Here is a 72,089-nt window from a genome sequence, read left to right as displayed (position 1 = left end):
ATACAAAATTTTGAAATTTAAGGACCAAATAGAAACTAAATCCAAAATTTTGAGACGGAAGAGTTTTTTTTTTTTTCGAAAAAGAATGTAAATACAAAATGATAGTGCCAAAATCTCCCTAATTAGTGTAAAGTTTGATTTATTTGTTATTCTATTGGTTCACAGGATGCTACTGCAACTATAAACGAGCTGCGAGGGAGGATAAGTCAGCTAGAAAACAGTAACACGCTTTCGATTTCCAAAACTGAAGCTAACGAATGTGCACATAATATGTTCTCAAGCCAGGAAAATAATAATAATCCCTAAACCCCCTATTTTCTTCTTTTAATTTGATTTTAGAGCTTTCACATACAATTAGCTGGGAATTATTGGTAGATCATGTTTTGTAAATGTCCTCATCATTTAATCAAGGTTTATGTATTTGGTCATCCTTTATATTTTACTTTTTAAAGTAAATGTGTATTGTAGTGGAGGAGCAGATTAGGCTTTCTATTGCTCGCTCTCTTATTAGCTTTTGATTTTACTTTCACGTTATTGTAATTTATTAAAGACTAAAGATTTCTAGGGGCACAATTAAAAGGAAATTAAGCTTGTAATTTTTGTAATTTTTCTTTTCCCATTTGTAAGTTCCTTATTATCCAATGTTTTATTTTATTTTATTTTTTTTTTATATGGCCAACTTACGCACATCTAGCTAATTTCATAGAATACTCTACCTAATCTTATAACATTTGATTGTCAAGAAAATCGGTTGAATATTAAATCCTAGATACCAATTACCTCTTTTGACCCTTTTGTTTTTTTATATTCCACTACGAGATTGAACCGTAGGATATTATCGAATATTATATCTAGATTTTTTTTTAAATAATGTTATTTTAATATATATTGACAAAAATATGGTAGGATTGAAAGTATATTTTTAAAAATAGGTGTTTGATTGAAAGTATTTTTAAAAATAGGTGTTTGTTGAAACTATTATCAAAACTAGGGTAGTGAAATCGTGTACTGGGTACACGATTGTCATGTGCCAAACACGTGTACGGGGTACACTATTATCGTTTAATCTAGTCAGCACCACGTCGGAATCGATCGCATGGAAACTCGTGGACCCTGCACAATTACCATAATCAGATTGACAAAAAAAATTTAACTGGAGATGTACAACAATATTAAGACTGGAACGAGTCCACAAATTCCTTCATTATTAAATTTAATTATATATTCAATCTACAATAAAAACATAATTATCTTGCACTCATATTTAAAAAAAATGTTAAGATATTAAAAGAAGATTTACAATTAGTTCTTTAATTTACAATTTGAAAATGAAAGTTTACATAAAATTTAAAAACGACCCCTGGCCCTTACCCATCATGTGGGTTGTCTTCATGTCTCTCCAATGTTTGTTGACATTGCATTGAATATTGTTGTACATCTCCGATAAAATTATTCTGTACAATCAAAAAAATAAATATTAAACAATATTCATATCATATATATGGAAAATGTCTAATTTTTAAATCTCTTCATGCAGTAATAGTAAGTACCGTCAGGTGTGATAAATCGCCTCGTGATTAAATTGTAGTAGAAAAGTAGTCATCTGATACAGCTGGTCCATTTGTTAATTCTCTCCGTGCACAACGATCATGTCGTCCAGTAGGATATATATTCCGCATGGATTCGACGCTAGTCTTGGTCGTGCTTACCTCTCAAATCAATATGGTATAGTGCTGGGAGTGTATAGGACAATGAAAGTATCGTTCGCAGACCGAACTGTCTCAACACACGATCTGGATGATGCCACTCTACTATATAGAAGCATATAAGAGGGCTAACAATTAACCAGATATCTTCACCATCACGACAATAATTAAGGATGACCAAATCTGTTATGTGTATGACGTCCAAATAATCTGACAAAAAAAAAAAAGATAACTATACATCTAAAATGTTTTAAATACTCATTTATATATACATTTGTTGCCTGATTGTGCATCTACCAAATATTTTTCGGTACATGGGCAACATATTTGCTGACTGTTCAGAGGCAGCTAATACACCACTCCATCTAAAATTATAAAAAATACAATTACTTTATATTCTTACATAAAATTGTAACGAAATAAATATATAAATGAAATAATACCTGACACTAAGTGGACGATGATTTAGGGCCTGTAACTAGACTTGTGGTGCTATAATTGGAAATCTGTCATAAGCTCTTGTAGTAGTATTAGTGGCCCCACTATTTCCAACGCTTGTGCATTGGTAACCCGACAAAGTTCTCTATACAACCATGTAAGACATGCACCACCCCACGAGTACGTACCAGTGTGCTCGAAATCAGATAGTAGGGGGAGGAACATGAGATGCACTAAAGTATTTGACTTATCAGCAAACAAAAATCATCCAATAAGCTGCATGATATATGCTCATGCATACCTACATATGTTGATGTCTTCGGCATCGGGAGGTAATTCTGGAAACTGGGACGTCAACCAGGGGATACTTAATCTTGATTCTTTCAGATCATCTAGTAGAACGCCCAAGAGCACGTCACAAACGTTCTTCCAGCCATACTATAGTGAACCTGTCAATGGTTGGTCGTCCACTCGTAACCCAAACTATATGACAATATCCTGCAACGTGATCGTACATTCCCCACAAGGCAAATGAAATGTGTGGGTTTCTAGTCTCCAACGCTCAACTAGAGCAGGTGCCAATCAAGCTGGATAAAACCGATTTGTGCAACCCCAAGAAAACCTGTCTGCTCAACATTACTTAAGAAGTTCAAATTACATTACATAATAAAATCTATCACATAAAAGATACATAAAAAGTATATGAAAAGATACAATTACATAAAATAAATTCATTACATAAATTCGATACATAAAAAGTATATAAAATGAAACAATTACATAAAAAATATAAGTACAATTACATTACAAGTACACAAAAAATAAATTCATGATATAAAAAGTACAATTACATAAAATGAAACAATTACATAAAAAATACAAGTACATAAAATATACAATTACATAAAAAAATACAAGTAAAAAAAAGATACACCTAATAACCCGAAGACGAAGCACCTAATGTATATTGTGGACAAGTACGTCTGTTATGTCCTTTCTCTCTTGCAAATTGTACATCGCACTTTTTGGCTTGTCTCTCTTCAATCCATTTCATTATGAATGTGCATACTTTTTGGCTTCTCTTAGTAAGTCTGCATTTGAAGAACATCTGTAAATGATAATTCTAGCTAATAATCTGGGTGTTTTATTGGATGGAAGCGACCTTCATAACATCGCTTGAAATTGGACAATTTGTAGCATTCATCAATAAGTGGTATGTATGTCATACGCATGTAATTACAAACTGCAATTACATGAAAGCATGGAATCTTTAATGATTGCCACTTATTGCAAGAACATGTTCCTTCTTTCAAGCTCAAAACTTGGGTGTGTTGTTCTTTATAGGGAGAAATCTTACTTATGTCAGTTTGTACTTCAAAAGTTTGACTTTCCCTATCAATAGATGTCACCATATGCGCAGATGCTCGTTTTTCCCACCTCTTAAGATTTTTTAGGGCATATTCTGTATACATGACCCCACGATCGAGTGCTTCACTGATTTCTTGTCTCCGACGTTCAAAATACAGTATTGTGCAATAGAATGTTAGCCTAACCAAAGAAGTAATTGGTAACATTCAAGCACCTTTGAAAACACCATTCATGCATTCAGCTGCATTGTTTGTCATCCACCCATAGTGGTACCGTCGTATGATCGAGTCCATTTTTCCAAGTCAATATCTGAAAAATATTCCAAGGCATTTAGGGTGCAATTGTTTCAATTTTTTCATGCACCGAATGAACTTGCGCCTTTGGTGTTGATTTCCTACCTTAAACACCAAATTATTTTAGTTGCTTTGATTTATATTTCGTATTAAAATTACTGGCAACATGGCAAAGACAATATCGATGGTACACTCTAGGTTCACTCCAACCAATTTTCTCATCAGCAAGAATGCCCTTATGTCTATCAGAAGTCAAACAAATACCATCTTTTTGGGTAACATATTCATGCAATACCCACAAAAACCATGACCAACTGGACAAATTTTCACCTTCAGCAATAGCAAAAACAAGGAAAAATATATGTTCGTTTGCATCAATAGATGAGGCGGTCAATAACTTTCCCTTATACTTTTTGTAGAGATGAGTTCCATCGATTTGGATTAATGGCCTACAATGTTTAAACCCTTCTCTTGCAGGATAAAAGGACCAAAAAACTCGATCACACAGAGGGAAGGAAAAACCAATCTGTTCGTGTTCCTGGATTGTAATGAACAAGAGCACTAAACTAATACAAAAGCTCTGAATATGATTTCTCTCAATCACCAAACACAGCAATCAACGTTTTTCTCTTGGCTTGCCACACCCGTCTAGAATTAACATTATATTCATATTGTTTTTTAATTGCTTCTTGGAGTAGGGCCACAGGTACCCCAGGATCAGCTCTAACCAAATTTTGGATTTCGATACTCATGAAATTTGAATCAAGCTGTGAATGATCCTGTATCAATTCTGAAAACAAACATGAGTGTTCCCCTTGAAGTTTGGTGATTTCGAACATCTCATGAGTTTTACGCCGACATGCCCGTAACCTCGAAGCACAACCATCACTCCATGATTTACATCTGACATACCAAAGATCTTGATTTGATTCCACTACAACAGTTTCATAGTGTTCTGTCTCTACACCTATATTTCTTTCCTCCAAAGTAGACCCTAGTTCACATGTTGTATTTGTAATTTTCCAATCTATTTGGGTGAACATATCCAATGGTACTAACTCAAGATCATGTTCCCACCACTGTCGTTTCCAAATAATTCATCAACTTCAACGTCAATGTCACTATCTCCATCATTTCTAGGTTCAAGAATAACTAAATCTTCAAAACGCATCGACATATTTATTATGATTTTTTCAACTGTTATAGTTGACAAAAAAAAATATGTTAATATGTCAACCCAACAAAATCCAATTTTTAAGTTCAAGATCTAAATATTATAAGGCTCAAATCTAAGACTCATAAACTATACATTTAAATCAGCCCAAATAAAACAAAATAATATATTCATGAATCATACATTTAATTCAGTCTAAATGCAACAAAATAATATATATATGAACCAATCTTCATTTTTAAGTTCATAAACATAATCGAATTTCTAAGTTCATAAACTTCATTAGACAAAATTAGAAAAGTAACCCAACAAAATCAGCCCAACCAAAATCTAATTTCGAAGTTCATAAACTAAATTAGACAAAATCAGCCTAACAAATAGACAAACTATACATATATTTCTAGATTTAACCCAACAAATAAATCATGGATCCATAAACTACACATTAAGTTTAGTCCAAATGCAAACAATATAAGTACCATATATATATATATATATATATATATGAAGATTATATATTCGAAAACAACGTAGGGAATTTTTTTTTTTTACCACAATCAAAGAGATGAGAAGCTTTCGGACGAACGGTTAAATGGAGGCACACGACTTAAGGTAGGAGATTTTCGGATAATTTGTTCGGATGGACGAACAGAGGAGATTTTCGGATGGGGAAGACAAAAGAAAAGAGGAGGGAGAAGCTTTCGGATGGAGGAAGAAGAAGGGTCGCGACGGTTTAATAGAGAAGGGAATCGTGTACCCGGTACACTACTTAAGGTAATCGTGTACCGGGTACACGATTACTTAGTGCGTGCCAGATCAACAAGCACTCGTGTACCGAGTACACGATTTAGGGCTTATCGTGTATCGGGTACACGATTAAACAATTTAAAAATCTTTTTTTTTTTTATAATACTTTTAATCCTACCCTATTTTTGTCAATATATATTAAAATAACATTGTTTTTTTTAAAAAAAAAAAAAATATATCTTATATCTAGCAATTGTTTACGGCATTTTCTTGGAATTCTGAATTAAAAAAAATAGTAGTGAATTAATAACAATATTTTAATTATATAAAAAACAAGAGACGTTACATGAGCATTTAAAAATTTTACAAATATCGAAATAGACTAGAATTAATAGAAGTCAAAAAAGTCCACATCAATGTTCTATTCCCACGTGTTATTGGGAGGAAAAAAATAAATCACAATAAGAAAAAAAATTATCAGTACAGAAATTCAATTAAATGGAAAGGAAAAAAAGAAAAAAGAAAAAAGAAAAAATTAAGAGACTGTATCCGAGTGAAATTTAGTGTTTCTACTATCTTCTTCTCCCCATAGACGCAGTATTTCCATCAAACAGGTCATCAATCAAACCTTCAATGTCTTCAGGCTGATACTTTATGTACTTCTCCGATTGTCTTCCCGGATCGAAATGCTGCTTGAATCTCCCAACGAACGAGCGGTACGCCGGAATCATCACCGCCGACACCGATATCCTAAGCTCCGATTGAAGTTGCTCGTCGCTCACTACCCAACTGCTTTGCGTTTTGTGTATTTCGTCGAACATCGCGTTGAAGCTTTTGAATCTCTCCTTCAATATCGGCTTCGACACCTTCCCGTTCACCAGCAATCCTTCGTGGCTTAGGCATTGCAATACCTTACTCCATGTTTCTCTCTGGTAATTTTTGTGGTATTGTCGCAGATTCGTCGATCGTTTCCGGCACCAACGGTCGCCCATCAACTCGGTAATTCCACTTGAGCCTTTGATCTTTTGTACTATGTACCTTCCGTTGTTCATCAGGAAGATGTACCGAAGAGATGCGTCGCGGTATAGTTTCGATCTCATTGCGAGATTCGCGTCGAGCAGATCCATTACCATTGCGATCTGAATTGCGAGCTGAGATTTTCTCGGCGACGCGTCGTCGTTCTCGTCCATTCTTGCCGGTCGGTTTTCATCGGCTTTAGGGTCGAGAAATTGGAAGACCTGTTCTAGGGTTTCTTTGTACTCGCATGCGTATTTTAGGTAATTCATTATGTAGCGTGTCAATGGATGAACTGCTCCTCCTGGAACTGGAATTTTCGCGTTGTCGCTTTTGATTGAGTTCTCTAGGTCGTAGAAAATGCCGACTATTGCTTCGCCTATCCCGTTTTTTGCCCCTTCGGCTTCGGAAATTAGCTCTGTTCTACAATTTTCAGGGAAGCCATTAATGGCTGGGATTAAATCGCGGATGGTTTCGTACATGTCAAGTAATTTGAACATCTTCTCCGCCGATCGTTTTGTTAAAACAACGGCGTTTGCGAAGTTGAGAAGCTTGATGACTACCGCTCTTGTTAAATTGCTGAAGAGCGTATGGGAAATGAAGGGATGATCGTTGAAAACAGAGTCACAAAGCTTCCACTCGCCTGGGAACAGAGACTTTGAGCATTTCTTGACGACGGCGATCCATTTGTCGATTTCCGATTGAAGAGTTTCCCATTGCATTTTCTGAATCTCGTCTATGCTAATACTTTCATACCCCAGCTTGTTCAATATTCCTTTGAACGAACTCTGCCGGAGGAAGCTGTAACTCATACAACATTCCTTCTCATAACCAGCGGAGATCATTGTTCCGGCAATTCTTTTCATGTTTGACACAGTTTCCGGCGCAAAAGACGGGAATATCTCTTCCTTAGCAGAATCGGACTCGGATGATTCAGGAACAGTGCTGTTTTGTTGATCTGTTGCTTCATTGATTGTTTTGAACGACGATTGCTTTGATGCTTTCCTGTCAGATTTCGAATCAAGCTCCCGATGTTTGCATTCTTTCAAAAGGGCATTGAATTCTTCATCCAATAATGACATCGCTCGCTGTAGAGCCGTGGTAGTCCGATTGAAAGAAGGAATCGAGGCAGTACTGGTAGGGAATTCACTTAATTTAATCGCAATCTTGGAAATGCGACCTAAAGCTTCGAAAAAGGAAGAATCCCGGTCAGGATCTTTCCCAAGCTTCGCCGGATATTTGTTAGAATTGTACCTGGTGATCATCGAGTCCACCATTTTCGACAACGAATGAACGGAGCTCGGAATTTCATGGATTAGATTGGATCCATCATCTCCAACATTGGACAAAGTCTGAAGAAATCGATCAACCTCTTCGAAAATCAAGGCTGTATCGGATTCAGAAAGAGGGTCTTCAATATAAGCATCGTCATCTCCGTCGGCAGGAAGCTTTTCGGAATCGGATTTAGCATCGGAAGCAGCAGCGTCGAGAGTCCGTCGAGGTGAGCCTAAATTAGCAATCTTTCTATTAAAATTTTTAGAAAAACTTTCAGACTTTTCTGGGGGTGGGTTTTTCTCCATGAATAAAACAATGGGTAGTGAGAAATGGAGAAAATGGAGAGATAAAAGAAAGGAAAGGAGAGAAATTAATTTGGTGAGGGAAGAAAAAAAGGGGAAATGAGAAAAGAAGAGTGAGTCCGGGTTCGTCTCTGTTTCTGTTTCTGTGTGTTTCTGTCTAAGGGAATCAGTTTGTGTGTTTTGGTGAAGATTAATGGAGGAGAACAAAATGTGGGGCTGGCAAAAACAGAAGGATTTAATGCTTTAATTGGCCTCTAATTTTCAGTTTGTTCGTTAACCGTTGACCCTTTTTTTTGTTTAATAAAGCTGTTTGTTTGTGATCCTCACGTATTTCTCTTTTCCTTTCATATTCTCTCTCTATTTAATCCTTTTTGTTTCTTTCTCACTCACCTGCTTGCAAAACATGGAATTTGGTTAAATTGCAGATTAGGTCCTATTGTTTGAATTAATTAGAATTTAGTCTTTATGGTTTGATAAAAAAAATTTAATTAGTCTTTATCTTAGCAATTATTTATAGGATTTTATCAAACTGTATATCAAATTATAAAGACCAAATTCTAACTTTTAAGACGGTTGCCTGTTGAGACTAAATTCTAGCTTTTTCTAAATTATATGGACCTTTAATACAATCACTTCTATTTTTTTTTCTCTTGGGAGAAGTGGGTCAATTTATACTAGAAGGGCAAGGAAAAACCAAACAAACCAGAAAAAACCTCTTAAACCGACCGAAACCGCTTATCTGGTCGGGCTAAAGCGGATCGGTTTGGTGGCATCGGGTTGAAAAAAATAAAAATTGAAAGTTAGTGATCAGTTCTGGGTTAGGAAAAAATGGGCTAAGAAACCGAACCTGTCAATTTAATATATATAATAAATTTCAAAACATGTTTCAACAGATAACTTAGTCAAGTTGGTAAGCAGGTGTAAAGGACAGTCTGGCTGGCTCGGTTACTAAGTCTTTCTGGTTTGGTTTCGGTTCGTATGAATTCTTTCCCGATTGAGCGGTTTGGTTCCAGTTTTCTATAAAAACCAAACCGTTTAGGCCTAATTTATACCCAATTGAGTTTACTTTATTTTTTATAACTATTTTTACTTATTTCTCAAAAAATAATTTAATAAATATATTCTTCTCCCATAATTATATGCCAAAGTGGGAAGAAACGTTGTCAAGTATTTTTTGTCCTTCATATTTATAATCAAAGTGGGAAGAACTTTCAAAAAATAATTATTTTAACCTCTTAAAAATGAAGTAAAAATGAAAATGATGAGACCAAAATGGTCACTGTTTGAAAGTACAAAAGTTACTCGACAATGTTTTGTGCAGTCATTTTGTAATATAGTTATAACTTTGTATTAAAGTGTTTCCATTAGTATAGTTTAGGATAAGGATATGTATTAAAATATTATTAACAATGACCAAAATGTTTATTTTTAAAGTAGAATAAAAAATCACGTTTTGGTTAAAAAAAGAAAATTCATGTTTTATGAAATTGTAAGATTGCATTTGAAATTATAGGGACTAAAATGGTAAGTAAACCAAAGCAATATTTAGACTAGTATATGTGTTTTCATTAAAAAAAACGAAAGAAAAAGAAGGCAATGTGAGTTTTATATAATATCAATGCTAGATTATAAATTATATATATATATATATGAAAAATTCTTATAAATAGAAAATTTTCAAAAATATGTTCACTTTATAACAAAAGGTTTCAAAATTACTTTTATATATATATATATATATATATATATATATCTCATGATAGTTGACTTCCTATGCACCTATAAACATTTTCACTTTATAGCAAAAAGTTTCAAAATTACAATTATGACATAGCATGATAGTTGACTTCCTATGCACCTATAAATATTTTAGATCACAAAACTTTAGCATATCTATTAACTAAATATTTGAATTCTTATCAAAATTATAAGTTACAAAATCATTTTTTTCAAAAGCTACTTATTTTAAGTTTTGTTTGATAATTATTTGATTTTTGGTTTCATATATAGTTTTTCTCTAAATTTTTTGCAATAATTTTTTTCTTTCTAAAGTAAAAGAGTTGACTTTGTTATCTACTTTTTAGTTTTCAAAACTGAACTTAGTTTATGAAAATATTAACAGAAAGTAGATAACAAAACAAAAAAACTTCGAGTTAGTGTTTAGAGGCTCAATTAAAAAATAATAATAATAATAAAATAAAACAAAAAATTAAAATCCCGTTTGGTAATCATTTCATTTTTTGTTTTTATTTTTTGAAAATTAAATCTAATTCTTCTCCATTTCTTACAATAATTTGCTTCTTTATTAATTATAATGGGTTGAATTCTAAGCCAAATTTAAAAAACAAAAATGACTTTTTAAAAGTAATTTTTTTTTTTTGAAACTTTGGCTCAATTTTTTAAACTATTGGTAAAAAGTAGATAATTAATTAAGAAAGTTAGAGGTGAAAGTAGTATCTATAGGTTTAATTAAAAAAACAAAATTGTTACAAAATGGGACCTAATTGGTTCCTGAATGGAGCCTTAGTTTTTAAATTTTGTTTTGGTTTTTAAAAATATTCCTAAAAACTAAAAAGTATATAACAAAACAAACAAGCCAACATGTAAAATGAGTGTTTATAAGCTTAATTTTTTTTAAAATAATAAAAATAAAAAGTCAAATGGTTACGAAACTGGGCCTATAGTTTTTAGTTTTTAGAAATTTATTTGAATTTTAAAAATACTGGATGATTAAAAAGCGGCAGCCATTAAGTGGAGAATTTCCATCCATTTGCGGTCTCGTTCGCTTCTGTAACCTTAGACTCGTTACGCTGTTCGACTGAACTCGAGTCTAGAATCAACACCAAACAAAGCTTCACCTTAACTACGTACAAGGGGTCATTTTGCCGAGTTCCTTCGACATGGTTCTCTCAAGCGCCCTAGTATATCAACGGAGAAGTGTTTATATAAACTTAAGTTTTAAGAACTAAAGTCACATGATTATTTAGGCTCCGTTGGGTAACCATTTTGTTTTTTATAATTAAGACTATAGACACTACTTTCACCTCCCAATTCTATTCTTTGTTATATACTTTTCACCAATGGTTTAAAAAATCAAGCCACATTTTGAGAACTAAAAAAATTAACTTTTATAAAGTTGTTTTTGTTTTTAGAATTTGGCTAATGATTCAACCACTGTATGTAAGAATGATGTAAATCATGGTAAGAAATATAGAAGATATAGACTTAATTTGTAAAAACAGAAACAAAAAACAAAATGGTCACCAAACGAGACCTTAGTTTTTTGTTTTTATAAACTAAGCTTATAAGCAGACTCATTACTTTTGATGTTTTGTTATCCACACGTTTGATAACCATTTGGTTTTTAGGTTTGCTAGATGGATGACCCAAATTTAAGGGGAAAAAAATTTGTCTTGCTTTTTGGAAATAACGTTTTTGACCCTTTGCTGACATCAAATTTTGGTAAAATGATCAAAACGAAACCTTCCGTATGCGAATTGAGCTTTCTCACTCCCTTTTCTCTCTCCCAGATCCCTCTTTGGCGATTGGCCTCGCTCTACAACATAAACTGAAAAGAGAGAGAGAAGAAGAAGAAGAAGTCGGCCGAGGTTGGTCGTATGGTCTCGTCGAAACTAGTCGCGTGGTCTCATTAGAGAAGAAAAGCACCAATTCCACTGAAAAGAGAAGAAGGAAAAAAAAAAAAATCTAAGGAAGAAGGAGGAGGAGAGGGGGAAGAAAAAAACTTAAGGGTAATTTTGTAGAATTGCTTGATAGTGATGTAAGCAAGGTCAAAATTATCAAGTTTTAAAAAGTGAGCCAAATATGACGGTGGTCTTTCAATCAAAGAAAAATTGCACAAACTATCCATGTATTATGGAGTTTGCTGCAATTAGACCCTTAAATTTTAAATTTGATTAATAAATTCGATGTGGTTTAATAAATGTTGTAATCAGACCCTTATATTATTTGATGTTCTATTAAATATGGGCACAAATCTAAGAAAAAGGAAGAAAAATGTTTATTGCGTAGGGGAGCTTTCACCGGTCACCGACGACAATCTTGGAGTGGTAGAGGGTGGTTGCAATCGTAGCAGCTTCAAGTTAGCCAAAATTAAAAATCCAACCAAATCTTCTAAGAAACCAAATTTAAAGTTTAAAGATGTAATTGCAACAAACTCCTTAATATAGAGTATTTGTGTAATTTTCCCATTAATCAATTATCTTCAACAATTTCATCATCAATGAGTATAAAAATAATAATTTTTATAGAAGAGATCTTTATTAAAAAACATAGAGTTTAATGGGATATGTTTGGTAGAAAATATGAAAACAAGGAATTAAATGAAAACAAAGTTGTATTTCATGTTTTTGAATATGTGTTTAATAGCAGAATTTAGAAATTGAATTCTAATTTAAATAATTACAAACTAATTGTACTTACCCACTAAATATTAATTGACAATAAGCTATTATTAATTTATTTATGAACATATTTTATGTTAAAAAATCGTAAAAATATATTTTTTAATAATATATAATTTTTAGGATAAATTAAAATTTTTGTCCATATAATTTAGTAGAAGGTAAAATTTAAGTTTTTTTGATTAATTTGAATTTACCTCCTATGATTTGATAAAAGTTTCATAAATAGTCTTTATTTATGGTTTAAAATGATTTAATAAATCATAGAGACTATATGTAAAGTTCTACAAATTATAGGAACTAAAATGTAAAATTTAAAACTATATAGACCAATTTTTAACTTTATTCTAATTATAGGGACGACATTTAAAATTTTAACATAATTTATAATATATTACGTAATAAATGTTTTATTTTTAAAAAATTGATTTGATTTTATAAAATGACATATACTAAATTTCTAAACAAATTTGAAGAAACCTAGTTGTTTTCAGAACTTAGGCAGTTTAGATTAGGAAACCGAAAATAATTTTATCGGCAAATAGTTTTGAGAAAGTTGACACATATTCACTTGAATTTACACTAAATGGAAGCTTGCAGACGGCAGAGTGAAGAAGCTATGGAGTCGAAGAGCAATCCCATCTTCAACTCTCTTATTGTTCTCCACAACGCTCTCATCATCACCATGGATTCCGAGAGCCGAGTCTTCCGGAACGGCGGAATTGCGATCTCCGGTGACAAAATCAAGGCCATCGGCCGCTCTTCCGATATTCTCCACCAATTCTCTGCTTCTGCTCACCACATTATTGACCTTCATTCTCAAATCTTGCTCCCCGGTCTCTCTCTTTTTCTTTCAATCTTCGAGTTAGTTCAACTTTTTCAATTTTCTGAATGGTTTTTTGAGTTTATCGTTGTTGTCTGAGATCTTGATCGGCCTTCAAAACACAGGGTTTATTAACACGCATGTCCACACTTCTCAGCAGCTTGCGAGGAGCATTGCCGACGATGTGGATTTGATGACTTGGTTGCATCATCGTATATGGCCCTACGAATCCAACATGACCGAGGAAGATTCCTACATTTCCACTTTGCTTTGTGGTATTGAACTCATTCACTCGGGTGTGAGTATCTGCATTTCTACTTCGAGTTCTTTTTCCTTCTTCTTTTTCGCTGTAATTGACGAAGGTCATGTATAGGTTAAATTATGTGTTTGCTTTAGTTCTCTGCTTTCAGAAACGTATCTATGGAATCATCTACTTTAGAAAGTAATTATTAAGTCCTTGAACCTTTAATTATGTGTATAATAGGTCCTTATTAATTGTAAGTTCACATTAAACTTACAGAGTTATTGGAGGGGTTTGTTAGACACAAAATTAAAAGTTTAGGAGCTTAATAGAATTTTTCTAAAATATGTGAATGATACAACACTTAAATTGCTCATACACCTTTTAGGAACTTTTAGACAATCAGGAACTAAATACGTAGAACACTTTCAGGGATGAAACTTACAATTTAACTTGATATATCTGTTCAGGTAACATGCTTTGCTGAGGCAGGGGGGCAATATGTATCTGGAATGGCTAAAGCTGTAGAGTTGTTGGGTTTACGGGCGTGCTTAACTCAGTCAATAATGGACTGTGGGGAAGGATTGCCAGCTCCTTGGGCTGATATAACTACTGATGATTGCATTCAGGTTTATCTTGTTTAACTTTATATATCAATGATCCTCTCTCTTTTACTTCTTTTTAACAACAATAAAGTTCACTCATATGAATAGCAATGTAGAGCTAGTATTTAATTTAAACTTCGACACTAGTGATGCTTTCGTCCTCCAGCTGTTAGAGAACTTTTGTGTAGATAACAGATTAAATGATTAGATGTTATCCTAGACTAAAGTGCTGGTTGAAGATTAACCAAAACGTTACTCCAGAGGTTATCTTGGAACTTGGAAGATGAAAGCAAGACAAAATTTTGAATAATTACTTTGATAAAATTTTTGGTTATGTTTTTGATGTTCATAGTCAGAAGGTTAAGCCACTTGTTTGTTTTTTGGTTTCGCGAAGTGATTTGCTCCTTATCCTTCTAAATAACCAAGTTAAATTTGTTTCCGTTTAATTAGAAAAACCATATTTAACAATTTCTTAATCTACTTTTTTCAAGGGCAGTCTCAAAAAGAGCTTTACAAGAAGTACCACAACACGGCAGATGGGCGCATCAGAGTATGGTTTGGTATCAGACAAATTATGAATGCAACAGAACGTCTATTGATTGAAACAAGGGATAATGCATTAGAACTAGAAACTGGGATCCACATGGTGCTTCTATCTTCTTTGCCTATGCTTTTGCAGTCTTGAAATTGTTCAAATTTTATTGAGTTCCAATTGTATTTAGTTGTATGTCCTATCAATGGGGCTAAAGCTGCCAATCAGTTGTTGAGTTTGACTTTATTTGTTATGTGCATTTTAGCATGTTGCAGAGATAGCCTATGAGAACCTGAAAGTGATGAATGAACGAAAAGTTGATCATGGAACAGTTACTTACCTGGAGGAAATACAGTTTCTGCGAAACAATTTACTTTCTGCACATACTGTTTGGGTTAATGACAATGAGGTGAGCAGTTATACGTTTCCATGTGCTCTGACTTCTCAGAAAGTCTGCATAGTTTGTTATTTCTCGAAATTTTTTCATCTTCTGCAAAAATATTTATAAAGTCAGCTTTTATAAGCTGAATGGAAGAAGAAAGGTCGGCAAAACCTCCCTACATTTTATTATGGCTTGGAAGATTTTGTTTTATATATTGCTTGCTAGATCTTTCAATTATTAACATATATCTTGTACTGCATTGTTCAAGACCATTAAAATTCTTTGTAATTTTTGGAAGCCAAACAAGGATTTAGTAATTTTTTGAAGCCATACTTGACAGCTAAGCTGTAGGTTCTTCTTCTTCTTCTTCTTCTTCTTTCATTTTCATTTTTAAAAAAAATTATTTATGAGAAACCAATGTTTCGTTATGAAGAATGAAAAGACATACAAGGGCATCAAAGAACTAGTCCCCCAAAAGGAACCCACATCTAGCTACAGAGGAACATACTCCAATTCAAAAGTTGTAGATTCTTTTGACACTTGTGCTATAGAGTTTGTTGTTGCATGGTTTCAGTCGAACAGTTGACCAAACTGATCAAGTGCATGTCTAACATGGTTTGCAGTGGCAACGCTTAAGAAGCGAGTATGGTTGAATCTTAAGTTAGTATGAACATCGGCGTGATGTATGCTAAATGCCCTCCAATGTTTAAGTTAGTACAAGTTTTGGGTTTGATATAGTTTGGATAAAGTAGAGACTAGAGAGGATGCCTTGATTACTTCTAGTCATAGGTGCATTGCAAGTATGGTAACAAAATGCATACCAATCACAACCTTTGACAGATGCAACTTGATGGTGTTTAGCCTGCCAAGGTGTCGTTCATTAAGCATAGTCTAAGTTGACGCTTGCTAGGACAACATAGGAAACTTTGCAGGCTTTTGAATGGATGTGATGCCCCACTGTAGCTACAACCAGGGTGGATGTAATGAGATGCACTAGTCACATCAAATATGGCTAATGCCACAAAGTGGTTAAAGGATGTCTAATGTGACCTTCTTTGTGCCCTATTAGACCTCGTGGGCCAATTTCAGGTCTCACCTCAGTCATGGTTATCAGTTGGGACTAACCTAGCTAGGGAGCTTCCTGGTCTCCCTTTTTCAGCTGCGACTTAGGCTAGGTTGCCTTCTGGTCTACCAAGGCTATGTTGCTTCCTAGTCTCACTCTGGGGCAAGGTGGCTTTTAGTCTCTGTCGGTTGAACTACCTACAATCCCCCTGGGACGGTGGCTTTCTAATCTCACCTAGGTCAAGCTATGGGTAGAGAGTACAGCTTCTCAAATCACTTGGGCAAAGCTACTAGATATATAGGATCACCCAGGCTTCACATTCTTATCTTCCTAATTTCTTACCTGGTAGAGCTTTGGTGCTTCTTGGACAACTGAGGTGGCTATCCCGTAGCAATGTCTATTGCCACTATGAAGCTGAACATGTTGATGGATTCTATTCAAAGATTCACGCTAGTTAGGCAGTTGCTTGAAATGTATACAGACTTGAATCAGTACAACTGTTGAACACACATATTTTATTCTTATATATCAAATCATCATTTTGGCATTTTGGAGTAAATTTGAATTTTTGGGCACTGTTTCTTGCTATCTGTTCCATTCAAGAATGTGCTTTCGGATTGATAAATACTTTTGTGTGTCCATGTTTTTCACAAATTCCTTGTATAATACAACTATTATTGATATCTTGTCAGATTAGTTTTCTTTCAAGGAATGGGGTCAAAGTATCCCACTGTCCAGCTTCGGCAATGAGAATGCTTGGATTTGCACCTATCAGAGAGATGCTTGATGCTGGTATTTGTGTTTCCATTGGAACAGATGGAGCACCGTCAAATAATAGAATGAGCATAGGTTTGTTTCAGTCCGGAAATTCTAAGAAATTGAACACTATTTCATGTGTTTTACAGAAATTATTTAAGGGGCTAAAACAATGTGGTCGATGATTTTTATATTGTTGGAGTATGAGAGAGATTAAAAGCCTGCATTTTTTAACCATACACATTGGTGGCCACAAAATAATTTTTCATCAAATCATATAATACTATATCTGCATTTTACTTTGAACTGACACATCCTCTTCTGAGCACCTCATTTTTAAGGATCAATTTGGCACACCCTCACATGCTGATCAATGGAACCTTTTATATTGGCTGTCATATAGACTTTATTGAGTACATATTTTGGGTCTATTGGCATTAATGTCTTACCCCAGAGTTGAATGTAACATTGTAAAGATGTAAACATTGATCATAACACAGTAACCTCGAGTTTATAGACTCTTCATGGAGAAAATTTTAGCATGGCACCATGCATATTATTACAATGGTTGTTGAGAATGTAATGTCTAAATATTTTGCAGTTGATGAGATGTACCTTGCATCGCTGATTAATAAAGGCCGGGAAGTCTATGCAAATGGAACAACCAATCCCTCTGTTCTTCCTGCTGAAGTAGTCCTACAAATGGCGACAATAAATGGCGCAAAATCAGTACTTTGGGAGAATGAAATAGGATCACTTGAAGTTGGGAAGAAGGTAATGTTTTTTTGGCCTTGTATTTACTGGCCTTCTTTCAGTTTCCATTCAGTTTTTACTTCTTTTGTTCTGTGTTATTTAGGTAGAAACTAGGGTGGACATTGCTCCATCATGATGGTTTCAGACCTTGACCGAACATGATACGAAATCCTTAGCGAATTGGAATTAGAAATCTTTTTGGATGAGAACCCCTGATTCTCCATCACTAAAACCCGCAGATCAATATGAATTCAACCCTAAGGACTGAGTTAAACACGGATTGCCTTAAGATCAAATATCTTAGATAAAGAACAAGTTTCCTAGTCCAAGATTCGAACATTCTACAAGAAGGATGATCAATCCCACTTGAATGTTCTTGGCATACAACTCAAATGAATTGCAAATTCAAGCTCTCTGGCTAACCTTGAAAACAAGTACAAAGGCGAAAACTTAATTCATCGTGGTCTCTTTAAAACAACCTAATAGCAAGGCTTAAATAACCTCCCAATAAAAACCCTAATACAACATAAAAAGACTAAATTACCCCTACTTTAATGTCATAAAAAGGATAAAATTGAAAGTGCTAAAATTACATCAAAATTATTAAATAAAATATAAATAATAATTTGATGTTTGAGTGGTTCATATCATCCACTCCTTTTGAAGGATTCGTCCTCAAATTCAAGTCAAAGCCTTGTAAAGCAGTTTTGAAGTCATGGGAAGAAGATGATGTTAATTTCCTAGCACTCCTTTTGGATGGTCTCCCTTGTAAAGCAACCTTGTAGTCATGAGATGTCAAAGGTTGATTCCGTCTTCAATTTCGTCTATTTTGGAAAGAACATCGGTCCTTCCAATGCTCATTCCAATTGTGATCATCAAAAGAACTAGGCACTATCATTGAACTTTGCTTCATAGTCAAAGCTTTAACATCTTGCAAAACCTCAAAGGATAAACTAGGCAAACTTGATGAAAGTTCGTCTATCAGAAAACAAACGCTTTTGTTAACCTCACAAATTTCTAAACTCTCATTTTTGTCTATAGACTGAGTATTACTCACATGCTTTTCTTCAACATACATTTCTATTGCTTTTGTCTCCGTCTCATGCCTTTTGTTTTCCAACTCACAAACATCAAGTTTTACTAAGTTTTACTTCTCTTGGAAGCAATGATACAACAATAGGATCAAAAGTTACTTTGGACTCTAATGAAATAGCAATGTTAGCACAAAGTATGCTAGTTTCAAGTTCACTACCATCTACTTTCTCTACTCCACTATCACTGTCACATGCCTCTCTAGAAATAAGTGGTTCAACAATAGTTTCAAGATTCCAGTCATGTGAGTCATTGCAATCTAATGATCTACTAGACAAAACATCATGATCGTGCATAGACACAACATTATCAAGTTTCTCTTTTTTACTTCCTACCTTATCAAAATGCTCAGATATAGTAGATAAACTAACCTTTTCCATTAACTTGTTGGTATTAGTAGTAGATTTAGAGTTAGTGTACCTTGAAAATCTCCTTTGGAGTTGTTTTTCTATCTTGATGGCGATGTGCACCATCTCTTCCAAATTCTCACAAGGTCGAATTTCTTCTCGATCGGCAAGCATATCGACAATCTCCTCATTAAGTCCTTGGTAGAATCGATCCATGGTAGCTTCTTCATCCTCAAATATGTTAACCTCCTCAATTAATAATATCTCCTCATAGTAAGTGTTTACACTTGCTCCCTTGCTTCAAAGTTTGCAATTTGTGAAAATACTTAGAAACAAAGCGCTTCCTTATAAGAAGCTTGATTTCTTTCCATGAGGGTATTGCATTATTTCCACTTCTCCTTTTCAACAATAAATAATTCCACCATCTTAATGCATAATTCTCAAATGTAGTGTTGAAAAAAGAGGAAGAAAGGAACACAAGATTTACGTGGAAAACCCTAAAATAGGGAGAAAAAACCACGATAGAGACTGTTTTTTATTATTAATTCTGATACACAAAGTACAAGATAATAGGCCAAATAAATAGACTAGTGGGAAGCCCTAGGGTACATACAATTACTAAAATACCTCTAGGGTTACAAGCTATTTTTCGACACTTCCCCTCAAGTTGGGGCGTAAATATCAATAAGGCCCAACTTGCTGACACAGTAATCAAAGCTGTCTCAGTAACCCTTTTGTGAGCACATCTGCAATTTGTTGATTTGAGGGAACATAAGGAATGCATATACTTCCGTTGTCAAGTCTTTCCTTGATGAAGTGCCGGTCGATCTTAACGTGTTTTATTCTGTCATGTTGAATAGGATTATTTGCAATACTTGTTGCTGCCTTATTATCACAAAATAGTTTCATTGGGGGCTCATTGTCTTGATGAAGATTTGACAACATTTTCATCAACCAGATTTCTTCACATATCCCTAAACTTATGGCACGATACTCAGCTTCTGCACTACTTCTGGCCACAACTCTCTGTTTTTTGCTCCTCCAGGTCACTAGATTACCCCAAACAAATGTGCAATACTCTGATGTTGATTTTCTATCAACAACAGACCCTGCCCAATCAGAATCAGTGTAGGCTTCAATGCAGCGTTTATCAGACTTCTTGAACATTAACCCCTTACCTGGTGTACCTTTCAGATATCGTAGGATGCGTTCAACTGCTGTCATGTGTTCCTCACAAGGAGTCTGCATAAACTGACTGACATCACTCACTGCATATGAAATATCAAGTCTCGTATGAGATAAGTATATCAATTTCCCAACTAACCGCTGATACCTTTCTTTATTGACCGGGACACTATTACTGGTATTGCTGAGCTTTGAATTATATTCAACTGGGATGTCAGTAGGTTTGCACCTTATCATTCCTGTTTTCGTTAAAAGATCAATCGTGTATTTCCATTGGGACACTAAGATTTCGTCCCTTGACCGGGCTACTTCCATTCTGAGAAAGTATCTTAACTTCCCAAGGTCTTTAATTTCAAACTCTTTGGTCATCTTTGCTTTGAGTTTCACAATTTCATCATTGTCATCACCGGAGAGCACAATATCGTCAACATACACAATGAGAACGGCAACCTTCCCTGAAGTTGACTTCTTTATAAATAGTGTGTGATCTGAGTGCCCTTGGGTATACCCTTGTCCTTTGATAAAGGTGGCAAATCTGTCAAACCAGGCTCTTGGAGACTGTTTCAACCCATATAGCGACTTTCTCAGCCAGTAGACTCGTTGTTTGAACTGATCTTCAAATTCGGGGGGAGGATTCATGTAGACTTCCTCCTCAAGTTCTCCATTGAGAAAAGCATTCTTTACATCCAGTTGATGCAGAGGCCAATCTTTGTTAACTGCAACTGATAGCAAAACTCGGATAGTATTGAGTTTAGCCATGGGAGAGAATGTCTCGGGTAATCTACCCTAAAGGTTTGGGTAAACCCTTTGGCAACTAGCCTGGCCTTGTACCGATCAACAGTCCCGTCCGACTTGTACTTTATAGTGAAAAACCATTTGCATCCTACTGTCTTGTGTCCTTTGGGTAGGATCACCTGGTCTCATGTTCCATTTTTCTCAACAGCCCTCATCTCCTCCATAACAGTAGCCTTCCAAACTTCAGTTCCCATTGCTTCCTGTATGTTACTCGGTATCACCCCTGTATCTAAACTGGTGGTAAACGCCCTAAATTCAGATGACAGGTTACTGTAGGTCATGTAACTATGCATAGGGTACCTTGTACATGACCGAATACCTTTCCTCAGGGCTATTGGAAGATCAAGAGAAGCATCATGCTCCTTCAGTTTGTCAGAATTTCCACTGTGATCCCTAGTCTCCTCTGCCTGGGTTTCATCTTCAGACATCACCTTTTCACCATTATCTCTAGTACACTCACATTTTCTAAAGTTATGTCTGAATCATTATTTTCCGTAGTCTTCCCATATGCTATAGTAGTGCTGTCAGCACCTTTTCCCCCTTTTTCCTCTCTGCATTCATTAGTCTCAGTACAAGTATCAATCTCATTAATTTCAAGAATACACGTACCTGATGTCGGGTTTGACTCATGGACCGGAGCCGGAGATGCAATAGGTGACGCTGCTTCCTTCCTGAGATTCTTCCTATAGTATGTTATCCATGGGACTTGATTGGTAGGGAGGATAGGACTGACATGTTCGGGAATGGGAGATGACTCCAAGGGAACTATATAAGTGGACCAGTTAGTCTCTTCACTAGATGTCCCCTTCTGAAGATGGCTAACAGGGAAGAAGGGCTGATTCTCAAGGAAGGTGATATCCATGGAAACAAAATATTTGCGAGAGGATAGGTGGTAACATTTATAACCATACTGATAAAGTGGATACCCAACAAAGACGCATTTTTTAGCATGGGGGGTGAATTTCGTACAGTTTGGACCATGGGAGTGAACAAAAGCAACACAGCCAAAAACTCGAAGTGGTACATCGGAGACTAAACGAGTAGTGGGGTAGGACTCTTTCAAACAGTCTAATGGGTTTTGAAAGTTGAGGACTCGGGAAGGCATTCGGTTGATTAAGTGAGCAGCAGTAAGGATGACATCACCCCATAGGTAAGACGGGAGTGATGTAGATAGCATCAAGGACCTGGCAATTTTCACTAAATGACGATTTTTTCTTTCAGCTACCCCGTTTTGTTGGGGAGTGTAGGCACACGAACTTTGGTGGATAATCCCTTTTGATGCAAGGAACTCCTGGAAGGAAGTGTTAAAGAATTCCCGCCTATTGTCACTTCTCAAAATACCAATCCTGGCACTAAACTGGGTTTCCACAGTGGCATAGAATTGCTGGAATACAGATAACACTTCGGACTTATCAGTGAGAAGAAATACCCAAGTAAGCGAGTGTGATCATCTATAAAGGTGACAAACCAACATTTCCCTGTGGAGGTAATGGTTGGTGAGGGACCCCAAACATCATTGTGGACTAAAGGGTTTGGATGGTTTATAGGACTGGGAATGGAAGGAGACACGACTCTGTTTGGCACGAATACACACATCACAATTTAAAAAAGACATATTAATATTACGAAATAAGTGCGGAAATAAGAATTTCATGTATTGAAAGTTTGGATGTCCTAAGCGGTAATGCCATAGCAAAAAATCATTCTCAGAATTAGAAAAATTTAAAGAGACCAGGCTAGTCTTATAATCATTCTTAGAGGAAGCATCATCCGTCAGGAAGTAGAGTCCCCTATCATACCGGGCAGTGCCAATCATCGTCCCCAAGCTCAGATCCTGAAATAAAATAGAGTCGGGTGAAAAAACTGCCTGACAATTCAGATCTCTTGTAATCTTACTGATGGATAACAAATTATATGAAATTTTAGGAACATGCAAAGCATCTTGCAAAACCAAACCTTCAAATAGAGTTAAATGCCCCTTTCCTGCAACTGGTGTGAACGACCCATCTGCAATCCTAATTCGTTCGTTACCGGCACTTGGACAATATGAGAGGATCTAATCAGAGGTACCAGTAAGATGATCTGTCGCCCCTAAGTCAACAATCCAAGCTTTTTTCCCGTTAATACTAATAAGACCAAAAGACTGGATATTACCTGACTGGGCAATGACACTGACTCCAATTGTACTCAGGCTGGTCGTACTATCTACTAAGGGTTGCTGAGGATTCTCATTTACCGAGTCACTCATAAGGGCATGTCCAGATGTTGATTTGTCATGTGACTGGCGACGCTTATTGATTGGGGACCGTCCATGGAGCTTTCAACACTTGTCCTTTGTATGCCACGACTTTTTACAATGCTCACAGACAAGAGTGGGCCTTTTATCGCCATCAGTACTTGAGGACTTAATTAGGGCGTTGCCCCAGAATCCGACTCTGAACGGCATCAAACTTCGAATTTAGACCGGCCAGGAAGTCATAGACATGATCTGCTTCTTCAATTTTTGCATACTGTGCTCCGTCATGAGCACATTTCCAGATTGTCTTCCTACAAAGATCCATCTCCTGCCACAAAAGAGTCATTTTATTAAAATAGGACGTTACGTCTATAGTGCCTTGCTTACATTCATGTGCCTGTTTTCGTAACGTATAGAGCCAGGATGCATTCTGCCTCTATGAATTAAGTTGTTGAACAACATCCCAAATATCCTTGGCAGTTGCAGCATAGAGCATCGGTCTGCCAATCTGAGGTTTCATACTGTTAATCAGAACAGATCTCAACAACGAGTCTTCTCCTTTCCAGATCTGCTCTTGAGGGTCTCCTTGAACGGGCTTAGGTATCTCTCCAGTCAAGTATCCAAACATATATGGATTGAGACCAGGAAAAGTAGTTCTGACCATTCAATTTCTCTCCAGTAATAAACCCTGTAGAATTTCCCATGGATCTAGACAGGATATTTGTAGTGGGTAAAATAGGGAAAAAATTTACTGGGTTTTCAGAGTATACTGTTATGTTGGCCGAGACATTTGGTTGAGAGTTAGTCCCAAGAACCGTTCCGAAATCTGCAAGTTGTTGTTGTAGATGGGCAAAACGCCGTTGGAGATCACTTGTAGACCCCTGGCAAAGCTGATGTGCAGATTCGACCGCCGGCACCATCGAAGCAGGCCACTGATGAGAAGTCGCACCGGCTATTGATTCTGCTCAACCACAGCAGCCGGCTGGAAGAGGATGTGAAGTTGCGACCGGCGGGATCTGCTTAGGCTGGCTTGTCGCACCAGTTAGGTCGACCGACGATGAGGTGTAGCTGGAGCCGTGCGGCTGGAATCGCGGTGGTTGGGAGTGGTCGAGCGGTTGGAAAACATTGGGCTCGAGCGTCTGGAACATCCGCGACGGTAAGGAGTGGTCGAGTGGTTGGAAAGCGTTAGGGTTGCGCGGCTGGTACATCCGCGGCGATTGGGAAGCGGCTGGAAAACGCTAGGGTCACGCGGCTGGACGATTTCCGGTTCGGCTAGGGATGGACAGCTGGAACTGGGCCGATTAGGGTTAGGGTCTGAAACGGATTGGATGATTTTTGGCAACGCGGCTTGGAGGTATTGTTCCATGGCTTCCCGAATGGCTTTGGTGATATCGGCTTCCCGACTAGTTCCAATGGAGGTTGCTGATGGAGAATCTGGTCTATTTTCATCAATGATGACTAGGGTTTCGTCATCATGCTCTGATACCATGTTGAAAAAAGAGGAAGAAAGGAACACAAGATTTATGTGGAAAACCCTAAAACTGGGAGAAAAAACCACGATAGAGACTGTTTTTTTATTATTAATTCTGATACACAAAGTACAAGAGAATAGACCAAATAAATAGACTAGTGAGAAGCCCTAGGGTACATACAATTACTAAAATATCCCTAGGGTTACAATCTGTTTTTCGACAGGTAGAAACCATCAACTTTACCTTTTCCTTTTCACTATAGTAGTAGTCATCAAATATGACATTAATTTCCTTCACCCAAAGAAGATACTCATCCGGATTGAAATTACTTCCAGAAAACAATGGAAGCCTGTTTTAATCAACACGATTCCTCAAAGCTCGTCTTTGTGTATACATGACATACGAATTTCAGTGGCTTATGATTCATGAAAATTCAGCTACTTAATTAACATGCTTGCTTCACATGCCTGCTTCTAAATTCTTTTCCCTTTCATTCTGATTTTACGTTCTGCTGGTCTCCCTCAATTTTGTTCATCTTTTCTTTTCCTTTTTTCCCCTCAATTCCACTCACACACTTTTCCCTCAATTTTGTTTATCTTTTCTTTTCCCTTTTTCCCTCTCAATTCCACTCACACTTTTCCAATATATTTTCTTTTTTTCTTCTTCAATTTTAATCAATCGGCCGCGGACATCTTCAAATAGACATCCCCAATTTGAAGATTCAATTTTTGGTTTCTTTCACCGATCCTGCAGCAGCTGCAATTCTTCAATTCTTTTTTTTCTTTCAATTTCAATTTCAGTCTTTCTGCTGCAAACAGAATTACTCCCTTTTTTTTTTCCTCGTCAATAGTTTCCTTCCACTGCAGCACAGACCCTCAACACAATTCAATTCTCTTTTTCTTTGGTTTAATCACCTATTCATTTTTTTTCGACAGCCCAGATTCACTTCCGACATACAATCTTCCAATTCTTCTTTTCTCAATAAAAAAAATCAAAGCTTAATAGAAATCAATTAAACCAAGATCTCAAACTATTTTTTTTTTCTCAGCACAATATAAATAAAAAGGCAAAGCCAAATCTGAAATACAATAAGAGAATACACACAGGATATATCCGATCTAGAGCGCTTAGGCTCTGATACCAAATGATATGAAACCCTCAGAGAATTGGAATTAGAAACCCTTTTGGATGAGAATCCCGAATTCTCAATCACTAAAATCCTCAAATCAATATGATTTCAACTCTAAGGATTGGGTTAAACACGGATTGTCTTAAGATCAAATATCTTAGACAAAGAACAAGTTCCTTAGTCCAAGATTCACGATCAAATATCTTAGACAAAGAACAAGTTCCTTAGTCCAAGATTCAAACACTCCACAAAAAGGATGATCAATATTCAATCCCATTTGAATGTTTTTGGCATGCAACTCAAAATGAATTGCAAATTTAAGTTCTCTAGCTAGCCTTGAAAACAAGCACAAAGGCTAAAACTTAATTCATCGTGATCTCCTTGAAACAACCTAATAGCAATGGTTAAATAGTCTCCCAATAAAAATCCTAATACAACAAAGACTAAATTACCCCAACTTAAATGTCATAAAAAGGATAAGATTGAAAAAGAGATCTTTCTCTTCGTACCTCAGATCAAGAGGAAGGATATTAAGCTGGCCTATATATAAATATATATTATATATAAAAAGATTCGCTGTCTTTTAACCGTCTGTTCTTCTTTGTCAATACTACGTTCGACGAAAAGGCGCTACTTAGCCCTAATAAATAATAATTTGATGTTGGAGCGGTTCATATCAGAATGACTTACTGGGCCTTTGGTCATTAGATAGACTGATAGCTCTATTTTGCAATCATAAATTAGTTGTGCACAAAATGTTCCGTTTTAATCATTGATGACCCTAAAAAAATTGTTTCCTCTAGTACTAGGTCTGATTTCTAAATGAAACTGTAGGAGCCGCAAGAGGTATGCTGATAACCGACTGTTACAATGTTTAAATATTTGTGAATTTTCAGGTTAGCTGACTCATCCCTTGATTCATTCAATTGATCTGCCATTTAGTTCTTTAATATTTTGATGTGAGAATACTCATAAGACTTTAATATCTTAGATTGGTGGTCAAATTTGAACCCATTTCTCTAAGTCTCTTCACCTTTCCCCCCCTAAATTTATGTTAATAGAAACCATAGACTATTATGGTTGTTTAAAAAGAAGAATGGCAGCTCAGTCAGGACAATGTAGACATAAATTGTTGTGCAGGACCTTGTACAAACTCGTTAGAATCTAAATAACCAATGTAATTCGAGGCATATCAAAATTATGTTATAAAGAAAAAAAAAGGCGTTTTTTTAGAGTTCAATTGGATAAATAAAACCATTGGCATTTCTAGCGGTCGAGCAATTAATGCAACCTGTTATATTCAAACGTTTGAGGATGATTTGTTGTACTAACTTGATGGTAGGCGGATATGGTTGTGATCAATCCTTCTTCTTGGTCCATGGTTCCTTCCCATGACAGGTATTTATTTCCTTCCTAAAAGAACAATTAGATGTTTCATTTTTTAAATCTTAATTAGCTTTGTATGATATGTTTTGTTGTTGAGAGTGCTTATTCTCGTTCTCGCTTGAGCACGGGAACTATAAATAAACTGATAACATTGCTTGATTGCTTTTGCAGTATTTCCTGCCTTGTCTATAGTATGAGGACTGAAAATGTGATATCTGTAATGTGCAATGGCAAGTGGATAATGAAAGATAAGAAGATCATTAATGTGAATGAGGTACTTCACTTCAATTTTCGTTCTTAAACAATACAAGCTCTATTTTATTACAGATACAGTTGAGTCAAATATATATATAGCTTTTAATTGATTTAAAATGACGATAGCTCATTGGTAATTGACATGTATCTTTTCTCTTGAGATCAGAAGTTTAAATCCAGTATTCTCACTTGTCAAGGACTAATATTTAATAAGATGAAAAATCGACCATTGAAAACTGAAACTGAACAATTAAGCTTTGGATATTATAGCTTGTTTGGTTGTTCATGTTTCATGAATCGCTCGTGTAACAAAAAGTAGAAATAGCTATAGATTTAGTTTGATATGCAGAATTATATCAGAGGCCTAGTTAGAAATATTGCAAGATTATTAGTAGAATATAGTTTGCTCCAGGCAAGAACACTCAAGAACAAAGAAAACCCAAGAACACTCAAATATGAAAATATGCTATAATATTATAAGAAAAAGCAACAATATAACCTAGCATTTCGAGAGGGGTAATCTCTCCCAAATTCTCCACAGGAAATCTCATAAAATTCTTCTACAAACTTACTAGCTATTTATGAACATGCCCCTTCTAATAATCATACCAATAGTCTACTAAGAATCCTACTATATCTCTAATTGGGGTTCTCACAAGTTACTTGGTAGTCTCGAGATTGAACATGTCTATCCCAAAATTTGAATGGACAGGAAGATGTAATTTTGATGGCAAAACAAGCTTCCAAGGAGCTGCTGGAGAGAGCAGGAATAAGAATTCCGAACAGAATGAATTTCATCTAATTGGCCAAGCAGGTTATCTTCAGTTTGTTGTTTTTAATTTTCATTCAAGTGCTTATCTTTGCAAAATGCAAATAATGGAATTTTTATGCTTTGTTGTGTTTATATTTTGAAAGAAATGGTATTTTTCTCCTGACCAGTTAGTTTCATTTGCAAATTCAAAATCTAACCAATTTGCAAAGAGTTAGTAAAGATTCTAGTTGCCACAATTTCTTTATACATCCTTTTTTGAAGTTGCTTTGTAGTTACAAATTTCTTTGTTCTCTCAATCAACTTTGTATGGAATTGCTTAAAATATTGTGCAAAAATGGCATAGATGATTTAATATGGTGTTGCAGTTGAAAAGATCTTATATTTAAACCAGTACAATCATATTGCACTTTTTTTTTTTTTTTTTTTTGGGAACTTTTAGACTTTGGGTCGTTTGATGATTATTTGGTTTTAATTATTTTCGTACTTATTTACTATAATTTTCATCTATTCTTACTAAACACTTGAATTCTTAGCCAAATTTAAAAACAAAATTAAGTTTTAATTTTCTTTTTAATTAAAAAAATGTTTTCAAAACTTGGCTTAGTTTCTTAAAACATTTCAAAAACGTAGTAAACAAAATAAAGAAAATGAGGATCTCGTGCGGCTTTCTTTGTTCTCATGCCAGAGTGAGGGGCCTTATCCATCCGCCAATACAGCTGACTTTTAGTGAACATCCGCTCATATGCTGCATGAGGGGCGGCAAAAGGCGGCTTTGCTCATGATTTAGCGATCAAGCGGAAAAGGACCAGCTGATTTCTTGTCTTTATGGAGCAGAGCTGCTTTGCTCGTAGCTCCCTATTGATATAAAAAGGGATGAAGGAAAGATGAAAGAAAAAATCAGAAGCAAGTCTTGAGGGAGTAAAGAACCACCGTTAAGTGGCTCTGTGCCAAGTGCGATCAATTGTCCTTCCTTTATAGATTTGTCTACGTAACTCCACTCAACCAACAAAGTGAATTCCATACTCAAAGTGAAGTTGAGAGAGAAGTCTCTAAAGCCGCTATGGTTTGGGCTCTCACTCACGTCGTCCGTCCTAGGGACTTCAACTGAGATTTTCTTGATCTTTCAAGAACTTTTTGTAGAGCTTCTGGATGTCCTTCTCTGTATTGGATTTGAAAAGTATATCGTCAACGTACACGAGGATCAACATACACGGGGATCAAACTCTAGGGAACAAGCTTAAACACTGATGCAAGCTGTCAATCATTAGATTGCTCTTTTGGTTTGATCCAAATAATACCTACCAGAGATTGAGCTCGACTCGAGAGATGGAGACATAAAGGTGCGATAAAGTCCTCGGTGGCTGAATCTCTCGATATTGAGTCGACCCTGCTCCGAGCAAGCATCGAAGGAATGGCTGGTAATACTATTTAAGGGCAGATAGACCTCCAAGCGTCTTTCGTACCAACCAGAGGGCGTGACTTACAGAACGGTCTCGAGAGGACTTTGCATTAGTGAAATGAATCCCTGTGGACTGGAGGTGAAATAGATAAGGAAAGGTAGTTAGGTAAGCTCTCCATTTCTAGGAAGATTGTGTCCAGGATCTAGTAATCTAAGCCTTGCTTCTTCTTATCGGCTCCAACATTGTTTGGGTTGATTATCCTAGATATAACCAAAACCATATGAGACCTAGACACAACCAAAAATCTTTGGTGCCCCATCCGACTTGGACTCTTGCAAAATATGAAAAGAAAAATAGTTGGCTGAAGATGACACCTCTCCCTAGTTTCCTATTCACCCAGACAACAAACACTTAGGCATTTACAGGGAACCTTTCCAGAATGGTATATAACACAACTTGAGTAGTAAAGTCTTGTGCTATGAACGCATAAGTAGGTAAAGAGTACATGTGTTGAGCTACCAAGGAAGTAATAACCCCAGTTGGATTCTTATGAGAGCTCCTCGCCGTTTCCACTCCTGGCCTATTGGTTGATGATAGGGTTCCTGTTGGTGGAGTTCCTGCCCTTGGCCTTGGTTCCAGTCTCGTCTCGCATGCCAACAAGTATTCTAAAAAGAACGACTTGGTTTCATGTAGCTACTATAGCTCCTCTCGCCTTTCTAGCCTGCCTTGTGTTGCTAGGAAATGTCTAAGCCTTTTTTGATTTCGAGGCATTCGGGAAGCGACTAGTCGCTTCTGGCCAAGCTTCTATCAGGCCGACCACTACATAAATAAAGAAATCCATATAGCAGTCATGAACGATGTCTGCCCGTTAGAGAAAGACGAAAGGGCTGTCATCTGATTATTCCAGAAGAGTCTTATGGGCCCTACACTGAAATGGTTTACGTAGTTAATCAAGAAACCTTCGCCTGAAGGTGCTTGAAGAAAGTCGGTCCTCGGTAGCCCAAGATCTGTCTCTGACATAAGAAGTCAATACATTTTTGTTATTGCGAGATATATTGGCAGCTGCAGATCATTTGATTGGACTGAAATTTGGAATGGGTACAATTGACGATATGAATCATTTGAAAAATAAACGGATTCGTTCTGTCGCGGATCTCTTACAAGATTAATTCGGGCTCCTTTATTTTCTTTTAGGCATATTCCATTAATTCCTTATTTTAAGTAAGATGACGATGCTGATACCGATACCAGAATTGGCCCCTTCTCTCGATAAATCCAAACCAACATTCAAGCCAAGCCCAGCCCACGGGGAAGCCCGTCATAGAGTCGTCGTTAGTGCGCCCCCTTACCCCTAAACAAAAAGGTTTTTCATAAAGGTAGCTTGTCTACGCCTTTTGAAAACCTTACTAATAATAAGAAAGGGCCCTATCTAAGCTCTATCGTTGTAAAGCTACAACTCAAAAGTTGACCTTACCTTCTATGTTATTAGTAAAGCCTAAAGCGCTTTATTGATAGAAATTGGTGGACTTGGAAGCAGCCATCCTTTGAAGAAAGCGTAATAGCTCACTGGTCTAGCTCCATGGCACCGAAAATGTATCAGGGCTCAAGTAATTCACTGAAGCGACGAGACCTTGAAAGCATCTTTATGTAATAAGTTCTACCTACAATTGGATTTGAACCAATGACTCCCACCGTATGAAAGCGATACTCTAACCACTAAGTTAAGTAGGTCATTTATCATCACAAAGAAAAATAAATGGGTCATATCACTTCGATAGATTATAAATCGAATATTATTGATAAGCAATACCAATCAAACAAATCAACAAAATAGTAAACAAAAGGAAAGGAAGTCACTCGAGTCATAACGAGATGCCTATTAACTAAACTTTATTATTTATATTATATTAGGGACATTTTATTTCTTATTTATTTATTTATTTATTTTATGAATTTGTTTACTATATAATAGAAATATAGGTTTACCATTCATGGCGATATCAAATCCATGAAAATGTAAATATATAGAGATAGAAATGTCAAGATGTCAACAAAAATTTAATGCTAGATTGTTACATACTACAAACATCATAAAGAATATAGGAAAAAATACATTTTTGGTCTAGGTTTCGGTCTAATTTCTATTTAGTTCATAGGTTTCAAAATGTTATACATTTAGTTTTTAAGTTTTGAGTTTGATTTCAATTTAGTTTCTAGGTTTCAAAATCCTATTATTACACTTTGACATTTGAGTTTTGCTTCGATTTGGTGCCTATGTTTTAAGATTTATACTTTTAATTTCGATTTTTCACTAAATACCATTGTTGTCTTTAGAGTTAATTTATGTTATTAAATTAAAAATCGGTAAAAAACTTATAATGAATTAAATTTCACCACTTTTATGACTTTTAAAATTAAATTTAAAATTTTACTTTGCAATTTTTTTTTTTTTTAGGGACATGATCGATTGTTTTTTAAGAAAGCGGGAAATGAATTTTGCAGAAAGATTGGAGAAAGTTGGGAAAGTTCTAGGAAGATGAATTTATTAGGATTTTTCACAATATGATTTTGGGGAATTGTTCTTCGAGTGTAGAATTTTTTTTCAAATTTGGCGCGTGATTCTCATTGCCCGTTCAAGATGACGTGGCTGCTTGGGTATTTGGCACGTGATTTTCTACACTAAAAAATTATTAAAAAATAAAATCAATTTCTAAAAATTTTTGGTATGTATCCTCTAAACCTAAATGAGAAATCTTTATTTTTAATCTGAAAAAAGAAAAAAAAAATCATCTCTTAAAACTAACCTCTTTTTTAAAAACTAATTTTGACATTTTTCTTACTTTTCAAATTTTAAATTTTTTTAGGATCCAATATAAGGAAAATAATATTCTCTCATTCCAGTGCCTTCAATATTCCTTTTACTCAACCACTACTTTTCAGATCTAACTTCGGTTTTTCATTTTATTTGTCTTTATGTTTTTGGCAATTTTCAACTATCACTTTTGTTGTAGATTTATTGTTATTTTTAAAGGAAAAAAAAAAAAAAAAAAAGTCCGATTGGGATTTCTGGTATGGATTGAGAAATTTCCTATAAAAAAACGAACGTGAAATTTTTCAAAATAATTTGAAAATATTAGAATTCTGTAAATTCCTAATTCTTATAGGAAATTCGTGAGTTTTTTTTTCTTTCAACGAATAGAAAATTAAGATAAGAAAATAATAATAACGTTAAACTATCCCTTTAGGGGAATTCCCATAAGGCTAAGTAAAACACAAAAAAAAAAAAAAAAAAAAAAAAAAACAAACAAACAAAAACAAAAACAAAACAAGAAACAAAAACAAGAACTTGAACTTACAAGAAAAAAATTGGAATTGGGTAATAAAAATCAAACTAACTTCTGTTTAAGTTTTAGAAAAATGGAATTGGTTGATAACAGTTTAAGTTAAAAAAAAAAAAATAGAATTGGTTAAAAACAGTTTTAAGTTTAAAAAAAATAGAATTGGCTTTTTTTTAAAAAAAAACTTTCTGGAAAATTTGCTGGTAAGATCCTTATTGAAAAGTTTTAAGGTTTTTTATTTTATTATATTATTTTATTATTTTTTAATTTTAAATTAGCCAATTCAATTTTTTTTTTAATCTAAAACTTAACTTAATTTGTTTTTTTTTCCACCCAATTCCTATTTTTTCTTCGTAAGTTTAAGTTAATTTTATTTAAAGACTTACTGGAATTCCTGTAAATGGATAGTTTAAGGGTTTTTTTTTTTTTTATTTTTATTTATTTTTTATAACAAACAATTATTTTTTATTTACCATTCTTAATTTTGAGTAGGAAAAAAACCTCATGAATTTCCAATAAGAATTGGAATTTACAAATTTCTTCCCAATTTTTTAAATCTTACAGAAAATTTCAAGTTTTTTACAAAAAGGATTTCAATCCTTTTAAGAAATTTCAACGATATTTTATTTTTAAAAAAATTCTTTTTTTACTTTAAAAATAACAACAAATCTATGACAAAGGTAATAGTTGAAACTTGCCAAAAACATGGAGACAAATAAAATGAAAAAGCAAAGTTTAAGGTTTAAAACTGAAGTTGGATTTGAAAAGTAGTGTTAGGTAAAAGCCACAAAATTGAAGTCATTGAATGAGAGATAAAATGATATTTTTATTATGTGGAACCCTCCAATTAAAATCTTAAAAAGTAAGAAATAGGTTAGAAAAAGTAGTTTTTAAAAAATGATTAGTTTTGAAAAAAAAAATTATGTTAAAAATAACAATTTCCCAACCTAAAGTAATACTTTATCGATTTACATTATGTTATTTGTTGGATACAACTTCTAATTTTATCGATTAAATTCTAAACTTTCATAAGCGAATTAATTTAGACTCTCAATTAAGATTTTTTTAGAAATTTATTTGTGTCAATTCTAATAGTTCATTTTGTTAATCCAACATACACACATGTAGGAATTGAATGCATTGACGATTTTCAAATGCAATCTTATAAATATTCTAAATTGATTCACTTAGAAGTTCAATTGAAACATTTATATGTTTCCAAGACATTTTTGAACCAATTCTAGGAAAGAGTGTTAACTGATATAATTATGAAAGTTTAGTGTTTAAATTAGTACAATTATTAGTTTAAATTTTAAATTGATACAATACCTAAAGTTTAAAAGTGCAAATTGAAATTTTTCCAGAACTATTTAGAGAGTTTTATCTAACTATAGGGACAAATTAAACTATATGAACTAAGGCCATGTCTACCAATTAATTATTAAAATTGGTGTAATTTTAATAAAATTCTATTGATAAATCAATCGTAATGAGTCACAATCGTAAACATAATTGGATTATTTTTTATCACGGTTACTTAAAATCAATATTGTAAATATGTTACTCACATTTTATATTTTACATATATGTCATTTTTTAAAATTCTATTTTAAATTTATGTTTGATAATAGAACCAATCTTATCTCCTTTCCTTCCTTTTCCGGCCTGCTAATCCCATCCCACCACAAAAATCATTTGCATGTAACTTTTTTTTTTTTTTTTAATTATTTTTTTATTTTAAGATTTCTTTTGATTTAGTTTGCCTTAGTATTCTAGGTTAATTTTATTTTGTTTGTTAAACTTTGGATAGTATATCTTTATGATATATCTGATAATATGCATTATATTTTGTATATTATTTAATTGATATTTTTTCTTGAGAGTTTAATATTGATACACTTTTATGTTAATATGGTGATTTTAATTAGAGTATTAATAACATCTAATTTTAAGTAATAATGAACCATTAATCCAAGGTTCCAAGAGACAAGTATATCAAAAGTATATCAAATATAAATCGAGTTTCAAATAAATAGTATATCAACAACTTTCAAGTATAATAGATATCACACAACTTATAAGTACATCAATAGTATGTTAGTCGCATATTATTACATAATAAATAATTTTCTTGCATATCAGTAATACGTTAGTAGTATGTCACATACCGATCAACTTTTAAATGTATCAACATTCTATCAATAGTATATCAATACATATCAAATAACTTTCAAGAATGTCAAGAGTACATTAGTAATATATCACATATCAATCAACTTTCAAGATTATCCATGGTATATTAGTAGTATATCAAAAAAAAAAAAAACTTTCAAGTCTATCAACAATTATCTATCATGAATCAACATTCCAATTTTATCAGCAATATATCCCATCAATAACTTATTTTAAAGTGAACCATGTGAGTTTTATTTTATAAACATGATATTGCAAGTGTATTAGTAGTATATATTAGATTATAAAACATGAGTGTATCAAACATCAATCAGTGAATATTTAAAGTAAGACATATTAGTGTATCAACAATACATTCAACACCCATCAACATTTCAAGACTATTAATAGTATATCTAATACCAATAAATCAACATTCAATCAATAATTTATTTTGAAGTAAAGCATGTGTGTTTTGTTTTATAAGCATGATATTCCAAGTGTATCAACAATATATCAAATACAAAACATAAGTGTAGGTATCAATCAGTTAATACTTGAAGTAAGACACGAGTGTATCGCCGGTATATCTAACTACAATCAACATTCAATTAATAACTTTTTTGAAGTAAAATATGCATGTTTAGTTTTATAAGCATATATTCAAGTGTGTTAGTAGTATATGTAATATAAAACATGAGTGTATTAAACATTAATTAGTAAATACTTGAAGATAGACATAAATGTATCAATATTATATCTAACATTAATCAATATTCTGTTGGGTTGTATCTCCTAAAATAATCTTTAAACTTATTCTATTTACAAAGTTGTTATTAAGGTTTATTCAATAATGTTGTTATTGAACATGTAAATTACACTTGTATTAGCCTAAATTCAATAAACTAACGAACCCTTGACCATAACATAAATATTTGAACTTTAGATAGAGACATAAAAGTGGATCAAGTTTGAGTATATAACCAAAATGGTTTATAAATATAGGGATAGAGTTGGGTACCTTATCTTGGAAATACTATGGATGCGACCCACTTTATATAGGATATAAACGATGTGGTCCTAAATCGCTCATGTATAGACATACGAGTAGGGGCATCCAATGTAAAAGATGTTTGCATAAGACTGAACCACAAAATAGTCATTTTTTTTATAACATCGTTTACTGTTAAAACCGACTATTTCAATTCTATGATCAAAGTTCGATCTCAATCCTGAGCTAACTATGAGCTTCTGTCTATTCTAGATTTATCCTTTAATCTGCATGGGTGAGAGTGGCTCAACAGTACCGATTTAATAAGCCTTCTATTTTAGGGGTAAGACTGGGTAGATAGTTGGGACATAGTTTTGCAAGATGAAACTCACTCCTACCCGCTTTCAAGGTTAGTAGATAGGTTGTTCCCTTAAGTACTGACTCCTAATCATGAACAAGGGCCCCACCCTCTTTATGATTGAAAGCGACTCGGTTTATTGGTAGGACCATAAACCAATTGTTCATTAGTGGATCAGTGAAGACTTAAGAAGCAAGATGTATTACAGAGGTAAAAGGGTAATTTTGACCCAACTGTTAATACGAACAACTTGTGAAGGATTGGATTACTAATCATGGTTAAATCAAATGGACATTGTTGGGAATGTCCTAGAACTTGCAGTTCGTATTAAACATTCTATTTTATTAATAATAGTGACTTATTGATTTTGCATCTTATTATAAAAATCCAATAAACGCATCCTTGGCTATAGTCTGAATGTTGTAACTTTATATAGTGACATAAACAGGATCAAGTTAACAGTATATAGCCTAAATGGTCTAATAAGTATATGGATGAAATTGAGTATCTCATCCTGGTAACACTATTGGATGCGACCCACTTTGTAGTTGTTACAAGAAGTTATAAGGTACTACAAACAATGTGATCCACAAATCGTTCATGTTGAGACATGAGAATGGAGGCATCATATGCAATGAGTTTGCATATCGACTGGACTACGAAAATAGTTACTTTTCTTTATAACGACTGTTTACTGTTAAAACTGACTATTTCATTTATTATATAACCTAGGTTAACTCGATCTTAATCCTGAGCTAGTTATGAACTCCTGTTTGTTCGGGATTATCCTTTGATCTACAAACAGTGAGAGTAGTCCAACAGCACTGCTCAATAAGCTTACCATTTTGGGGATAAGACCGGATGAATAGCTGGGGACATAGCCTTGCAAGATGGAATTCACTCCTACCCTATTTAGGGTTAGTAGATAGGTTGTTCTCTTAAGTACTGACTCCAGGTCTTGAACAAACGGGGCCCTGCCTTCTCATGATAGAGAATGGATTTGATTCATAAAGATTATGAATCAAAATTGTTCATCAGAGGATCAGTAGGAACTTAAGGAACAAGATGTAGTCACATGGGTAAAACGGTATTTTTGACCTAGCTGTGATTACGAACAACCTGTGAATGATCGACTTACTGATTATGGTTATTAAGTGGACATAATATATCTACAGTGAGGGAAGTTCAACTATGGGCTATAGTAGAGTATCCCATTAGTTAACGAATGGGGGTTCGATCGAACTAATGAGTTTAGTTGATTAATCTCGAATCATTGGAGCCCATGATCTGTAGGTCTGCAAGGTCTCCCTACTAGCTCGTAAATGGATAAGCTTTAGGGTAGCTTGAGAAATTAATTTGAAACGTTCAAATTAAACGGAACAAGAAAATATATATATTTAAATATATGAAGATGATTATTGTGCAAAAATTAATTCAATATTTGATATTAAATTAATTTATGAAATTAATTAAAGAAAATCATTTTTGTATTAAAATGGTTTTAAAACCATTTTTTGTTTTAAAAAAAATGAAAAATTGGTTTTGCATGGTTGCACAAAATGGGGATTCAATTTTCTCCATTACCTTCATTCATGCTCACAGAAGGCCATTATGTGAAACCCGAATTTCCATTATTCCTACTTAAGAAGGTGTTAAAAGGAATTAACTAAGTGAAAGTTAAATTCTATGTTGAAGAGAAGGAAATTTCTAAGTGTTGAATAGATTTTCCTTGAGTAGTTTTGAGTTAAGCTTTAATTGATGAGATATTGGCTAAGTGTAAGGTAAAAAAGGACCCATGCGTGAAGTATTAGGAGACATTAACGCATAAGTTGAAAAGGAAACCATGCGTTTGTAAGGTTGAACGCATGATTGGCCAAAATATTGGCAAGAGGCATTGCCAAGAGTTGTCATGCGTTGGAAGCCAAGGAGAAAGTTGACTAAGTGTTGGACTAGGCATTGCTATGCGTTGGCCATAAGATCTTGGAGAGATTACCTGAGCAAAGGGAGAAGTCGAAGTAGGAGTGACGCATGTGCTGCTCTTAGAGGTTAGACCAACGCATAGGCTTGATGGATGTGTTGCATACATTGGACATGGTGGAATGCGTCCATACGGCTGAGGAAAGACAACCGAAGGTGATGTGTTGGTATGGCGCGAGGGCAGGTGAGGACAAAGAGGGCTGTTGGATGCCTATAACAGGGGAGGACGCCCCACTTCGACCTACACATCAAGCTAATACTTAAAGATCACAAAGAGAGGAAAAATAAGAGGAGGGAAAGCAAATTGTGGGTCGGAGATACAAGAAAAGATGTGGAGGAGGCAGAACTGTATGGACAGACGCGAAAGGCCAACTTCAAACAAGAAGTTCTTCCAAACCACTAGTGCAAATCAAGTGATTCTTAGATCAAAAGCTTCTAAAGTAAGTGTAGTTTCTGTGTGAGGGTTTCCTCAACGAAATGCTAACTCTAAGGCTGTCAAAATCAAGAAAAACCGTGAGGTGCTCATCAGTGAGGAGATAGTCGGGCCAGGAGGAATAAATTTGAGACTCAAAACTTTCGCCAAGGAATTTGAAGGCGAAACTTTAAGGTATTATAGTAAAAGACATTTTCACACTTTTTGAAGAAGAAAATGTCTTGATATAAGGCCTGGAAGTATTAGTAATCTAAGCTTAAAACTAAAATAGGGTCCAACGGTAGAACCAGGGAAACCGGGTGAACTACGAAGGAAGTTCTCAACAACTCACTGTGAGTGGTTTCTTCCCTTGTTATTTTGAGCATATTGTAAATTAATATGCTGTAGGATATGTATGATGTTGGGAGAGTCAGGGGGTCTAAGGACCTAGAGCCTGAGCCCAGAGTGAATCCTTACAGGATAGTCAAGGGACCGAGGAGTCTAGTGCCTGAGCCTGTGAGATAGAGAATCCTTGAAATGGGATAGTCAAGGGGTCTAAGGACCTAGAACCTGAGCCCAGAGTGAATCCTTACAGGATGGTCAAGGGACCGAGGAGTCTAGTGTCTGAGCCTGTGGGATTCAATCTGAGCTTTAAGTTGAATCTGGATCGTAGGGTTCAAAAGGGAGCCTGAGGTGATCAAAGAACTTCTAGAGAGAGGTTCCTAAACGATCAAGGTGAGTGACTAAAATGTTTGACTAAAATATTTTCAATATTTTAAAAAACCATGTGCTAAAGAAAGATCTTTCAGATAAAGGCATGTTTTCTATGTTTTATTAAAGAAAGTCATTGTATGACTAGTTTTACTTGAAACTCGATACCAAAGGACGATTGAGAAGGTATCTGAGTAGCTCGATACTGAAGGATACGGTTGAGAAGGTATTTGAGCAAAAGTATCCAAGTGTGGGTTAGTTCTTCTGATAATAATCAGTTTTCTGGTCAATCACTGGGCTTTATAGCTCATGCTTTCCAAATGTTTTTTTCCCAGGTAGCGAAAGATGAGGAGTTCCAGGGTGCTACTAAGGTCAAAATCTATCACGTGCCACAATTACACTTCCGGAGGGTTTTACAGTTCTTGTAAATTTGTTGTTAAGTCTTGGAATTATATAAACATTACATTGTTATAATTAAATGGGCCTACTTAATCAGTTGTTATTTGCCTCCTCAAATTAATCAGTTGATTGTTGAGTTATATCTTGGTATCAGAGTTATTCCGCAAGAGTTATTAGGCAGTAAGTGTCAACAAAAGGGTTGATAACTGCTGCAATCACGCCCTTTCTTAGGCTCAGAGGATAGTCTGGGGCGGTGTGTGACAGCTTGGTATCAAAGTATAAGTTTCTGGGACAATTGAGGAATTAGTCTATACCGGCTTAATATCAAACTATAAGTTTCTCGGAAAGTTGAAGGGTTAGTTGATACTAGTTTGGTATCAAAGCATAAAGTTCTAGAAAACCTGAGGGTTGAATTTAGTAAAACCAGAGGGAAGTGTGGTAGAGTAAAGGTTTAGAAGGAAACCTAAGAAATTAGTCAAGGTAGACTAAGAGGAATGGCAGAAGTGGCATGACCTAACAGGCAACCGGAGCTGGAACTCACAACGCTACCTGAAGACCTACCGAGGAAGGTAAGTATGAATTTAAGTTATTCTCATTTAGTATTTGAGATAGAAATATTTATGTTCTAGATAGTTTGGTTCAACATCTAGCTTAGAGATGGCTAGGTGAGGTATCGTTGGACAAACTAAGAAAGTTGATATCAGAATAGCGCAGTGAAAGTGTGGTAATAGACGAGGTTATAAGAGGTTACAACAGTGGTTGTTGTGCAACTTTAAACCGGAGTTAGTTCGAGTAAATTTCAAGGACAAAATTTTCTTAAGGGGGAAGTAAATGTGAAACCCGAATTTCCATTATTCCTATTTAAGAAGGTGTTAAAAGGAATTAACTAAGTGAAAGTTAAATTCTATGTTGAAGAGAAGGAAATTTCTAAGTGTTGAATAGATTTTCCTTGAGTAGTTTTGAGTTAAGCTTTAATTGATGAGATATTGGCCAAGTGTAAGGTAAAAAAGGACCCATGCGTGAAGTATTAGGAGACATTAACGCATAAGTTGAAAAGGCAACCATGCGTTTGTAAGGTTGGACGCAGGATTGGCCAAAATATTGGCAAAAGGCATTGCCAAAAGTTGTCATGCGTTGGAAGCCAAGGAGAAAATTGACTAAGTGTTGGACTAGGCATTACTATGCATTGACCATAAGATCTTGGAGAGATTACTTGGGCAAAGGGAGAAGTTGAAGTAGGAGTGATGCATGCGCTGCTCTTAGAGGTTAGACTAACGCATAGGCTTGATGGATGTGTTGCATACGTTGGACGCGGTGGAATGCATCCATATGGCTGAAGGAAGACAGCCGAGGGTGATGCGTTGGTATGGCGGGAGGGCATGCGAGGGCACGAGGATGTACGCGGATGCTAGGGTCGCGTTGGCCCCGATGGACGCGTTGGACCAGTCGAGCGTCTTATGCGTCAATGCGTCAATGCGGCCGAGCATCCTATGCGTCGATGCGGCCGAGCGTCCTATGCATCGATGATGAACGAGCTATGCGTTGATGCTAAGCAACCGTCCTATACGTTGAGGCCGTGTGACCATGCTATGCGTTGTAAATTGACGATGGCATGCACGATGGATACGTTGGACATAGGCCATGTGATGGGCTAGGTTGGACGCATGGTGGTTGGCTCTTGCGATGGTTAAGGCTTGCAATGACTGAGTAAGTTGGGTTGCGATGGTGCTGTGTTGAAAACCAAAGGGAACCAAGGGTTGCTATGCGTTGATTGCATACTATGCATTGATGACCCACTATGCATTGATTATAGACTATGCGTTGATGGCCAACTATGCGCTGATGGCATACTATGCGTTGAACATCCAAGGATTTGTGGACGCATATGAAGGATGAGCTCATATGGAGGACGTCTCAGACATGTGTCTTGCTAGGAAGGAGTCTTAAGCCTTAAGGATTTGAGGTGGGTGCATGAGGAGACATGCAAAATTAAGCCCCATGCATTGGCTATATAGGAGAAGGACATCCAAAGTTGCGTTGATCAAAAGTTGCATTGATGGTGTGGGGTGAAGACACCTCAAGCAGGAGGTGGAGAAGGCTGGAAGTTGGCAATCGCTAAGGAAAACACTTGGATGAGGAGGTGTCGACCTTGGAGAGCCTTTGGACGCCTATAAAAGGGCTAAGGACTTTAGATGAGAACTCAATTCTCTTCAAAGGACATAAAGAAGAGTGTATTGGGAGGAGGCTATGTGTTGATAGTACGACCATGCGTTGGTCAAGAGATTCCAAGATGGGAGATGCTGTCAGACAGAAAGGTCAGAAAGTAGCATCAATTTGGGACGAGGAGTTCTCCCAGAATACTCGTGCGTTTGGAGTCATTCCAAAGCCATCTGAAAGCTAGGAGAGTTTAGTTTTCAGGGTAGGGCTGCCGGAGAAGAAGCTCCAAGGGATCGGGCTGGAAATTGAGAAAAAGATAGAAGGGTCAGACTGTTAGGTAAGCTTAGGCCAGTCTTGATGTTTTAATGTTTCCGGCCAAACCACGAGGAGTTATGAGCTAAGATTTTGAGGTAAGCTTCTTGAGATGTTTAGAGCATATTAGTAGAAGGAAGTAACTTGAGATAAAGCCTAGAACTATGAGTAATCTGAGCTTTAAGTTGAATCTGGATCGTAGGGTACAAAAGGGAGCCCAAGGTGACCTAGGAACCTCTAGAGAGAAAGGTTCCTAAACGATCAAGGTGAGTGACTAAAATGTTTGACTAAAATATTTTCAATGTTTTAAGAAACCATGTGCTAAAGAAAGATCTTTCAGATAAAGACATGTTTTCTATGTTTTATTAAAGAAAGTCATTGTATGACTAGTTTTACTTGAAACTCGATACCGAAGGACGATTGAGAAAGTATCCGAGTAGCTCGATACTGAAGGACACAGTTGAGAAGGTATCTGAGTAAAAGTACCCAAGTGTGGGGTAGTTCTTCTGATAAAAATCAGTTTTCTAGTCACTCACTGAGCTTTATAGCTCATGCTTTCCAAATATTTTTCTTTCCAGGTAGCGAAAGGTGAGGAGTTCTAGGGTGCTGCTAAGGTCAAGGTCTACCACGTACCATAGTTACACTTCCGGAGGGTTTTATAGTTGTTCTTGTAAATTTGTTGTTAAGTCTTGGAATTGTATAAACGTTACATTGTTGTAATTAAATGGGCCTACTTAATCGGTTGTTGTTTTCCTCCTCGAATTAATCAGTTGATTTTTTAGTTATATCTTGGTATCAGAGTTATTCCGCAAGAGTTATTAGGCAGTAAGTGTCAACAAAAGGGTTGATAACTGCTGCAATCACGCCCTTTCTCAGGCTCAGAGGGTAGTCTGGGGTGGGGTGTAACACATTATCCTTTCTACATTGATTCTCCAAGCATGAGCTACAAGCCATGCGCTCCATTTCTTTGCATGTTCATTTACTATATATAAAGAAGATTGGAGTCGTTGGAGAAGGGTGAATGCAAAATTTTTTAAAGACTGTCTTCTTCTTATCGACTGCTGTAAGCTTTTATTGGTTCTTCACATCTTCAAGCTGTTCTTGAGTCCCACAACTCTTCCTAAAGGTCCAAGAACATAGTAGGGAAGGCTTTGAGGTGGTTCACGATGATATCAAGTGAAGACAACTGTTGTACATACGTTTTCTTGGAGAGTTCATCAAAGGTATGTTCTGAAAACCCACTTTTTAGAAGAGCATGCTTTAGTTTTTGCCAAAATTAGTGAATTTGAATGCTTATGGATCCTTGATACTTCCATTACATGTTATTTAACTCTTTCAGACATAAATATATCTACAGTGAGAAAAGTGCAGCTGTTGGGCTTTAATGGAGTGACTCGGTAGTTAACAAATGTTGGTTAATTCGATTAAAAGAGTTTAGCTTATTAATCTCGAATCGTTGGAGCTCATGTTCTATAGGTCCATTAGATCCCCTACTAGCTCATAAATGGACTAAATCTTAGAACAGTGAGAGAGTTTGAAACATTCAAATTCAGATTGAGAAAATCATTAATTATATAAGATATAATTAGACGTTTAATTATCAAATTAAACGAATTGAAAAAATGAAAATATTTAAATATGATTTAAATATTTAGCACATGAATAGTGATTCACGATTAAAGAATTGGTGGTTTAATAATTTAATATTTGATGTTAAATTAATTAAAGTATTTAATTAATTATTTAAGTTAATCTTATATGAATTAATTTAATGGAATTTGATTAATTTTAAATCAACTAATTGATTTTAAGAAAATCAATTTTAAAAATATGAAATATGAAGTAGTGGGTTTATCCCACAATCTCTACCTATGTATACATCACAAACTCCACTAAATTGGTTTTGGTTTGTTGTCAACTTGATAGGTAATAGAAATTGCATGTTATCTATTGATAAAACAAAGGAAGTTCAGCTGGGATTTCATTCTTGCATCTTAATTTTATAGAAAGAAATGTTCTCTCTCATGAGCTTACCAAAAAAACCAGGAACCTCTCCAAAAATTTTCTAAATTAATTTTCATTTTGGTTCCACCATCCAATCTAAGGACCAAGAAGATAATAGGGAAGATCTCGTGGCAGTGTACAAGTCATTGGAGAGGAGATTCCAACTATAGATTGAAGCTATTTGAAAGATTCTTCAAAGGTATTGAATTCTAAAACTCTATTATTTAGTTATGTACATATATGCTTGTTTGCTTAAATTAATGTAGTTAGAATGCTTAGGATCCAAATTTTTTCCGTTGGGTTTGTGTTCGTTCCATCATATTTCAAGTGTATCATTACTTATTAAAGTAAAATTTCAAGTATGTTATTAGTGTTAATAGTATATCATTAGATGATTACCTAATATGAAGTATATCAATAGTAGAAAGGTATTTTTACAATTTTAGTTTTTTATTTTTTTTTAGCAGGCATTATGTTGCTAGAATTGCAAAAAGGAAAAAGGTTGGAGACACGCTTGTAATTTCCATTTTCTTTTTTGCCATTGATGCAACTATCCCTACAAATAATGAGTATTTAAACTTATTTAAAAGTGTAAAACTTTTATGTATCAATTTTTTTTTAATCTTTCTTTTTTTTTTTTGGAATTTTTTCAAAACTATTTGTCAATATTTAAATTTTAATGATATTTTTATCGAAAATTGTGACTTCAACATTTTCAATTTTGATCCTTTGGATATATATATATATATATATATATATATATATATATATTAGAGTTTAACAATAAATGGGATGAGAGATTTGAACATTTTACCTATTGGTAGAGGGTACATATTTTATTCTAATTAAGTTATGCTCATATTTGACAAGTTAGATTGATTTAATTTATTTTTTTGTTTTATTGTTGTTCAATCTCTTGTTGTTTATTATCCTCTTTGTGTTAGATATATGTTTACATATGCAAAAGGCTGATGACAACGATGTGATCAATTGTGGATTTGGAAACAAAATTATTCTTACTAATGAATTTTTTGGTCATTAGCTTTTGTCTTTAGTTTCTATATGATTAAGTTTTAAAATGATATACATTTAGTCTCTAAGTTTTGAATATTGTTTCAATTTAGTCTTTAAACTTCAGAATGTTTAACTTTGAGATTTAAGTTTTGTTTTAACTTGGTTCCTAAGTTTCAAGATTTTACATTTTTAACTTCAACTTTTCATTAAATACTCGCTTTCAATCATTGACGTCAATTTCTATTAATTAATTAAAAATAATTACGTAGTGAAATTTTAAATTTAATTTTAAAAGTAAAAGAAATAGTGAAACTTAATTAATCAGAATTCTTTTAGCGATTTTTAATTTATTAACATAAATTAACTCTAAAGACGAAAAGTTAATATGTAGTGAAAAAAAAAACGAAGTTCAAAGTGTAAATCTTGAAATGTAGGGGCCAAATTGAAACAAAATTCAAATGTCAAGGGTAAAATTTTAGTATTCTGAATCTAAAAGCTAAATTGAAACCAAACTCAAAGTTTAAGGTTTTAAGTATGACATTTTGAAGCGTAGGGACTGAACGGAAACTAGACCTAAAGCATAAAGACTAAAAAGTTATTTTTCTCTATATTCTTTATCATGGTTGTAATATGCAAAGAACCTTATATTTAATTTTTGTTAACATCTCAGACATTTCTATCTCAATATTTCTATATTTTTGTGAGTTCGACGACACAAATGGTAAATCTATATTTCAATTACATAGTAGACAAATTCATGAAAAATAAAAATAAAAAAAAGTAATAAAATGTCCCTAATATAAATAATAAATATTTTAACCGGTTTAAATAATTTATTTGAACTTTTATCTTTATAATTATTTATTTGAACTTTTATCATTATAACTTTATCAACACCAATATTTACCACGAGATAAATTAATATATCAATTTATAATGTGTGAATGATATTATAAAAATTCTCTGAATATTTTGTGGCCAATTCCCATTATGAAAGCAGCCGCCAGCCACGTCATCTCAAATATCCAATCAGGATTTCGGCTGCCAAATTTTCAAGAATCCACGTTGGCAGAAGAAGATTCCAGAATGAGTCGCACAGAAATATGGAACCTTCTATATATAAATAAATTCCCCATCCCGAAGCTTCTCGATATTTCGAATCTTCTTCTCGAACCTTTCTTCTCTATATATAAGAACCGGCCGTGTGAGTCTTCTTCATCGGAGAGATTCTATTTGTGTTTCTATAAAGAAAAGATTCATCTATTCACCCAACAATTTGCTGTCTCTACTTTTTCTTTGAAATTCTTTGAATCGTCGTAGTAATGGAGAGCCCCTTCTTCAGAAATCGCTGGAACTACCACCCCCAACGCCCTCGTTATCCGCCTAGCATGGTGGAGATTCCGGTGCGTCGGCCAACTGTGCCGGTGGCTCCGAAGGTGGTTTCGATTCCCGTCCGTTTTGTTGAGTCCAAGAAGAGTAGATCTGACTCGGCCACAAAAATCCAGAAGGTGTTCAGAGGTTTTCTGGTGAGGAAGAGCGTGAAGAAGGTTGTGGCGATTGAGAGAGAAGTGAGTGAGATAGAGAGGAGGTTTGCGAATGAAGAGACGGTCGATTTGATTCGGAAGGATGGTAAGGAAAAGATTATGTTTGGTGAGATGCTGATGAATTTGTTGTTTAGGTTGGATTCGGTGAAAGGCGTGGATTCTGGAATTAGGAATTTGAGGAAGGCAGTGATCAAGAAGGCTATAGTATTGCAGGAGAAGATTGATTCAATCGCTGCTACGGATGAAGCTACCGATGTGATCAATGAGACTCTCGAAGCTGCGGCTGTCAAATATGATTCAGAAGCTGTTGATCGGAGCTCGGAAGGAACTCCGGAGCTAAAGGATAAAATTCCAGAGCATGAGGATGAAAATTCTGCTGCTGATATTGCTAATAGCGAACCTGCTGATGTTTGTGATGATGATAAGATGGAAACTCAATCAGGGAATTGTCGCAATGAGGGTGAAGACGTAGATGGAGTGGCGTTAAAGACTTCTTCTATGGAAAAGGATGGAGCAATTCATGAGGAATCTACGGCTTGTTCTATGGAATCGAGTGCTGATCCAGAAATTTCTCAGAACTCGCCAGGAAAAGATGAGGTTCCTGTAGAAGTTGAGAACGACATGATGCATATAGAGGTTGAGGCGGCTGAAGAGTGGGGGGGAATGAGTGAAGCTGAGAGTCAGACAGATTCGTCAAACAACCCACCAAATACAGACGATGGGGTTGCAGAATTTGAAGCTGTAGATGAAAGAGAGGGCAGTGGAAAGAAAGAAGACGCAGTAAAAGAAGAAGAAGAAGAGGAAGAAGATAGCAGAATCAAGGGAAGAGAGGAGGGTGGGCAGAGTAGAGAGCTTCTTGAAAGGATGATGATGGACAACAAAAGAATGATGGAGATGATGACGCAGCTGTTTGAAAAGAATGAAATGCAGTCAAAATTGCTGTGTTCACTGTCCCATAGGGTTGACCGGTTAGAAAAGGCAGTTGTCTATGAGATGCTACAGAAGAAGAAGAGGAGGAATAGTACTGATTGCTCAGAAAAATGCCCCAAAACAAAGAAAGGTGGTAAATGATGATATTATTATGAACAATTTCCTGTTGCTAAAAATTTTGAAATGCAATTCTTAGTTAGTTTATTGCATCTTCACTTTGTTGCTTTTTTTTTTTTTTTTTCTTTTCTTTTTTCTGAGCTTGTGGCAGCTTCTCTAGAATTTTTTTTTGGTACCGTTTTCTTGGTTATATGAATAGAGTTGTGATATGTTTTTATCACATGGATAAATGACTTGTGTAAATCTGTGTCAAGAACTTCTGGAAAAGTGATGAAATAAAGTGATCTTTTTTGCATGAATAGGACGGCGTTATCACATGTAATGAGATGAAACGTAAATGTTAGATCTCTGTTCTATGTTCTAAGAATGATTTCTTTACTGAGATCCTGGCTTTCGCGTTTTAGTGGGTTTCCGAGATCCTTTAGAACCAATAAGCACACATATATCCTAAAAACGTATGATCTCTTGTTTCCTTAATTCACAGTTCGGGTGATACAAAATGACTTCTTCTACAGTTTGTAGAAGATGATGCTTCTGTAAATGTTGGCTCGCCTGAAGTTTTGCGATGAGAATCGCAACTGTGATCTGGGATGATAATGGCAGCAGGTGGAGATGGAAAAGATGAATTTCTGAAAACTTGCAATGTCTAAATAAATATTAGGGAAAATAGTGTAGTTCTGAAGTGGGTTTTATATGAGACTAAGAGAAGATCTGTGAGCTTGAAGCGTAAGGTGTAGCAATGATTTATTGTTGTGTCATTAAAATGGAAGAATTTGCACAACTAATTCAAACCTTTAACTTTGAGGTTGATAATCCTTACTTATAGCAGTTGAACCATTGATATCCTGATCTCTTCCTGGTTAGTGAAACCGTGACAAGATATGAGAATTCTTGCCAAATATGTGAACAACGTACACAAACACATAGGGAACGAGAATTGAGAACTATAACGCTGTTCTGTTGATGAATTTGCTGCAAGATCCACATATCAATCCCAAATGAGAAAACAAAAGATAACGCGGAGTTTCAGAATTTCTTCAGCTATTCAAGAGAGCTGGAACATCTCCTACACCTTAAGCTATAAATTGTCGACCTTTTCTACATGCTGCCTTCCCCATAAATTCTCCTTTTTACACCCTCCTACTTTTAAGTCTTAATAATTTGGGGCCTTACACATTATTGAGACTAGTAGATTAAGCTATCCATCGACTTTGGAACAGATGAGCCACAGTTTTGCCTTTAATCCACTCCAACTCAGTAGAAGAAAGAGAAATTTCATTGGCTATAACTGATACTGCATCAATTGCTCCTTTATATCCGCATTCAAGAACGACGAATGGGAAGTCACTGTAATAAACACGACATATAAGTACATCTTTATGTTCAAAGCTGCAACTTTCGTTATTTTTTATTTGATCTTTAACAGGGGAACTGAAATCAATACCTTCCCCACATGATGCGGTTTGCTCCAAAGCTGGATACAATCTGAGAGAGGTGGGGGGACAAATCCAGGTATGGAAATGGCCTTCTTGACACCCTAAATAGTGCACTGAATTTCACATATACCTACATAGATATGTTGAAATAGCATCATGAATTGTGTGTACTCGTGCTTTGTTAGCAAAGTTGGTATTTCTCATCATGTGTTCATGTTATCAAAATTAGCATAAGTTGGTATTTCTCATCATGTGTTCATGTTATCAAAATTAGCATAAGTTGGTATTTTCCATCATGTGTTCATGTTATCAAAATTAACATTCTCCCCCCAAAAGTGGGCGTCTAATCGGTTTCCAGGTTTTGCAGGAGAAGAAACCGGACCAGGTTTCTGTTATATGAAGTACTTATCAATGATTTTTGAAGTCACTTTTACCTGGGGATAACTTGCTAGCTCCAAAAGCTGGGAAAGTGCAAGACTCTCTTCTTCATTTCTGCACAAGATTGATAAAATGTAGCAAGGCCATTAACTAAACAAGTAATTAGAACAAATAGAAACCCCGAGTTTGTTATGTTGGCTTACTCTGGAGGTTTACAGAAACCCAAGTGATCAAGCAATACAGTGGTTGAAGGAAACTCTGTACAAAGCTCTTTTATCTCTTCAATATGAAGGTTTAGTCCCTGAAAGGGTTTATCCTTATCATATCTAGTATCTACACTACTGATAGGACGCTTATTAGGGTACATTTGAAACTACCTTCATGCACATGAAACCCACAGGAATCCCAAGCTTTCCTGCTGTTGAGAATAATCCTTTCCCAACCTCATTTGTCATCTGCAAGCAATCACTACACATGTTAGGAAAATATATTGAAGTGAAAGTAGGAAGTAGGAAGTAGATCAGAACAATCGGGTCTAGAAATATCGCATAGCAACCTTTTGACCTGCTGGCCATAAGTATGGATTAAAGCGAACAGCAGAGTATCCATCCTATAAGGAAAGGAGAATACATAGAAATCATTTTGGTGAGGTAGGACAGGAATATATGTTTTTTGATAAGAGAACTAGCCGAAAACCTTTGTTACAAGATGTTCCAGCTGTTGAATTCCACATCCATCTTCAGCTGGATTTGCTAGGCAACAACCAACGAATTTGTTTGGATACTTATTAATTACACTGTCCATATAAGATTTGGAATGAAGATGTACTATGGAATGTAACATTAGTATAGTTCAGGAAAAACCATGAGAACATCTATTCTGAAATAGAGTGACTATCAGATGAGAACACTTAGAGTGCTTTTCTTCATTCCAGAGTGAACTAAGCGAGTTTGAGATTAGAAATCAATGTATTTATGTCTGGAAGTAAATGCATTCCACAATTTAGGAAAACACCAGGAAGTATTTGAATTCATGCATGGACACTTCCAAACATAATGTCAAGCTCATCCTATTCGTAATAGATGCGTTCTAATATGCTTATTATTTAATAGCTCTCAGGACTGACCTGGTCACATAAGAGTGATCAAATTTATGGTTGATCGGCTGGACAATAAGAGCACCGTCTACTCCTGCTTCTTCCATGGACTGACATATATATACAATGTGTATTATGGGGTGGGGGGAGTAAATGTTAGCGCTTATTTTGAGACATATAGCTTAAATTTGGTTCGAATTGAACATAAACCATAAAAATGGAACAATATCATGAATTTTGCTTGCATCTATGAATATGTTTGCATCTAAATTAGTGAGAATTAAGTTGAAGGGGGATACCTGGAGCAGGAAATCAACATGCCCGGTTAAGGTGGGTTGTTGGCCTGGAAAGTAAGGGTATTTTGCAGCAGCCTTGAGAGTGAATGAGCAAAGTGTGAGTCAGGATTTGATGTTTATACAACAAAGAGTGGAGGGATTTGGTTTTACCTACCTCTTCTGGAGATGCCCAAACATGAAGATGTGAATCGATGACTTTAGCAAAAGAAGAAGAAGAGGAGGAAGAAGCCATTCTGAGTTTGAAATTTGGGTTAGTGCTGGTGGATTGAGATGCAGATATCCTTGCAGAGGAATTTCTGGAAGAAGGCAATGGCAATGACGGGAAATGAAGAGAGGGAAGAGAAGATGGCCGTGGAAGGAGTTTAAGCCTCGCCGCCACTGCCATTTTTAGATAAGGGAGCCGGTCTAAACTACACGCCACATGGTTGTCCTAACAAACTCTTAAATTATAAATTTAAAGGTCACTAGGTCAGTAGCAAGTATTTGTAAATATAGCAAAAAAAAATACAAAAAATACAAAAAAGAAGTATAGTAAAATTCAAATTCAGCTTTTAGAATACTCCATCGTTAATAAGAATTTAGCAACCATAAAACTTATCTAGCTCTAACAGTGTGCTATCAATTATAATTACTTATAAGAATTTATCAACCATAAAACTTATCTAGTTCTAACCGTGTGCTATCAATTATAATTACTTTAAATTTTTTGCTATGTTTATAATAGGGAAAAAAATTAAATGAATGGTAATCTAAAGTGGGTGACAATGGATTACGTTTGTTGTTTATTATGTGTTAGATACTTATACTGATATTTGGGTCTTATTGTTCAATTTGTAATAAAAAAAAATACATATTGACAATCACCCATCTTTGCATTTCAAAATTACATTGTAGTTGTCAGAAACATTAGTGTACCTATTATAGTATAAGAAGTATGAATTTGCCACATCTACGATTATCATCGATAATGATAACGCTAACGATAACGATAAGGGATTGATTGGATCACAGTTATTGTTTCATGAGTATAGATATTAAATATATGAGGTTTGAATGTTTGGGTTCTAATGGATGTACAATAATGGTGTTCAATGGAATAATTAGTACATAAAAACTGAAAGTTAATGATCACTTAATTAAATGAAAAAGATCAATTAAATTTAACCTTGACTAATTTATTGTTGTGTTAACTAATTACTCGATTAATAAAATAAAAGATAAATAAATACTTCTTGATTGAACATAATTAGACTAATTACTAACAACAATTAAATTAATAGATAAATTAATAGAATATCGATGATTAACGATAATAATTTATACTAAATAGTTAAGATAGCATAAAATATTAGTGGTAAATATATTAGTTGAAATAGGTCTAAATAATATATTTATATTTAATAATTGAAAAAATTAATAATAATGAATATATTAATTTTAATTAAGCTATATTTTTATTGTTCATCTCCAAGATACAAAAATTTCATACTTTTGCAGGTTATTAAAAATTCTTTGGATATATCCTAAGAGGTAGAATTTTGTGAAACAAATTAGGAAAATGTGTGAAACAATAAAATGTAACAAATTCATACTCTTAAGCAAACACATCAAAAGTAGTGCAATTACGTTTGTGATTTTAGTCTATTACGAGTTAATAAGTGTGGTTTTAATTGAGAGAAATTTTCAATTTGGTTCATGAATATTAACTTACAATTAATATTATTTCAAACTGGGTATGGTATGGAGATGATTTTAAATTAGTTAAAAATCACGTTTATCCTTTTATAAAATGACTCAGAAAATAGTGTTAATGATACAAGATCAATTTTAATAATATGAAAATGTGTATAAAAATGTAAATTTAAATATTGAATTGATTCTAGATGATTAAAAGTATATTTTAAAGTAATTTTAATAATTTTAAAATCATTCCTAAATATGCATAACATAATATTCCAAGAGTATCAACGTTAATTTTTCGAGTTCACACTGCACAAAACCTAAGACTAAAATACAAGGAGACTCCCATATATGTAAAAATGTGGGTTCAACTCATGGTTTTACAAATTTTCACTTTTTCTTACTTAGGATATCACTATTTTAATTTTAATCTAATAATACACATACAAATATTAATTTATGATTACTTTAACTTGTTTTCTTACATTTAACTAGTTATTATTTTATAAATAAATCTAGCAAAACAAGCACATTGTTTAATTTCTACATATTTATATCTTGCATATTCAAACAACAAGTACATTTAAATATCGAATCATTAATATTAAGATATATTAAAAAAAACAAACATTTAAACCTCTACAACATAGATCTGAGAATTAAAGTTGTAGGCTCATGTTAAGAATTAGAAGTTAAATTCAGAGGTCTTATGGAGGAAAAATGATTCGAAATAGCACTTTCAACTTTTTTATCTTTTAAAATTAGTACGTTTTTTAAAAATTCGTTAAACTAGTTTTTCTCGGTAGATTTCGAGTGAGATCGACCACCCAGATTTAATTAAAAAAATTCACTTTTTCTAACATCGATTTATTATCCAAACCTTATACCAAATTTTATATATTTTTATTTTTTTTTCAAAATTCGGTTATTTTTACTGAATATTCATAATTTTAGGCCCACGATTATGTGAATAAATTTTCAAATGAATTTACCAATTAGATTTTTTAAATGGATGATTGTATCTTAATTTTTAAATTTTGGAAAAGATTAAATTTTGCAAAAAAAAAAAAAAAAAAAATTAGATAGGGAAAATATATAAAATCTCTATATTAATCTATCTGATAATTCATCGATGGTGTTAATCTGATTGAGTTTCATACCGAGATTTTATATATTTTTCATATTTTACTTTTATTAAAAAAAAATAAATCTTTCTAAAAATGTTTATTTGAATCATTGGTAAATTGATTTGAAAATTAGAAATTGGGCTTAAGATTTTAAAAATTACATAAGATTTTGATATAATAATTGGTAAATACAATCAAATCCGGAGAAGATTTGGAAATATATAAGATTTAGGAAGATCACATGATATTTTGGAAAATTTACTTGAATCTCAATGTAATCTCTCATAGATGTATCGAGAAAGACCTAAAAAGGCCAAAACAAAGAAAAAATTATTTTTTTTTTAACAAAATCTCGGAGGTCGACCTCGTCCGAAATGGATCCAGAAAAATTATTTGAACAAGTTTTCAAAAAAGGTGCTAGTTTTGTAAAGTAAAAACTTAAAGATGTTATTTCTCACAAGTTCCCACATGGAATGATGACAATGATTTAGAAGTAACTTTAGAGGTTCTCCGATCTGTGCTAGTTTCAAATCTATAAATTGGTCGATTTAAACTGTTAAAAGAAAAGCAATTCAAACCTTCCCTTCGACATCTCAATACGCTTAGAACTTTCATTCACTCATTATTGAAGCTAACTCGTTGGAGATTGTCAATTCTCTAATCAATTCACGAATACCTCTCAAAATTAAAATCTTGTTGGAGTCGATTTTGAGGATTAAGTTAAATAATAATAATAATAATGTTTTTTTTTAATGATAAAAATCAGGTATTAGAGAAAGAAAAAAATTTCAAAAATAAGGTGGTTGAAGAAACAAATTTTAGAAATAAGGTTAAAAACCAAACTATTGATAAAAATATGATAGTGATAAAAATCGTGTATCCGGATTTTCATTAATCGTGTCACCACCAACATGGCTGCCAAGTGGCTACCAAGAGTCCAAAATCGTGGACCTTATTCATGAGTTATTTATTTATTTATTTACAGTTTTCTTTCTTACATGGCCTCATTTTTTTTTTATTTTTTTTTTTTTGTAAATGAATTGGAATATAAAAATAAAGGAGAAAAATATGTCGAATATGACATATGAAAATTATAATTAATTAAATGAGGAAAACGAAACGTCAATTTTATGAAGAGATAGCAGTAGACATTGGAATATGAAAGTTGTAATTAACTAAATGAGGAAAACTAAATGACCAATTTTGGAGAGATTTTTGGAGAAGAAAATGAAAGAGGAGAAGGAGAGGATCCACTAGAGATGTCTACAGGGTGGAGCAGGGACGGGAAAGCGGGGATTCCCCGCGAGGATTTCACAGGGATCAGATTCCCCACGGCGAAAATTTTCCTGTCATCATTTTTTTCTAACAATTTTTTTATTTCAATTAAATCAATATTTTTAACAATTCCTTAAACATATCCCTATAACTTTCATTTAAATAAAATATCATCACTTTTGGTAATAAAAACAATAATACACGTTCAATTGAAAAAGATATAATTAAAATGCTAAATTCTCATAATTTTTATAAATTAAAATTCATCCATTAGAATATCCTATCTTTAAGTATTACAAGATCTAAGGAATTAAGTAATAAAATCTCCAACTTAAATAATTAAAACTTCCATTTTTATTCTAACAAAGTCTACAATATTATAAAATTTATAATTTATATACAAAAGTCGGGCGGGACGGGGACACGGGTCGGTGTTGGGGTCAGGGAATGTATTCCCCGTCCCCGACCCTGAATTGTAAACGGGGAAAAAATTTCTCTCTCTCCCCCATTTTCCATGTATTCGGGCATTTCTCGACTCATTCGGGACGGGGGGCCCGACCCCATGGGTTTTTTGAACATCTCTAGGGTCCATCACTTTGGGAAGATTTTTGGGGAGTGGAGGAACCCGTAGACCGGTCCACGATTTTCTTCTTGTACACATGTATCTCTATTGGCAAAATTTAAAGCCACGTGTAGTTTAAATCGTGGACCGAGTATACAAATTAAGATAAATCGTGTACTGCGTACACGTTTTTTTATAATTGTGTATTGGATCCACAATTTTTCAACCTCATTTTTGTCAATATTTTCCCTTCAACTCTATTATTATTATTATTTATTAGAATTAACATTATTTTTTTAAAAAAAAATCCAATTTCGAAGAAGCTTTTCGAGGGTCCCTTCTTTTGTTAAATACTAGGTAGAAGACATGTGCGATGCATGTGACTCAAAATTTCTTATAATAAAAGTTAAATTATGATTTAATAGTTCTTTATCATAAAAATTTTGATTTTAAGTGTAAATAATAAATATTTGACATGAAATGAAGTAATTTAAAAATAATGTCTTAACGATGCTTCAAGTTAATTTACAATGATATGAGATATTTTGAATGTCTTTGAAAAAATTTTAGACGTTTTTTGAAGGGAAACAAATTTTTTAAATAATACTTAGTCTCGTTTGGTAACTATTTAGCTTTTGGTTTTTTTTAAAAAAAAAATTATCACGATAGTTGAATTCTTAGTTAAATTTGGCTTGAAAGCTATTTTTTTTAGTTCTCAAAATTTGACTTAGTTTTTTAAACCATTAGTGAAAAATAAATAATAAAGGAAGAAATCTGGGAGTGGAACTAATATCCATATGCTTAATTTTCAAAACAAAAAAACAAAAAAAATAAAATGGTTACCAAACGGGCCTATATAATTGAATTTAAATTTTAAATAATTGATATGAAATTTAAAAGTATAAAAAGAGTAAAAGAAATATAGAAATAGATGAATGAATAAAATTAAAATACAGAAGATGTTATTGAATAAAAATGATATGACAAATTAAAATATAGATGATTTTATTGGAATAAAATTGATTCGATACAATAATATAACTTAATTATTATTTCATAGGTTAGTTCTTTGATTTATCCTTCTGGGAAGATAATGATTTTTGGAGGGAAAAAAGGATTAAAGAAACATATTAGGAAAAAAGGCCAATTTTTTAAAATGAATCTTGTAGTTTTTCGGGGAAAAAAAATTGTTTGTTATTTTTCTTTTATAAAACGTCTCATCAAATTTTTTTTTTTTTTTCATGTATTTGATCTAAAAAGTCAATTATAAGAATTTAATATATGCATACGAAACCCCAAATAATACAATATCTATAATAAAGCTATTCAATTTTATTAATTCAATAAAAGTTAAAAAAAATTAATGTTTTTGTAAATTATTGTGGATAACAAATACATGAGAGTAATGTGTTCTAGAAAACAAATAATTAGATAATGGCTAGCTAGTAATTATTGTTTTAAATTAATTTTTAAAAAGTATTTCTTTCCCTAAATTAGACGCTCCTTTCTTTTAGATTTTTTTTCATATACAACAAATAAGCATTTCTAAAAGAAAGTATTTCAAAAACATAAAATATAAATATTTTGATATTCGATCCAATTGTTTCATTTAAGTAACAACACCAAATTTGAATTTTGAACATCTTTTATAATTTGAGTTGATGTCACCATGTGGTGTATTCATGGCAGATTTAATTGTTAAAAGTCTCTTGAAGAAAAAATAAACTACAAACATTGACGAAATAACTTAATTTCGCATATCAAACTATATTATATTCAATATGAATTTATGTTTATTTTATTTCGTTCTTACTCTATTTTTTCAAAAAAGTATTGTTAATCAAATGAATCTCCATCTAATTAAGATTTAACAAACAAAATTTCATATTTATATGTTTAATTTCAATGGCTCTCAATGTAAACATTTTAACTTGAAACAAATAATTGATACAAATGAAATATTCAACCCAAAAAAAACCAACTTTCTTGATAAAAATCTAAAAAATTAAACAAAATTGAATCTCAATCAATAAGTAATAATAGGATACCATAATAGATTTGTGTGAGTAATTGATACAAATAAAATATTCAACAAAAAAAAATCAAATTTCTCTTCTTAAATCTGCAAACCAAGTTTTACGTTTAACTCAACAAAATCTAAAACATTAAACAAAATTGACTTGAAAAAACTAAAAACGTACCACGTAATCAATAAGTAATGGTGGGATGATTCTACAATTGATTTGTATGACTAAGAAGTTCTAAAAAAAAATACAAATACATATGAAAGATTCAACAAAAAAAAATCAAATTTTTTCCTAAATCCATGGCAATCCAAGATTTAAGTGTTTATTTTGATAAAAATCTAAAAAATTAAATAAAATTGAATCAAGAAAAACTAAAAACTTACTGTTCAATCAAGAAGTAAAGTAAGATGATTCCACCATTGATTTGTGTAAGTGAGAAAGCAATTGGGTTTCTTAAAAAATATATATATAGACAAATGAAATATTCAACAAAATGAAAAATAAATTTTATCTCCCTAAATCCATGCGAACCAGATTTAACTATTTTACTCAATAAAAATCTTAGAAATTAAATAAATTGAATAAAAAAACTAAAAATATACTTCTAAATAATAGTGAGATGATTTCAGATTTGATTTATGTGAGTAAAAAAGCGGTTGAGTTTCTAAAAATAATGGATACAAACAAAAGATTCAACAAAAAAAGAATCAATTTTCTTTCCCTAAACCATGCCAATCCAAGATTTAAGTTTTTCTCTTGATAAAAATCTAAACAACTAAACAAAATTGAATCAATAAAAACTAAAGACTTACTGCTCAATGAAGAAGTAATAGTATGATGATTCCACAATTAATTTGTGTGAGTAAGGAAGCGATTGAGTTTCATTTTCTTTCACTAAATCCATATCAATCTAAGATTTAAGTGTTTCTCTCGATACTTCCTCTCGTGATTGAGTTTTTACACAGTAAAATTCTCCCATTGTACAAAATTAGAGGGTGAGAAATTCATGAACATACATCATGATAATCACAAAAAGATGAGAATTAAATCAAATCATCAACTACCTTTGAATCAAGAATTATGATAGGGTGGAAATTTTAAGAAAGGTTGAATTAAATCATAACTAACCATTAAATCTAATTCTATTTTGACCAAACAATAGAGATAGAGTGATAGAGGTAGTCAAAAGGGCAACAAAGTTGGGCATCAACTAACCAGGGTTATTGTTAATTTTTATTTTGATTAGTCTCTTCTTTCTCCAATTTGGAAGGTGAAGTTGACTCTCATATGGATAATTTTTCTAGCCCGATGTCCACCCCTCTTCTGGAGGACGGTTTTATGTTTTCAAATTCACTTAATTCAACACATATGTATTTAGTAGAGAACTCATATCCTGTTTTCAGATTTTATGATCACGTAGTGCAAATTTTAAAACCATCATTTTTGTGTTTTTCTTACCTCCATATTTTGAGTTTTGAATTTTAAAATACAAAACTATAATGAAGATATAAAAATTTAGAAATGATATAAATTCAAGTCATTCTTCAAAAATTAGAATATGTATTATGTAATGTATTATAAATTATATAATATTATACAATAATAATTATGAAAAAAATTGAAACAAATATGTTCATAATAAATCAACAATAGTTTGTTGGCAAATAATGTTTAGCGTGTAATTATAATTAATTTTATAATTTGTAAATATATAGTATCAATACATTTTAAATAATTATTAAAATTAAATCAAATTTTTAAATCTATTATCAAACACATATCTTAAAACATAAAATACAACTGTACGAATTGTTTATATCTATACCCACATAGATTGTATGGGACCAAAAGTGAAACTCAAGAAAACAAGAATGTATTTATTTAATGAAGAGAATCATACAACAGTTCAAGATAAATATATTTGGATTCTTTATCAATTAAAAAAAAAAAGGTTTATTAGTGTAATTCAATAATTAGTTTTTTTTGGTGATTCTGGTCAATTAGTATTATTAAGTTAATTAATCATTTTACATTTATTTTTATTTTTGGTAAGTTTCCTTCTTGATTGGTAATAGAGCTTTTTCTATCATTTTAATGGAATGGATTTCCCATTTGTACATGGGTGTTGATGCCATTTTAGAAGAGTTAGGCATTTTTTGGGCTTTAGGAGTGACTTGGAGTGAGTCATTTTTTTTGGGCTTTGAAGGTAAAGTTGGACACTTTTTCTAAGTTTTGAGTTTGAATTTGTTTGGACTTTGGAGGTAAGTTAAATGCACATTTTTGGGTAGGATTAAGGGTTAAGCACTTTGAGTTTACTTTAGGTGCATTTTCTTGACACTTATAACCTAAACTTACATTTTAAGATTATTCGAGCACGAGTTTTATGATTTTGTTTTAATACAAGTGGAGGTTGAGAGATTCGAACTACATAACTTAGAGTTACTAACACATTTGTATGTCAATTGAACTATGCTGTTTTTGACGTGAGTTTTAGGATATTAGGAAGCGAGTTAATGCATACTGGGTGTGATTTTAAAATGATTAAAACCACTTTTGTCATGTTTATAATCATTTTGAGATACATTAATCACTCAAAATCAATTTAGTGTCTAATTTTTATACTTTTAAGCTCAACTTTCTTATAATTAAAATTGATTTCGAATGATTTTCAATATTTTTTGAGTAGTTTTGAAATTGAAAAAAATGAATTTAACCATTTTATTATCATTCCCAAACATGTTATTAAGTCACTGTAGTTTAATTATAGGGATAGGGATCAAATCTCTGACCTCTTAGGAGAAAGATCATGTCAATTACCTTCATTACTTAGACATTAAACTAGGAGTGTACATGGGTTGGGTTGGGTAGAGTTGAAGGTATTTTTTGGACCAACCTGAAAATTCCGACTAGTTTGATTGACAACCCAAATAACCCTTAAAATTCGAGTTGGGTTGAGTTAGGTTGTGGATTTATAACTTATGTTTTATTTTTAATGAAAAATGTGTAAATTTATATACAACACAAACACATGACTAATAACTAAGATCTCATAAAATTAAAATGTTAAATACCTAATATATATGATATTTATTGCAAACTTTAAACAAAGATAAATATCATAACAATTTTAAAAGAAAATATTAAAATTCACAAATCAATCAAATTTTAAACAAAGCGGAATATAAATATATATAAAATTCGGATTGGGTTGGGTCCATCCAATTTTTTTTAGCAACCCACAACCCAACCAACCCAATAAAAATAGAAAAATTTAACCCAACCCAACCCAAAATAAAACTAACCCAACCCAATCCTTATATTTTGAGTTGGATCCAGATTGTCAGGTTATTTAAACATCCTGCATTAAACTTACATTTAGGAAACTCGTGTCATTTAAACACATCTAATGCAAAATTTGTTACATTTTGGGGTAGGTTAGAGATTACTTTTGGCACAACTTGTTGATTAGACATTTGTTTTGGTCTCTGAATAGGTTGCATTATGCTTATGGAACATTTTTTGGTTAGTGCCAAACTTACCATTTTAAGGATGTTTGAATTATTTGTGTAAAAAGGGAGAGTTAGGAACCAAACTAAGAAATGATTCTTTCATTGCTTTAAAAAGACAAATTCATGTGTTATTTTATTCAATCCCTTTTCATTCTCTTCATTTTTTTTAAAAAAAATTATGAGCTTTGATGTTATTTGAAGGCTTGTTATCATCAGAAATATTAAGAATTAAACAACATAGCTTTTTTTTAATTTAAAGTTTAAGGTGTCATCTTATTTTCAATTATATAAACACCTATTTTATATAAGTATAAATATATCTAGTTCCTATTTAGAAACTATTTGGTTTTTTGTTTTTCATTTTAAAAATTAAGTCTATTTTCTCTCTATTTCTTATAATGGTTTTTATCTATCTTCAGCAAAAGAGTTGAGTTCTAAGTTAAATTCCAAAAACCAAAATAAATTTTAAAAACTACTTTTCAAAACTTGGCTTGATTTTTTAAAAACATTGATAGTGTTGAAATGCATTGAATCTATTTACTTGATGCTTCAAATGACCAAGTACGGGTGTCTTGTTGATCGATTTAGAGAATTACACTATATAAACTCTCTGATCCTAAAGGCGTTGTACCTTTGTAATTTATAATATTCTCTTAATAGTAATTTGTTCTTCCTTCACCGGTGGACAAAACTAACACATTATTAGTAAATCACATAAATCTCTGTATCGATTCTTTTTCGTTTTATATTTTTTGTTTTTTTATTTATCGATTCCATAACAAATAGGAAGTAAATAACAAATAAAAAAGTTTAGAGGCGGGATTGTCTATAAACTTAATTTTCAAGAACTAAAAACCAACAATCAAAAGTTTACTAAACGGATCTTAAATATTTAAGGACGTTATATTTCTTAATTGCTTGGCAATGGTTTTAGCATAGAAAAAAAATTGAATACCAACTAATATGGAAAGAAAAGGGTATTTTGATGAAATGTGTGGTTTTGAATGATTGCAAAAATACTTCTACTAGCCAACTTTGTCAATGAGTTTTAATATGTTATATGTTGGCAAAACTTTTTGGTTGACATTAAGACTGTAATGTGTAGGCTTATTTTCAATACTATGAATTGGATTTCATTCTCATGTTTTTCTTTTCTCTCCAACAAATTTCAAACAATCATTAGACAAATATTAACTAAATATTTACTGTTTTGGCACAATGTGACAAATAAATGATAAAAAGATATGTTTTTTTTTTTTTGACAAAACAGAGTGAGAAGTAGAAGTTTAGAAACGATGATATGGCATTGCTCATATACTAGAGGTTTGTAGTAAAAGAAAAAAAAAATCTCTTACCTTTATAATTTTTTAAATGTGTGTATGCAAAGTTTAAAATGTCGATTTCAACAAAAATATTAAGATTGTAATTATTCGGACAATAGAAATATTCGATAAAATGTCGATTTTGATATATATTTCTTAAAAAATAAGAAAAAAGTAAAAAACATCTAATAATTTTAAATAAGTTAACATGTCTATTATTTATATTAGTGACGTTTTATTACTTATTTTGTTATGTTTTATAGATTCTTTCACAATACAATAGAAATATCGATTAACCATTTTTGTCAATGTCGAACCAATCTATGAAAACGTGGAAATATCGATATGACGATTGAAATTTAATATTATATATGTGTATATACAATATTATTTGAATGAGAAAAAGAAATGTAATAGGATAAGAAATAGGATGGAGGGTGAAAAGAGAAAGTTGTGTAGCTTTTGATTATGGCCAAATTTATACATCACCTCCTTCGAAGAAGATTTGGATATGATACTCCCCCACGTCACACCCATGGACCAATGTTTTTCTTTTTTTCATTTTTCATTTTTCTTTTTTGGTCATTTACATAACCATTCAAACGTTACTTTATTTATTGTTTTTTTAATTCATAAATTTATATTATATTTTTGTCCTTTTTCCTTCTTTTATATTTTTGTCTTTCATTAACGACTTGTGTCAACTTTATAAATATATAATATAATTATAAGGTAAACAACCATTCCAGAAGAAGAAAATTAGGAAGTTTACCAAAGGAATTATGATTGGCAAAAATCTCTTCGGATTAAAAATCCTTGATTTGATTGAGGATAGGGTCAAACCGTGACGCAAGATAAGTTCTCAAACCAGAGATGGGGAGGGTATCCCTACCCCGTCTCTGATCCCGACCCCAACCCGCCCTTGAATAATTCTTTATTATTTTTTAATATATATTTATTTATATGTATATGTATATTTAAATTTATTATTTACTTACATACTCAAAACAGTAGTTTAAAAGCTATTGTTTCTGTTTTTTTCCTTTTTTTTATTCCATTTCATAATATAATTAATTTTAATTTTTTTATTAAATTTAAAATAAAAAATAAAAAAATATATTTTTATTATTAAATTAAATATATAAAATACTAATAACATTAACTTGTTACTTAAAATATTTACTTTTAATATAAATACAAAAATTTAATTGATTTTTAATTAAAAATAAAAATAAAAGACGGGAAACTTTTTCCTTTAGGGATCCGATCCTTGAACAAGGATTCTTCGACCTCGACCCTGACTTTAGAAAACAGGGAATGGGGTGGAGATGGGGATAGCAAATCCCAATGGGGACAGGGATGTAAAGTGCATCCCCAACTTTGACCGTACCCTGTCTCCAGATGAATCCAACTGGTTTCTAAAGTTTCAATATTAAACTTTATAATTTTTTAACAATGACTACCAATCAAGTCATACCTACAAAATCTATGTAACATTTTGATTCACAATAGTCTACGTAGAATCTATGAGATAAATTACTAAAACAATGTCAAATTTTAGAGTCAATGTGAATATAATGTTAGTTTAATTGGAAGGCAACAGTGTCGTCACTCCTTAAGTTTTTTTAGGTAAACTTTGACTACTCTTTCATCAATACCCCACTTCAGCTACATTAACAAACACATGGCCACTCAATTACTTGTTTTCAACTACGCACATACACACCCTCATATAATGTCTATATTGGGGAAAAGGGTTTAAAACATAATATGTTAAATTAACATTTTCTCCTTACTATTATTTTAACATTTTTTTTTTTTTATATATCCGTGAGTGTCCGAGTTAGCTTACGCACAACTCGACTAATCTCACGTAACAACTAGTCTGATTTTAAACGTTTGAGTTGTCAAGGAATCTCATAGGATATTAAATTCTATGTAGGCGGTTACATGGATTGAATTCATGACCTCTTAATCTTTTATCAAGAGAATGTTCCCTTATTTACTAATGGGTGAATTCATTATGGTTTTATTTTTACACTTACAACCATACTCTGGATACATACTCAAAGTTATTTTACTCATAAAATAAAGATAAAAGACCAAACTAAATATATTTAAATATTTTAAAAACTAAAACAAAGATTTTGGATTGAAAATCCTTTTGAAGGCTTAAAAAAAATGGTTAGATATAATTGGAGAAATTTTCTTTTAAGAAAATGAAAAGGGTGAAAAGTTGAAAGTGATAGATTGTTGGGGGAGAGGGAAAAAAAAGGAAGAGAGAGAAGGGGTGTGTTAGTAATTATCAGAAAGTTGTAGAGCAGATAAGAAGAAGCCACGTGTACTGAGAAATTGCATTGCAGCCTACAAACCAACCAAGATTTCTGAAAGCGACCCAACATCCTCTCCTCTCTATTTTTCTCTCTCTAACTTTCCCTTTTATCAATTTCAATCCAATTTTTCACTTCTTTTGGAGTTGTCTTCTTCCTATCTATCATTCAACCCATGGACAATTGGATGGTTGTCTACTCTATTGTCATCGTTATATTTCGATCATTCTCGGCTGCTTGGGACGAATATCGTTAGTTATTTGTTTCCTATCGATTCTTCTAGATTACATGAAATGATCATTGTTACAATATGTATATACTTAATGTATATTTAGCTCCACTGGTAGATAAATTAAAGACCTAAATTCTCCACTCTCACACGTTGTTGAGCTAAAAGAAGAAATATGGCAAACGCATGCTTTGAATGTCAAATTGATGTGACACACTAACTAAACATATTTTTTTATGAAATCATTTTTGTAATTTATTAATTAGTGATTAGAGAAGTGCCATTGTTTTGTCCCTATTCTTAGATCATTGTTTATGTCTAGGTTTCAACTTGAGGCACTTAGTTTGAACAATAATTAGAGTATGTTTGAGAATTTCTCTAGAATAAGTGTTTTTAGCCAAGGGGAAAAAAAAAAGAAAATTTTAATAGGGCTTCAAAATAGATTCTTTTGAGTTAAAAGTCCTTTGCTTTATTCCAAAGTTACTTTTAGTACTCTTAAACATAAAAATGGAGTGAAAAGTGTGATCTTAAATAATCATGAGTTGATTGTCTGAATAAGATTTATGTGCATTAAACTAAGAAGTGAGGTATATACATTCATTATGATTGTACAAGTTAGAATCTAACTGAAGCAAGTATTTGATGAAGCAATGCCTCAATATCAACAACCATTGATCTGAAACTCTGCTGTATTACTGATGGATGATTCTACTATTTACATCAACTCCCTCTTCCAATTATTACTTCACCCTACTCCTCATGAGCATGACTTTATCAAACCCAAGTTGTAAAGTACCTTCTCCGATCTCGACCGAAAGAGGTTTCCTAAAGAGAAGCCCGATCCCTCCTGCGGTGGACATTTCGACCGTCGTTCTTCGTCCTTCACGTGGAGTATCGTTAGTCCAATGGCTTCTCGCACAGCCTTGATGGTTTCGCTCCTTACTGAGTTCCCAGATGCATCGGTCACGTAGAAAACATTCACAGCCTGAGTTCCTCTGGTGGTAACCTCAGCTCGAGTGACAGAAAGACCATTCTCTCTAAATATTCTCGTCACATCCGTTAAAAGCCCAACTCGGTCTTCACTACAAAGCTCGAGTTTTATACCCTAAAGTACCAACAACAACGTTGCATAAAAGCAATAAAAATATGTGATAGAGTTAAATGGTTCACGCCAATTCGTATAAATACCTCAGTTGTTCGTCGCTTAATTGCAGCCTCTAAGCAATGGATTACCCTCTGTCTCTCTGCTTCTGAACTAATAGGACTTCCATCTACATGCCTGATAAAGTACTCCTGCCAGAGAGTTAGAAAGATTGATATTTCGTATATTTCTATCAAATGGGATTTGCCCAAAAAAAGGTTCAAAAGTTTGTATTTCACAAACAGGGAAATGAATAAAGTTTGACAAACACAATTTTCAACCAACCTGATAAGCCTCGGGCTCTTCAGCAATGATGGTTGCATGGTACACAACATATTGCATATCGGTCAGGGTGCAAACCGTATCGAAAAGTAGCTTGGGTCGGTCAGGGCATCTCAGGTTGACAACGGTATATCCCTTCTCAACACAGTTCTCTACTGTCACAAGTGGCCTGCTCTGATAGCTTTCGCTGCAACTCATGTAATTCAAGTCGAAATCACGGTCTGCATACATCATTTGATGCAGCCTCCGCTCTTTATGAGTAGAGTTCATTGAAACAGCAGTATTGGCACTATGCTTATCTCTGTCTCCTTTAAGAACATAGAGGAGAAGCTGCTTAATCTTAGACAACCGATCGGGATCATCAATCGGCATTCCACTCGTGTCATCGGTGATGTAAACAACTGAAGCCATTCTTGAATTGTGGGTCCATACCTCTGCAGCTACCACATTACATTTGAGATCTGTAAGAACAGCAAAAACCTCAGAAAGCAAGCCTGGCCTATCTCTTCCAGACAATTCAATCGTCGTCTGTTCCGCAGCAGCTTGGACACCTACCGACCTCCTTAATGATCTGAAACTGCGTGCCTTTGGCCCCAGTGACTGAGACAGGAAAAACTTTTACTTTCCATTCAATAAGTGAACTTAACATAAAGCATAAACCAGCCTTTCACATGACTCCACACAAAATTATGCTAAAGCAATTTGACACAAACAACTATCATAACCTTTATTGTCTGTTCTTCCTCTTGTTGCCAACTTGATATACGAACCTCATTAAAAACAGTTAAGCAAGGACATCCTCAATTTAGTACTGGGAGCTTTTATTAAATATTCACTCCACTGACAAAGTAAAAACCTCAATGGTCATCAAGTAGAGAAGAAAAAGTTAAGAGCTACAAGGGACTAAACAGGAACTAAATCCAAACTTTAGGGACTTGAGTGTAATTTGACAAAAAAAAAAACATTCAACCAGAACTCTTCTTATCTTCTCTCTTATCTACTCCTTCCATTCAATGGGTCATCTCAATCACATGAACTTTAGTTTCCATTGTGGCTATTCGCTGTCCTAACGAGCGCAATAAGATCTAATTCTAGATAACCTATGATAATAGATGAACCAGCAAATGACATAACATCAAACTTAATGAGATTGAATGAAAGTTTCTCGATTGAAATCTGAGTCTTTAACTTTGGCAAATGGCTTAAGAGTGCAAACATTCAAACAAAAACTTGAAACGTACCTGTTGGATTCTCTCACCCACACCATCATCACAGAGCTTTTTCCCATTCTGATCAGTCACATGAAAGACTTAAAAAAAAAAAAAAAAAAAAAGCAAAACAAGGAACATGACAGAGAATGAATGTCAGACCCCAAAAACTGAAATGAAAAAGAACAGATATAGAAAAAGCTTATTACCATCCATAAACCATTCACCATCTGAAGAAATGTAAGCTCGACGAATTATAAGATTCAAATCAGTGAGAACTTGAACCACCTCCAGCAAACTGCCATGCCTGTTAGAACTATCAACCTGCAAAATTTTCCAAATCAGAAACAACAAAATCTCAAACCCTGTTTCATTCCATCCCAATTACAAACAAAAATCAATCGATTCCTCAAATACCTTAATCAAAGTGGCCTTCCTGCTCGAGGTATTATCAATAGACACCCTGAGAATTGAGGATCAAAACAAAACAGATTCAGAACCCGCGAAGAAAAACTAAAAATCGCGGGAAAAAAAAGGAAAGAGAGAAAGAAATTGAAATTGAAGACCCAATTCGATGTGGGAAAATCCCAAACGAAAGAAAGGAATCCCACGAAAATGAATCGAAGAAGAAGTGGGGGCGATATACCTTGGGGGGTTCATTCTAATGACGAGCTTTTGGTACTCATCGTGAACAGGGAGTGAAGCCCAAGAATCCATGGGGGAAATTGGAGGAGGAAGAAGAAGAAGATGAAGATGAAGAAGAAAGTGGGTTTTTTTACTTGTTTTTGTGAGGAATTGATTCTTGTAATTGGGATTTTGGCGATGAGATTTGAGGGAGGTTTGTGTGTGATGAGATGAGAGTTTGTGTTTGTTGTATATCCGCGTAGCAAGTTGGTTGGGTGGAGGCGGCTCTTGAGCTGGCGGAAGAGTTATGGACGGATCCAAACACTCCCAATAACTATTTCATTTCCCTTTTTTTTCCCCTTAATTCCTATTTTACAATTTTTTTTTTTTTCTTTTCTATGTATATTATATAAGTTGAAATTGAAAATAAATTTTAGGTTATAATCATAGTGTCAAATTTCTAATGGCACTTCAATATTTTCACCGATATCTATACGTTTTCAATATCGATATGTAAGGTGGATCGGTAGAAAAATAAATAACCAAATATCACTAATATAAATATAATATAATACTAGATATATTAACTTGTTTAAAAATCATACCGATTATTTCTAGTTTCAATTTATTATTATTTTTTTTGTTTTTATAATTTTTTTTCAGAAATAACCATGAGCATTGACATTTTATCGATATATCTATAGATATTATTGTAAAATTAAGACCTCAATATTTTCGTATGCATCAACATTTTCAATCTTTACTACAATACCATTTTGATCATATTACATTTTCTATAAAGCTTAAAAATTAGTTCATATAGTTAATTTATTGTTGATTTTTTCTCAACAAAATTTAGTCTCTATTTGCATTCCTTTTATAAATAGTGAAATTATATCCAGATAATATTTTCATAATATTTTTTTCTTTTATGAAAATTATTGCTATTATTTAGGCAATCTTGATCCAAATTAACTTTGAAGAATTAGATTTAAGACTTATTAAAAATACACTGACTAAAATTCAACCTAAAGTTTAGGGACTAAAATGATATTTTAATCTAAATTTTATTATATAATTTAATATGTTTTTAAAAAATATTATAATTCTTTGGTTTTTTAAATATGAATTTGATTTCTCTTATGATATTTTATAGTATATTTGAATTTGAGTTAGATTTTGATTGTGCTTACTTTTGTAGAAGTTTAAGCTATATTTCAAAATAGATGTCTCGTATTTCTCGAAAAAGCGATTCGATTGATGGGATTTGGTATGATACTTATGAGATCGATGAGATTGATATTCCAATCTTTCTTCTTCGAACGTATTGATTTGACCCCATTTATATTCGTCCAACCTAAGGATAGCTATAATGTCCTGCAGTTCTTTGTAACGTTGTAAGGTTTGTTTAACTCTTTGCGCAGTTTCATAATGTTCTTCACCAACGATTCGAGGTTGTAGCATAGTTGAGGTTGATCCTATTCATGGGGATTCTGTAAATATTCCATTCCAAAAAGAGAAAGTTCGAAACAAGTGGGATTTTTTTGGAGATTGGATGCAGTTACTAATTCATGATCTGGCATGTACAGAATGAAAACTTCATTCTCGATTCTACGAGAATTTTTATGAAAGCCTTTCATTTGCTTCTCTTCGATGGAAGTTTTATTTTCCCAAAATGTATCCTAATTTTTGGCTTAATTCTTCTTCTGGTGATCGATTCAACCTCTCTGATCAAAATTATATACCTTGGTTATATTTCATCTCTTCAACAAGTTTAGTAATGAGCATAGCGGCCCTATTGTTCGATGGAGAGAAGAACCTATGATTAGATTTTCGGGAAATTTCCAAACGAACAATTTCAACGAAATCTTTCAATTTCTTATTTTACTATGTTCAACTCTATGTATTCCTCTATCCGTAGAGTACATTGAATAAGTTTCTTCCGCTTCCCATAAAACGACCCATTTGTTCTATAACTATTGTATTGAAAAATACACCTGTAACCCAAGTCAATTCACGAGGTTTTTTAAATCCACCAGTAAGATACATGCAAAATACGTGCAGGATCATCATTAAGACCATCATACTTGCCGACCATCTATGAACTGATCGGATTAACCAACCAAAGTTAGCTTCCGTCATTATATATTGAACAGAAGCAAAAGCCTCAGTAACGGTCGGACGGTAGTAAAAAGTCATAGCAAACCCCGTAGCTACTTGTACTAAAAAACAAGTAAGCGTAATTCCTCCTAGACAATAAAATATGTTGACATGAGGAGGAACGTATTTGCTAGTTATATCATCTGCAATCGCCTGAATTTCAAGACGTTCTTCGAACCAATCATACACTTTATTGAGATAGGTAAACCAAGGGGACCCCCCTCTAAGAACCGTATATGAGAATTTCATCTCGTACAGCTCAAACAGAACCACCCAAATACCGCTCGTAACGGATATATGTACTAAAAAGTTTCAAACTTCTTAATGCTATGATTCAATTCTTAAAAATTGATTGGTAGCATACTCAATCAAACGGGTGATTTTCTCGCCTACTACAGATCCCATACTACCCTCCATAAACTGAAAATCCATAACCCCAATTGCTACGGGAATACCGTTTAATTTACCTGTGCTTATTTGAATAGCCTCAGTTAATCCTGTCTTTCTTTGATAAGAATCAAGACGATCTTTATAAGGTTCCTCCTCCGAATGAAATTCAATGGGATCCAAAGAGACCATCTCTTCATCCATAGGGTCCCAAGTACCTGGATCAATCAAAAGTTCGATTCTATCTAAACTACTCATTTTCAAATGGTACCCACATTGTTCACAAATATTCAGTTTTGATTTCAAAAATTTCTTATAATTTAATCTATAACAATTTTCGCATTGAACCCACAAATGCCTGTATTTTTTAGTTACATCTAGATCATTAGAACTTTATGTTCTAGTTAAATCACTTCCATTCATGCTAGTTCTTATACTGGAACTCTCACTTTCACTACTATTTCCACCTTCACCACAAATATAACTATAAATGTAACTGTCTCTGTAATTGTGACTCCCACTTAAAATGTAATTATCAATACAGATTTGAGCCCGAAGATAACTATCAATGCAACTATTAATGTGATTATTCCAACTATATTTAGTATCATATAGGTAACGA

The 72,089-nt window shown here is 33.5% G+C and overlaps 6 protein-coding genes and 1 long non-coding RNA gene across 9 annotated transcripts in view; 4 read left to right on the top strand and 3 right to left on the bottom strand.

Annotated features, from left to right (window-relative positions):
- LOC120079686 (protein MICRORCHIDIA 7-like) overlaps positions 1-306 on the top strand; it is a 7,679-nt gene extending 7,373 nt beyond the window's left edge. The window contains exon 19 of the mRNA XM_039033995.1: positions 166-306. Within this exon, the coding sequence (XP_038889923.1) occupies positions 166-306 (141 nt within the window). The remainder of the gene's footprint in view (positions 1-165) is intronic.
- Positions 307-6,218: 5,912 nt separating this feature from the next.
- EXO70C1 (exocyst subunit exo70 family protein C1) lies at positions 6,219-8,742 on the bottom strand. The gene has a single exon (XM_039032292.2). The coding sequence runs from the start codon at positions 8,318-8,320 to the stop codon at positions 6,299-6,301; it is 2,022 nt and encodes a 673-aa protein (XP_038888220.1). The 5' UTR covers positions 8,321-8,742; the 3' UTR covers positions 6,219-6,298.
- Positions 8,743-13,204: 4,462 nt separating this feature from the next.
- Positions 13,205-28,798, top strand: LOC120084249 (uncharacterized). 3 transcript variants are annotated; one of them, XR_016525858.1, is made up of 11 exons: positions 13,211-13,574; positions 13,687-13,859; positions 14,273-14,431; positions 14,904-15,053; positions 15,205-15,348; positions 17,077-17,233; positions 17,742-17,914; positions 26,984-27,045; positions 27,492-27,547; positions 27,707-27,809; positions 28,503-28,798. XR_016525858.1 is itself a non-coding variant. In XM_039040151.2 (10 exons), the coding sequence occupies exons 1-10, from the start codon at positions 13,325-13,327 to the stop codon at positions 28,590-28,592; spliced, it is 1,455 nt and encodes a 484-aa protein (XP_038896079.1). In that variant the 5' UTR covers positions 13,205-13,324; the 3' UTR covers positions 28,593-28,798. The 3 variants fall into 3 exon arrangements, 2 of the variants coding, with proteins under 2 accessions (XP_038896079.1, XP_038896084.1); XM_039040151.2 differs by lacking the exon at positions 26,984-27,045 and having other exon boundaries at positions 13,205-13,574; XM_039040156.2 differs by lacking the exons at positions 26,984-27,045; positions 27,492-27,547; positions 27,707-27,809; positions 28,503-28,798 and adding an exon at positions 26,953-26,977.
- A 15,076-nt stretch (positions 28,799-43,874) lies between these two features.
- LOC150038824 (uncharacterized) lies at positions 43,875-46,942 on the top strand. Its single transcript, XR_016525440.1, has 3 exons — positions 43,875-44,012; positions 44,895-44,992; positions 46,808-46,942. It is a non-coding gene; the product is annotated as an uncharacterized LOC150038824 (long non-coding RNA).
- Positions 46,943-46,959: 17 nt separating this feature from the next.
- Positions 46,960-48,697, top strand: LOC120086411 (uncharacterized). Its single transcript, XM_039043045.2, has one exon. The coding sequence runs from the start codon at positions 47,130-47,132 to the stop codon at positions 48,420-48,422; it is 1,293 nt and encodes a 430-aa protein (XP_038898973.1). The 5' UTR covers positions 46,960-47,129; the 3' UTR covers positions 48,423-48,697.
- Positions 48,698-49,335: 638 nt separating this feature from the next.
- Positions 49,336-52,062, bottom strand: LOC120086418 (catalytic/ hydrolase). The gene is made up of 10 exons (XM_039043060.2): positions 51,759-52,062; positions 51,608-51,679; positions 51,339-51,418; positions 50,909-51,008; positions 50,769-50,822; positions 50,590-50,667; positions 50,416-50,513; positions 50,269-50,326; positions 49,843-49,964; positions 49,336-49,745 (listed from the first exon to the last, which is right to left on the bottom strand). Exons 1-10 carry the CDS (start codon positions 51,987-51,989, stop codon positions 49,592-49,594), a joined length of 1,047 nt encoding a protein of 348 aa, XP_038898988.1. The 5' UTR covers positions 51,990-52,062; the 3' UTR covers positions 49,336-49,591.
- A 14,145-nt stretch (positions 52,063-66,207) lies between these two features.
- LOC120090098 (ACT domain-containing protein ACR4-like) lies at positions 66,208-69,243 on the bottom strand. The gene is made up of 7 exons (XM_039047604.2): positions 68,943-69,243; positions 68,714-68,759; positions 68,506-68,620; positions 68,330-68,397; positions 67,092-67,688; positions 66,854-66,958; positions 66,208-66,770 (listed from the first exon to the last, which is right to left on the bottom strand). The coding sequence occupies exons 1-7, from the start codon at positions 69,011-69,013 to the stop codon at positions 66,423-66,425; spliced, it is 1,350 nt and encodes a 449-aa protein (XP_038903532.2). The 5' UTR covers positions 69,014-69,243; the 3' UTR covers positions 66,208-66,422.
- Between the last annotated feature and the right edge of the window lie 2,846 nt (positions 69,244-72,089).

This window comes from Benincasa hispida, chromosome 1 (assembly GCF_027475165.1).
Source record: "Benincasa hispida cultivar pf3 chromosome 1, pf3_genome.v1.1, whole genome shotgun sequence".
NCBI lineage: Eukaryota > Viridiplantae > Streptophyta > Magnoliopsida > Cucurbitales > Cucurbitaceae > Benincasa > Benincasa hispida.
This window is presented reverse-complemented; position numbering and strand designations above follow the sequence as displayed.

Excerpts from the sequence above, each read along its gene's own strand:
- EXO70C1 (XM_039032292.2), bottom strand. The coding sequence starts at position 8,320 with ATGGAGAAAAACCCACCCCCAGAAAAGTCTGAAAGTTTTTCTAAAAAT.
- LOC120084249 (XM_039040151.2), top strand. The coding sequence starts at position 13,325 with ATGGAAGCTTGCAGACGGCAGAGTGAAGAAGCTATGGAGTCGAAGAGC. Across the intron at positions 17,915-27,491 it reads CACTTGAAGTTGGGAAGAAG|GCGGATATGGTTGTGATCAA; the intron begins GTAATGTTTTTT and ends ACTTGATGGTAG. Across the intron at positions 27,548-27,706 it reads ATGGTTCCTTCCCATGACAG|TATTTCCTGCCTTGTCTATA; the intron begins GTATTTATTTCC and ends TTGCTTTTGCAG.
- LOC120086411 (XM_039043045.2), top strand. The coding sequence starts at position 47,130 with ATGGAGAGCCCCTTCTTCAGAAATCGCTGGAACTACCACCCCCAACGC.
- LOC120086418 (XM_039043060.2), bottom strand. The coding sequence starts at position 51,989 with ATGGCAGTGGCGGCGAGGCTTAAACTCCTTCCACGGCCATCTTCTCTT. Across the intron at positions 51,680-51,758 it reads TTTGGGCATCTCCAGAAGAG|GCTGCTGCAAAATACCCTTA; the intron begins GTAGGTAAAACC and ends TTCACTCTCAAG. Across the intron at positions 50,668-50,768 it reads TATGGCCAGCAGGTCAAAAG|ATGACAAATGAGGTTGGGAA; the intron begins GTTGCTATGCGA and ends GATTGCTTGCAG.
- LOC120090098 (XM_039047604.2), bottom strand. The coding sequence starts at position 69,013 with ATGGATTCTTGGGCTTCACTCCCTGTTCACGATGAGTACCAAAAGCTC. Across the intron at positions 68,760-68,942 it reads ATTAGAATGAACCCCCCAAG|GGTGTCTATTGATAATACCT; the intron begins GTATATCGCCCC and ends CTCAATTCTCAG. Across the intron at positions 67,689-68,329 it reads TGGGTGAGAGAATCCAACAG|TCACTGGGGCCAAAGGCACG; the intron begins GTACGTTTCAAG and ends TTCCTGTCTCAG.